Below are 72089 nucleotides of genomic sequence, written 5' to 3' on the forward strand. Positions count from 1 at the left end.
TTGTATCTTTCCCAAGCTTCATAGAGGGATTCACCATCTTTTTGCTTGAAGGTCTAAACATCCACTCTAAGCTTGCTCAATTTTTGAGGAGGAAAGAACTTAGCCAAGAAGGCCGTGACCAGCTTATCCCAGGAGTCCAGGCTATCCTTAGGTTGTGAGTCCAACCATGTTCTAGCTCTGTCTCTTACAGCAAAAGGGAAAAGCATGAGCATGTAGACTTCAGGACTTATTCCATTCGTCTTTACAGTCTCACAGATCTGCAAGAATTCAGTTAAGAACTGATAGGGATCTTCTGATGGAAGTCCATGGAACTTGCAGTTTTGTTGCATTACAGCAACTAGCTGAGGTTTCAGCTCAAAATTGTTTGCTCCAATGGCAGGGATGGAGATGCTCCTTCCATCAAACTTGGAAGTGGGTGTAGAATAATCACCAAGCATCCTCCTTGCATTATTATTATTTTCAGCTGCCATCTCATTTTCTTTTTCGAAAATTCCTGTCACGTGCTCGCTGATTTGTTGTAATTTGGCTTCTCTTAATTTTCTCTTCAGCGTCCTTTCAGGTTCTGGATCTGCTTCAACAAGAATGTCCTTGTCCTTGCTCCTGCTCATATGAAAAAGGAGGGAACAAAAAATAATAATAGGGATCCTCTTTACCACAGTATAGAGATTCCCTTGTGTTAGTAGAAGAAAAGAAGAATAAGAATTAAGAAGAGAAGAACTTGAACTCAAAGGAGAAGAGGGGGTTCGAATTTTAGGTGAGGAGAAGTGTTAGTAGATGAATGAATAAATAGAATGAGAAGAGGGAGAGAAGAAGTTCGAAAATAATAAAAAAATTAAAATTAAAATTCGAAAATAAAAACTAAATTAAATTAAAATTAAAACAATTAGTTAATTAAAATTGAATTTTGAAAAAGAGAGAGAGGATTTTCGAAAATTAGAGAGAGAGAGTTAGTTAGATGGTTTTGAAAAAGATAAGAAACAAACAAAAAGTTAGTTAGTTGATTGAAAAAGATTTTGAAAATCAAATTTTGAAAAGATAAGAAGATAAGAAGTTAGAAAAGATATTTTAAAATCAAATTTTTGAAAAAGATACGATATAAAAGATATGATAAAATGATACTTTGAAAAATATTTGATTTTTTTTAAAATCACAATTAATGACTTGATTCACAAGAAATCACAAGATATGATTCTAGAACTTTAAGTTTGAATCTTTCTTAACAAGCAAGTAACAAACTTGAAATTTTTGAATCAAAGCATTAATTGATGATGATATTTTCGAAAATTATGTAATAAAATTAAGAAAAAGATTTTTGAGAAATATTTTTAAAATTTTCGAAAATAATTAAGAAAAATGAAAAAGATATGATTTTTGAAAAAGTTTTGAAAAAGATAAGATTTTTAAAATTGAAAATTTGGTTTGACTCATAAGAAACAACTAATTTTTAAAATTTTTTGAAAAGGTTAATCCAAGTTTTCGAAATTTTGAGAGAAAAAAAGGAAAAGATATATATATATATATTATATATATATATATATATATATATATATATATATATTTTATTTTTGAATTTTTAATGATGAAAGAGAAAAACATGATTATGACCCAAAACATGAAAATTTTGGATCAAAACCAATGATGCATGCAAGAACACTATGAATGTCAAGATGAACACCAAGAACACTTTGAAGATCAAGATGAACATCAAGACTTTATTTTTGAAAATTTTTAATGCAAAGAAAACATGCAAGACACCAAACTTAGAAATTTGCAATGCTTAGATGATATGAATGCAAAAATGCATATGAAAAACAAGAAAAGACAAACAACAAGAAAATATAAAGATCAAACAAGAAGACTGGCCAAGAACAACTTGAAGATCATGAAGAACATATGATGAATTTTCGAAAAATGCAAGAAAAAGATGAACATACAATTCACACCAAACTTAAAACATGACACTAGACTCAAACAAGAAACATCAAATTATTTTTGATTTTATGATTTTATAAATTTTTTGGTCTTTTTTTCGAAAATTAATTTGTGAAAAACGAAAAAGAAGAAAATTTTTTTTTTGTATTTGTATTTTTTTTTCAAAAATAAAAAAATAAAATGCTTAAAAATAAAATAAAATTACCTAATCTGAGCAACAAGATGAACTGTTAGTTGTTCAAACTCGAACAATCCCCGGCAACGGCGCCAAAAACTTGGTACGCAGAATTGTGATCTCTGGTAATGGCTCCAAAGGACTTGGTGCTCTAATCTTAATTCATAATATGTCACAACTCCGTGTAACTAACCAGCAAGTGCACTGGGTCGTCCAAGTAATAAACCTTACGTGAGTAAGGGTCGATCCCACGGAGATTGTTGGTATGAAGCAAGCTATGGCCATCTTGTAAATCTCAGTCAGGTAGGGTCAAATGTGATTGGATTAGATAATTAAAAGATAAATACTTAATTAAATAATAAAGGATAGAAATACTTATGTAAATTCATTGGTAGGAATTTTAGATAAGCGTATGGAGATACTGTATGACTCTAGGACGTCTGCTTTTCTACTGCTTCCGTCCAATCTTTCTTACTCCTTTCCATGGCAAGCTGTATGTAAGGTGTCACCGTTGTCAATGGCTACTTCCCATCCTCTCAGTGAAAAAGGACCACATGCTCTGTCACGGCACGGCTAATCATCTGTCGGTTCTCGATCATACTGGAATAGGATTCTTCGTCCTTTTGCGTCTGTCACTACGCCCAGCACTCGCGAGTTTGAAGCTCGTCACAGTCATTCGATCATTGAATCCTACTCGGAATACCACAGACAAGGTTTAGACTTTCCGGATTCTCATGAATGCCGCCATCAATTCTAGCTTATACCACGAAGACTTTGATTCCACGGAATGTGAAGCTCGGTTGTCAGGCGAGTCGACCATGCATCGTGGGTCAACAATCTAAGAGATATGCGCCCGGTCTAATGTAGAACGGAGGTGGTTGTCAGGCACGCATTCATAGGTGAGAATGATGATGAGTGTCACGGATCATCACATTCATCAAGTTGTAGTGCAACGAATATCTTGGAATAAGAACAAGTTGAATTGAATAGAAGAAAATAGTAATTGCATTAATACTCGAGGTACAGTAGAGCTCCACACCTTAATCTATGGAGTGTAGAAACTCTACCGTTGAGAATACATAAGTGATAAAGGTTCAGGCATGGCCGTGAGGCCAGCCCCCCTAGGCGTGATCAATAGCCTCCTAAGATGAATAATAGAATAAAACTGAGACCAAAGATGATCCGAAGATGAAAATACAATAGTAAAAAGTTCTATTTATACTAAACTAGTTACTAGGGTTTACAGAAGTAAGTCTAAGTGCAGAAATCCACTTCCGGGGCCCACTTTGGTGTGTGCTTGGGCTGAACTCTAGTTATCCACGTGCAGAGGCCATTTCTGGAGTTGAACTCCAGGTTGTAACCTGTTTCTGGCGTTCAACTCTGGTTCGTGACGTTTTTTTGGCGTTTAACTCCAGACTGCAGCGTATAACTGGCGTTGAGCGCCAGTTTGCGTCATCAATTCTTGAACAAAGTATGGACTATTATATATTGCTGGAAAGCCCTGGATGTCTACTTTCCAATGCCATTAGAAGCGCGCCATTTAGAGTTCTGTAGCTCCAGAAAATCTATTTTGAGTGTAGGGAGGTCAGAATCCATCAGCATCAGCAGTCCTTTGTTAGCCTTTCTTTCAGAGTTTTGCTCAGGTCCTTCAATTTCAGCCAAAATTCACCTGAAATCACAGAAAAACACACAAACTCATAGTAAAGTCCAGAAATGTGAATTTAGCATAAAAACTAATAAAAACATCCCTAAAAATAACTAGATCCTACTAAAAACATACTAAAAACAATGCCAAAAAGCGTATAAATTATCCGCTCATCACTACCCTCACAACCTTCGTCACATCTATCTCACTAACCCTATCTTTGTCTACAAACAGTGACTCCCGTATCTTTACATCTTCACTCACTCATTCATATGTACCATCTTCTACTAAGGACGGTACATTTTTTTTCCTTTTCATTATCCATCTCTATCTCAGATAGAAAAAAGAAGAAAGCAGAATAAAGTAAACCAAATAGCAGAAAACACTTACCCCTCTTACTCGTGCCTTTATCAGTACTCTTTCTAACACATTTTGATAGAAGAAAAGCAAAATTTATGAAAACTATATGAATTCCAAAATAAAAAACACATGCAAGTTAAAGAAACTATTTGAGTTCCATATCAGAGATCCCCACCGTTCAATCCCATCAGAACAACGGTCCAGATGGCCTTGGTAAGTGGAAAAGATAAATCACCCTCTTTAATGATGTCATCAATTTCCTCTCACTATGTATTTTTTTAATTTAACTCATTTATCATTTTTTAACTTCTTTTATTTTCCATTTTAATAAAGTATCATGACCTGGGGGCTCCATATCTATAACGTATACCAAGTTATACATCGTCGTTTTAAAGCTCAATCTGCTTTATTAAAATCTCACCAGGCTCAACTTGGGGTCTATGATATGACTATTATAAGTCGGTTATGAAAAGCTCGACATATACGTTATAGATCAGCTATTAAAATCATAACAGCATAACAGAACGTTATGATCTCCATACGTTACCACCATAATTCGGCTAACGGACAATCTCGGATCATGAACTCCCAACATAAAAGAAAGGGAGGAACGTTGGAGTGCTTTCTGTAAGTACTTCCCCCTATATTTGTTCACTCTGCCTTAAGGTGTATCTCTTTTGAACAAGAAGCTCAGAGTAGAGATAAAGTAGCTCGGAGTAGAAAGTCGAAGAACGAGTTATACCTCGATCATCAAGCAAGAACAGATTTCATAACCATCTTCTCTCATAATATTCTGGATTTGATGCTGCTTGATGTGTGAGCATCTTCTCTGTCTTTTCCTAGTGAATTTGCACTTGAATTGCTAAGTTTGATCAAGATTTAATACATTTTAACCACTATGAATGCTACTTTGAGTTGTGTGCAATTCTGTTTATTTCAGGTAGCATTTTGGACGAATTTGACAGAGTTTTCAAGAAGAGACGAAGCTACAACAGAATAAAGGCTTGAAGCCAAACTTGGACTCTCCAAGTTTGGCGCCAGGAAGCTTTACAAGCCCTATAGTCATCACTACTTCAGCCACGCCAAACTTGGATCCTTCCAAGTGTGGTGCCACAACAAGAAAGCTTAAGGGAGCACACTGCCATCTCCACGCCGAACTTGAGTTCACTCAAGTTCGGCGCCAACATCAAGAAACTCCAAGGAAGGCAATGCGTGACTTCCACGCCAAACTTGCAGCACCTCAAGTTCGGCGCCAGCATGAAGTCTCCAAGGGAAGTGTGTGCGTGCAACTCCACGCCAAACTTGGATCATACCAAGTTTGGCGCCACAAGCCAAGAAGCAAAGGAAGACTCCCGGCCACTTCCACGCCAAACTTGGACCCTTCCAAGATTGGCGCCAACCTTTAGTTAGGCGTGGCAACACTACCCGAACCCGCGGGTACCCACCCCGCTCCTACCCGTTCGAGGCGGGTAATTACCCGCCCCGCATCGGGGCGGGTTTTAATGGGGTGGGTTCTTGGGCGGGGCGGGTTTAGGGTTAACCCGCCCCGGTATTATAATATATATAAATATATTTTTTTAATATATAATATACGTGATATATATAAAATAATTAGTAAAATAATTAATAATATTGTATCATATTTAAATTTTTACTTTAATTTATGTTATGTATATAAATGATGGTTATATAATTTTTAAAATTTAATTTTATTTGTTAGATTTAATAATTATAGGGGCGGGTAGGGACGGGGCGGGTTAGGGTTTAACATTTTACTACCCGCGGGTAAAGGTGGGGCGGGTTCGATGCGGGTTTTTGTACGGCAGGGCGGGGTCGGGTAGAGCAAAAACCCACCCCTACCCGCCCCGTTGCCACCTCTACCTTTAGTGCAAGAGTGGTCCCCAATTCGTCCTACAAATGCTGCACAAATCCTTCGATTTAAAATCTGATTAAACTTTTATTTTATTTATAATTAGGAAACTATATTATTTAGTTTAGCAAATATATTTTACATTAATTAGGATTAGATATAAAAGGGAAAAGAATCAGCCCTTCGTGCTCTTCTCTTCTCTTCTACCTCATTATGCAATTTACAGTTTTTAAGAATCCTAGTTTTCTCTCTGAACCATGAGCAACTAAACCTCCACTGTTAAGGTTAGGAGCTCTGTCTATTGTATGGATTGATACTATTATTTTTCTATTTTAATTCATGTACTGATTTATATTTCAAAAATTGTTTTCGTTCTTTATCTTATGAATTTGAGTGGAACGAAAGTATGACCCTTGTTCTAATTGAGTTCTTGTATAACTTGGAAAAGCTCTTTACTTGAACAACAGCTTGAAAACAATTTCTCTTAAACTTCTAATTATCTGGACTTAACGGGATACGTGACATATAATCCTCTTATATTTGGGTAATCAGGGCTTTTGTGGCATATAAACTAGAATTGAGCTTTACCCTCTAATTGGAATTAAGTGACCAAGGAATTGGCGGTTGATGAGAGTTAGAGGAGACTAAAAAGGTCTAAGAAATTAAGATTTAATCACATATAGTTTGCCATGAATTAAATCTTGCATTATTAAAATAGTTAGTAAGAAAAGTCAATCCGGAAAATAGATAACTCTGAAGTCTTAACTGTTTCTCCCATATTATTTACATCAATTTATTGCTTACTATTCTGATTCTCTGATTTACTGTTTAGTGCTTTTCAACTCTAAAACACCATTTTCTGTTTGTCTGACTAAGCCAATCACTCAATCATTGTTGCTTGATCTATCAATCTTCGTAGGATCGACCCTCACTCACCTGAGGTATTACTTGGTACGACCTGGTGCACTTGCCGGTTAGTTTGTGGTTGTAAATTTCGCACCAAGTTTTTGGCGCCGTTGCCGGGGATTGACTGTGATTGACAACTATTAGTTGTTTGATTGCTTATATTAGGCACTTTAGTTTTAATTTTATTTAATTTTACTTAGCAATTTTAGAAAATTTGTGCTACTGTTTTTTCCATAATTTCTAAAATTAAGTTTGGTATCCCCTAGTTATTTTTATTTTTATTTTTCCTGTTTATTTTTCTTAATAATTTTGAATTTTTCTGTCTTATTTTTACTTATAATTTTTGAATTTTATTGCTTATTTTATTTAGTATTTTTATTTTATTTCTTTTACACATGTTACCTCACTAGAAATTTTCTGCATTCTGACGTAGAGATTCTCACCTTTTTCTTGTCTTCTGTCTGTTTGTGAGCAGGAACAGGAACAAGGAACCTCTTATTGATTTTGATCCTAAACCTGAAAGGACTTTGAGGCAACATTTGCAACAAGTAAGACTTTACAAGGCTGCAAAGTCCACTATGGATCATAATCATGCTACTAATTCTAATGTGGCAAATCCAATTGAGAATGAACAACCAAGGAGAGTGCTAGGCTCATACACTGCTCCCAATGCAGATCTTTATGGCAAAAGTATTGTGGTGCCTCCTATAGCTGCAAACAACTTTGAACTGAAGCCACAGCTAGTTACACTTGTGCAACAAAATTGCCAGTATCATGGACTACCTCAGGAAGACCCGAATTAATTTATTTCTACTTTCCTGCAGATTTGTGATACAATGAAGACCAATGGAGTGAATCCTGAGGTATACAAACTCATGCTCTTCCCATTTGCTGTGAAGGATAGAGCAAAGCTGTGGTTATATTCTCAACCCAAGGAGAGTCTGGATACTTGGGATAAGGTTGTCACTGGATTTCTGACTAAATTTTTTCCACCTCAAAAGCTGACTAAGCTAAGGATGGAGGTTCAGACTTTCAGACAGAAAGATGGTGAGACCCTTTATGAAGCTTGGGAGAGATTCAAGCTACTGACTAGGCAATGCCCTCCGGACATGTTCTCTAGATGGACTCAGCTAGATATCTTTTATTAGGGCTTATGTGAAATGTCCAAGATGCGCTTAGATAATTATGCAGGTGGCTCTTTGCACATGAAGAAGACACCAGAGGAGACTACTGAGCTTATTGAGTTGGTTGCCAACAACCAATACTTATATTCCTCCAACAGGAATCTTATGAACTCTGAGACCCCTCAGAAGAGAGGCGTGTTGGAAGTAGAATCTGTTGATGCTCTTTTTGCTCAAAACAAGCTTTTGTCTCAGAAAATAAATCTAATTACTCAACAGTTGAGTGGAATGCAAATTTCAACAGTCAACACCCAAAATTCACCTCAAGAGGTCCCTTATGACATGCCAGGTAATTTTATGCAAAATGAGAATTATGATTATGCTCAATCTTCTTCTGAACAGGTCAATTACATGAGGAGTGGTCCTAGAAACCCCAATAATGATCCATATTCTAAGACCTACAATCAGGGGTGGAGAAATCACCCAAATTTTGGGTAGAGAGATCAACCTCAGAGATCACAGAATTTTCACAACAATTCTCAAGGCGTTTTCCAATAGAATAATCATAATAACCGCCAATTTCAGTCCCATCCACAACAACCACCTCAGCAGGCAAATTCTCTGCCCCAATAAAACTCTAATTGGGAGACAATGATGAATAGTTTTATGCAGGAAACCAGAGCTTCCATTAGAAACTTGGAGGTACAAATGGGCCAATTGAGCAAGCAAATACTTGAGAAGTCTTCAAGTACATTTCCTGGTGACATAGTGGTGAACCCAAGAGAAGATTTCAAGGCTATTCAATTGAGAAGTGGTAAAGTAGCTGGTTCTGAGATCAAGGTCAATGAGGAACTAGTTGAAAAAGAAGCTCCAGAGGAGAAGAAGGAAGAAGTAGAGTATGCCCCTCCAAAGCGTGCAGATAACTCATTCCCAGACTCTCTTGACACTTATCCTACATTTCCAAAGGCTCCTGAATACAAGCCAAAAAAGCCATATCCTCAGAGGCTTCAGAAGGCTTCCAAAGACAGGCAATTCTCTAAATTTTTAGAAGTCTTTAAGAAGTTACAAATCAACATTCCTTTTGTAGAGGCTCTTGAGCAAATGCCTCTCTATGCTAAATTTATGAAAGAATTGTTGACTAACAAGAGGAATTGGAAGGAGCAAGAAACAGTGGTGTTAACCAAGGAATGCAGTGCTATTATTCAACATAACCTTCCTGAGAAAATGCAAGATCTAGGTAGCTTTGTAATTCCTTGCACCATTGGAGATGTCACCATTCAGAGAGATTTATGTGATCTTGGAGCTAGCATCAATCTCATGCCACTTTCACTGATGAAAAAACTTCAAATTGAGGAGGTAAAACCCACTCGTATTTCTCTTCAACTTGCTGATCTTTCTATTAAACTTCCTGTGGGTGTTGTTGAGGATTTACTTGTGAAAGTAGGACCATTTGTTATATTAGACATGGAAGAGGATTTAAAATCCTCTATTATTCTTAGTAGACCCTTTTTAGCTACAGGTAGAGCTCCGATTGATGTGCGAAAGGGTGAATTAACCTTAAAGGTCAATGAAGAACAGGTGGTCCTTAATGTTTTTGAAGCTCTAAAGCACCCTAATGATTCTGAAGGGTGTATGAGAGTTGATGTTGTTGAACCACTTGTTCAAGAGGTATTGGAAGCTGAGGTACTTGATGATATTCTGGATCCTATTTCTGAGTATGAATTAGTTGAAGTTGATGATTCACCACCCCAGAAGGCTATAGTGCACATGCCTAAAGCAAAGGAGGAAGCCACCAAGCTTGAGCTAAAACCTTTGCCTCCTTCTTTGAAATATGTATTCTTGGGTGAAAATGATTCATATCCAGTGATTATTAGTTCTTCATTGAAGCCTGGAGAGGAAGAGGCGCTTATTATAGTGCTCAGGAGCCATAAAACAGCTTTTGGGTGGACTAGTGATTTAAAGGGGATTAGTACAACCAAGTGTATGCACAAGATCCTTCTTGAAGATGATGATAAACCGGTTGTGTAACCACAAAGGAGACTCAATCCAACCATGAAAGAAGTGGTCCAAAAAGAGGTAATAATACTTTGGGAAGCCGACATTATTTACCCTATTTCTGACAGTCCTTGGGTGAGTCCTGTGTAGGTGGTTCCCAAGAAAGGAGGGATGATAGTAATCAAGAATGAAAAGAATGAGCTTATTCCTACAAGAACCGTCACAGGATGGAGAATGTGCATAGACTACAGGAGGCTCAACACTGCTACAAGGAAGGATCACTTCCCCATGCCTTTCATTGATCAGATGCTTGAGAGGTTAGCTGGTCATATTTTTATTATTTTCTAGATGGATATTCTGGATATAATCAAATTGCAGTGAACCCTCAAGATCAAGAAAAGACAGCATTTACATGCCCTTTTGGAGTATTTGCTTACAGGAGAATGTCATTTGAACTTTGTAATGCTCCAGCAACTTTTTAGAGATGTATGCTTTCCATTTTTTTATATGGTTGAAAAGTTCATTGAGGTATTTATGGATGATTTCTCTGTTTTTGGTAATTCTTTTGAATCCTGCCTTAAGCAATTATCCCTGGTCTTGAAACGGTGTCAAGAATCAAACTTTGTTTTAAATTGAGAAAAATGTCATTTTACGGTTACATAGGGTATTGTTCTTGGACACCAGATTTCAAGTAAGGGGATTGAGGTTGATAGAGCAAAGGTGGAGGTAATTGAAAAATTACCACCACCAGTTAATGTTAAGGCAGTCAGGAGTTTCTTAGGTCATACAGGATTTTATAGAAGACTTATAAAGGACTTTTCAAAAATTGCTAAACCATTGAGCAACCTATTAGTTGTTGATGTTCCTTTTGTGTTTGATGCTGAATGCCTACATGATTTTGAAACTCTGAAAGCAAACCTTACCTCTGCTCCCATTATAGCTCCCCCTGACTGGGATTTACCATTTAAATTAATGTGTGATGCTAGTGATTTTGCTATAGGAGTTGTTTTAGGACAGAGGCATGACAAGCTTATACATGTCATTTACTATGCTAGGCGTGTGTTAAATGATGCTCAAAAGAATTACACAACTACAGAAAAAGAATTATTAGCTATTGTGTATGCTGTTGATAAGTTTAGGTCCTATTTAATTAGTTCTAAGGTTATTGTTTATACTGATCATGCTGCTTTGAAGTACCTTCTAACCAAATAGGATTCTAAACCAAGATTAATCAGATGGGTGTTACTCCTTCAGGAGTTTGATATTGAGATAAGAGACAGGAAAGGGTCAGAAAATCAAGTAGCTGATCACCTTTCCAGAATAGAGCCTGAAGAAGGAGTACAACCACCCACAGCTGTGATTGAGACATTTCTGGATGAGCAACTGTTCCTCATTCAGCAGGCTCCATGGTTTACAGACGTTGCAAATTACAAGGCCATGGATTTTATTCCAAAAGAGTACAATAGACAACATGTGAAGAAGCTACTGACTGATGCAAAGTACTACTTTTGGGAGGAACCATACCTTTTTAGAAGATGCTCAGATGGTATAATCTGGAAATGTGTTCCAGATGAGGAGACACAGCAGATTATTTGGCACTGTCATGGATCAGATTATGGAGGCCACTTTGGTGGTGAAAGGACAGCTACAAAGGTCCTTCAGAGCGGTTTTTACTGGCCGACTCTCTTCAGAGATTCAAGAGAATTTGTGAAGCACTGTGACAGGTGTGAAAGAGCTAAGAATCTCCCTGCCAACCATGAGATGCCACAGCAGGGGATTCTTGAGGTTGAGTTGTTTGATGTGTGGGGTATTGATTTCATGGGACCTTTTCCACCCTCATATTCCAACAACTATATTCTAGTGGTAGTTGATTATATGTCCAAGTGGGTGGAAGCTGTGGCTCTACCCATCAATAATGCCAAAGTGGTGATGAGCTTTCTTCAGAGATATATTTTCAGCCGGTTTAGTGTCCTAAGGACACTCATTAGTGATGGTGGAAGTCACTTCTGTAATAGACAGCTGGACTCACTTCTGCAGAGATATGGAGTCCATCATAAAGTGGCAACCCCCTATCACCCTCAGACAAGTGGACAGGTTGAGGTTTCCAACAGGGAACTCAAGAGGATTCTAGAAAAGACCGTCAGTGTCTCAAGAAAGGACTGGTCTAGGAAGCTTGATGATGCTCTCTGGGCTTACCAAACAGCTTACAAGACTCCTATTGACATGTCCCCTTATCAGCTGGTCTATGGTAAAGCCTGTCACTTGCCAGTTGAGTTGGAGCATAAAGCTTACTGGGAAATCAAGTATCTGAATCTTGATGCTCAGGCTGTAGGAATTAAGAGAATGCTTTAGTTGAATGAGCTTGATGAATTCAGGTATGCAGCTTATGAGAATACCAAGCCTATAAGGAGAGAACTAAGATATGGCATGACAAGAAGATTGCCATTAGAGTCTTTGAGCCAGGTCAAAGAGTGCTTTTATATAATTCAAGGCTCAAACTCTTTCCTGGGAAGCTGAAATCCCCGTGGTCAGGACCGTTTGTAGTTACCAGAGCTTCACCATATGGTCATGTAGAAATTCAAGAAGAGAATTCTGACAGAAAATTCACAATTAATGGTCAGAGGTTGAAGCACTATCTTGGAGGCGAGATTGATCGCCAACGATCCATTCATCTGCTGAATTAGCAAGATTGACCGTCAAGCTAGTGACGTTAAAGAAGCGCTTGTCGGGAGGCAACCTGAGAACTTCTTATCCTTAGTTTATTCTCCGTTGCGTTGGTTTTATTATTTATTTGATTTTTATTGAGTTTTTGCTGTTTTTCCTTTGTTTTACGTGTGTTTTGATCATGCAGAATTTTTCGAACAAGACCCCAGACACTTAGAAAATTTTTTGACCACCTTGGAGGTGCATGCTGCGGACTGTGTGATGCCAAACTTGGGAGAGGCTCTGGAAGGTCCACGCCGAACTTGAAAAATTCCAAGTTTGGCGTGGAGAACAACGTAACAGCGTGCAATTGAGGAAGAGTTGACGCCAAACTTGAACTGGCGTGGGATTGGTGTACAAAAGAGGGACTACGCTCTGCCAGGGTGATGCCGAACTTGGCTCCCCTGGCGTTTGGCGTGAGAAATAAAAAAAAGGTAGGGATTGGTGCCAAACTTGAGCTTCCTCAAGTTTGGCATGGAGATGAGATATCCAATGCGTAATTCACGACACCGAACGCCACTATCCCCAAGTTTGGCGCCAGCTAATTCGTTATTCCTAAATTTTTGCCAAATCTCCACAAATCACCAACCATATCACATGCATCCCTCTGATTAATCGTTCCCTTTTTTTCCACCCCCCATATATTCCTACAAACACCGTTTTGTTCTTTTTCCAACATTCCTATCCTTGCACTCGTGACCAGCAACACCTGCAAAGATTCTCCTTCCTTCCCAATATATTTGATAAACCACTATTTTATGGTTTATATTGTGTTTAATTGTGTGGTTTTATCATGATCCTTACCCACTCATTCAATAATTTAGTAAGCATTTATATTTCCTTCCTGAAATTATTACATGATTGAAAACTGCTTCCTAGAGACTTTTAATTATGCATTTTTATTCTCCTTTATTCCATTCGATGCCGTGATCTGTGTGTTAAGCGTTTCAAGCTTTATAGGGCATGAATGAGTTGGAGATTGGAAAGGAAGCTAGCAAAAATGGAAGGAACACAAGAAATTGAGGAGATAACCAGCGAGAAGTGACGCGGCCGTATGGCTCACGCGACCGCGCGGATTGGAAAAGCACAAGCGACGCGGAGGCGTGGACGACGCGAACGCGTGGCAAGGAAAAACGCGAATGACGCGTCCGCATGGATGACGCGATCGCGTGACGTGCGCGATCTGCATAATCTGCAGAATTCACTGGGGGCAATTTTGGACCCTATTTTGACCCAGTTTTCGGCCCAGAACAGCAGACTAGAGCCAGAGAACACGCAGAAACCAAAGAAAACATTAATTCTACACAGTTTTAGTTTTAGATCTAGTTTTTACTCCTCCTCTAGGTTTTTCTCTCTAGGCATTAATAGTTCTTAGGATTTTATTTTTCTCTTACTTTTTGCATTGGGATACTGAGAAGAGTTATTACCTCATCAAGACTTCGTCATTCTAGTTCGTTTTCTTTACTTGGTTCTTATTCTTCCATATCCTCTGCTTTGTTTAGTTTTACCATTGGAATATTTTTAGGATTATTTAATACAAGGATTACTTTTATTTTTAATTGATTATTTTGATTTTTCTTTACAATGTTTTTCTTTAATTCCCTTTCACATGTTATGAATTTTACATTCACAATGAGCGAGTAGTTCCCTAACTTGATGGGGAGTTGATTGAAAGGAACCCTTGAGTTGGAAGGATTGAAAGAAAGATTGTAATTGGGTTTACTGTTGGATTGCCCTCTAGTCACTAACACCAATTCCTTTTAATTAAGTGGGTTGCAACTTGTGAACAGACGTAGCATTCCAACTTGTTTGACTTTCCCTTACCTAGTAAAGGATAACTAAACAGGACAACCTTTAATTATCAATTAATCTCGAGAGTATTCCAACTAATCAACTCCTAGTCAAGGCTTTTATTTACATTATTCAAATTCTCCAATTTAATTTTCTATTTACTCAACTCAAACCTTTTTGAAAACATCTGATTAATAAAATAGCACACTTTTCTGCAACTCGTTGGGAGACAACCTGGGATTCATACTCCCAGTATTTTAATTTTAAATTTCTGTGACACCTTTCTAAATTGATAAGCGGATTTCTGGCGAGTTAAGAACTATACTTGCAACGTATATAATTTAATAATTTTTAATTCGCCAATTTCTGCCCGCATCAATTTTTGGCGTCGTTACCGGGGAGTTGCAATAGAGTGCTAAAGTTATTAATTAAAATTTATTTATTTGCATTTTATTTTATTTTTGTTACTATGAGCTGCATGTTTCTTTCGTCAAATGACGCGTTCACTTCCTGATCCAAACTTGCCATTATTCGATCCTGAAATTGAAAGGACTATTTCACGAATAAGGCGAGCTAAGCGTCGGTTAGTCCTCTCTGAGGGTGAATCTGAAAGGTCAGTTGAGGAAGAAACCAGCCCCCGCTCTACTGATTTGGTTGATTTACGTGCAGGAGACATGGCAGCTAGGAGAGTTACCATCCAGGAGGAAGGAGCCCCTGACTTTACAATGCAACCGTTTCAAGCGTATCACCTAGCGGTGGCTACAGATTTTGAAATAAAGACCGCACTGCTCAATTTGATGCCCAAGTTTCATGGCTTACCTGCTCAAGAGCCTATCAAGCACCTGAGAGATTTTCAAGCAGCCTGTTCTACTGTCAGACATGATGGTGCAGATGAAACTTCAATTTTGCTGAAAGCTTTCCCGTTTTCTCTTGAGGGAAAAGCAAGAGAGTGGTACTACACTCAACCCTTAGCAAATGTATCCAACTGGGATACACTCAGAAAAGAATTTTTGGAAAAATTCTTTCCATCTGAAGTTACTGATAAACTGAGGAAAGACATTTTTACGATTGTTCAGGATGACAACGAGACTCTCTTTGAATACTGGGAGCGCTTCAATAATCTTCTGGAAGCATGCCCCCACCACAGGATTGACAAGATAGTGTTACTCAGCTATATCACACAGGGCATGAGGCCCCAAGATAAGACCACATTGGAAAGTGCTAGCAATGGGTCTATGAAGAAGTACAAGACCACTGATGAGGCATGGCAATTGATAAGCAACTTAGCTGAATCTACTAGGAACCACAGGCAGAAACAAGGCCGTTCAAAAGCCGTTGCAGAAGTATCCTCTAGCAAAGACTGCTGCTCTAGCTCAGAGTATCTGTGAAATGACCAACTTACTGAAGCAGATGCAATTGAATCAACAACAAGTTCAGCAAGCTCAACCTCCTCCACCATAGCAAAGCCAACAGTTAGTCCCACAGAGAGTTTGCGGAGTCTGTGCTGATTATAGCCATTATACTGATGAATGCCCGCAACTCCAACAGGAAGACAACATGGTGGCATCCACTCATAACTTCTATGACCGCCCCAACCAAGGGTACAATCAAGGTGGAAATCATAACCATGGATGGCAGGACAATTCTAACCAGAATTGGAGGGACAACAATAACAGAGGAGGCAGAGATAATCAGGAAAATCAGAGGTGGAATAATAACAACAACAGGCAGCAGAATCAACCTTACAGAGCACCTCACCTGAGGCAATCCCAAGGACCACAGAATACCCAACAGCAGACCTCTCAATTTACTCATCCCTCTTCATCTCCTAATGAAGAGCTACTACAATCTATTGAGCGAAGACAACAGGCCATGGAAAATAACATTATGAATAACATTAATGCATCTCTGAATGGTCTGACCTCTACTTTGCAAGCTCTTGTTTCACATATTGGATCAATGCAAAATTCCAGTAACCAACCTTCAAGCTCCACTGGAATCCCCTCTCAACCATTACCCAATCCAAAGGGAGGCATTAATGCCATCACCCTAAGGTCCGGAACCACACTGCAGGAGAGGAATCAGGAGGAGCCAAGCCTACCAGAACACGCCTCAGCTGAAGAGGTAGTAGAAATAGAAGATGTTGAAGAGGAAGAGGACATACAGGACATAGCTGAAAAAGAAGAAGCCAAACCACAGGAGGAAGCACCAAAAGGCGTAGACACTGCAGAAAACACCACTCCCATTCCATTTCCACAACTTTCAAGGAAGCACAGGAAGCAGCTGGAACCCGATCCCAAAATGGTAGAAATATTCAAAAAGGTTGAGGTAAGTGTTCCTCTTTTTGATGTTACTCAACAGGTGCCTAAATATGCAAAGTTTCTAAAAGATTTATGTATACATAAAGACAAAATTAATGAATTAGAAACTATTCCTTTAGGTAGTTCCATATCTGCTTTAATGGGAGGATTACCTGAAAAGTGTAGTGACCCAGGTCCTTGTATAGTTAGTTGTACTATTGGTGGTGTAGTAATTTATGATTGCATATGTGATTTAGGAGCATGTGTTAGTATAATGCCTTTGTCTATATATGATATTTTGAGGCTCCCTCCCTTAAAAAGGTCGGCAGCTCGTTTTGTGTTAGCAGATAAAAGCATTATTACAGTGGCTGGAGTTGCTGAAGATGTTTTAGTGAACATTAAAGGACTTACATTTCCCACTGATTTTTATATCTTGGAGATGCCCCATAATGACTCAGATAAGCCATCATCAATCCTACTTGGAAGACCATTCCTAAAGATATCAAAATTCAAATTGGATGCTTTTTCAAGAACATACTCTTTTGAAATAGATGGCCGCATAGTAATCTTCAATCTGAATGGAGTCATTAAAAATCCTCCAGAAGATCATTCTATCTTCCAATGTGATGTCATAGATGAAATTGTAGCTGAAGTTCACAAGGAAGAGTTAGAAGAGAGGCACACTGGACAAGGTCCAAGTGTGGGGACCCTCTTGACTGACAATGAGGGCACTTCGACATTTTCACAAGCTCCAGACAATCCAGAATCTGCCCATAATCAGAAATTAGAGTTGAAACCCCTTCCTCCACATCTCAAATATGCTTATCTTGAAGATGAGCAGAAGTTTCCAGTTATCATTGCAAGGAAACTCACTTCTCAACAAGAAGAGCAGTTACTTGATGTACTGAGGAGGCACAAGAAGGCAATTGGGTGGAGTTTGGCAGACATAGTAGGCATCAACCCTCAAGTATGTGAGCACAAAATATTTTTAGAAGAGGGAGCAAGACCTGTCCGTCAACCCCAAAGAAGATTGAATCCCACTATCTTGGAAGTTGTCAAAAAGGAAGTGACCAGACTATTGGAAGCAGGTATCATCTATCCCATTTCAGATAGTGAATGGGTTAGCCCAGTACAAGTGGTGCCCAAGAAGTCTGGAGTCACTACAGTGAAGAATGAGCATAGAGAGCTCATAGCAACTAGAGTTCATAATGCTTGGAGAGACTGCATTGATTACAGGCGTCTCAACCAAGCCACCCATAAGGATCACTACCCAATTCCATTCATTGATCAAATGCTGGATCGCCTGTCAGGTAAATCACATTATTGCTTTTTAGATGGTTACACAGGTTATTTCCAGATTCATATAGCTCCTGAGGATTAGGAAAAGACCACTTTTACATGTCTTTTTGGGACTTATGCTTACAACAGAATGCCCTTTGGCTTGTGCAATGCACTAGCTACTTTCCAAAGGTGCATGATGAGTATTTTCTCTGATCTTATTGAGGACTGTATGGAGGTTTTTATGGACGATTTTAGCGTTTATGGTGATTCTTTTAGACTTTGCTTAGATGGATTATCTAGAGTATTAGATAGATGTGTTAATACAAACCTTATATTAAATTTTGAAAAATGTCATTTTATGGTAAAACAAGGGATTGTACTACGACATGTGGTTTCTAATAATGGCATTTCTGTAGACCCAACAAAGGTGAATGTTATTTCTAGTTTACCTTACCCCTCCTCTATGAGGGAGGTCCGTTCGTTCCTTGGCCATGCAGGTTTTTACAGGAGATTCATTAAGGACTTTAGTAAGGTAGCACTTCCCTTATCCAGATTACTGTAGAAAGATATTGAGTTCGAGTTCAGTGAGGATTGCAAACAAGCGTTTGATAAGCTGAAGACCGCCCTGACTCAAGCTCCAATTGTGAGAGGACCAGACTGGAGCCAACAATTTGAAATCATGTGCGATGCTTCCAACCATGCAGTAGGAGCAGCGCTGGCTCAGCATGAAGGTAAGGATCCTTTTGTTATTGCTTATGCGTCTAAGACTTTAGACACTGCCCAGTCCAATTATACTACTACTGAGAAAGAGCTTCTTGCTATTGTTTTTGCTCTGGATAAATTATGAGCTTATTTACTTGGTACTAGAGTAGTAGTGTATTCGGACCATGTAGCTTTAAAGTATCTATTAGCTAAAAAGGAGTCCAAACCAAGGCTTATACGTTGGAGACTGCTATTACAAGAATTTTATTTAGAAATAAAGGATAGGAGTGGTAACCAGAATTTAGTGGGAGACCACTTGAGTCGCCTTGAGCACATTAAGGATGATTCTACTCCTATAGATGATAATTTTCCATTTGATAACCTGCAAGCAGTATCTGAGGTAGTCCATTGGTACGCACCTGTAGCTAACTATCTAGTTAGCCGCACATTTCCTCCACACTTTTCTATGCATCAAAAAGACAAGCTGAAAAGTGAGTCTAAATATTATATATGGGATGACCCATATTTATGGAGATGTGGCGCTGATCAGGTAATTAGACATTGTGTGTCTCAATCAGAATTCCAGTCTATTTTAGAGGCCTGTCACTCATCTGAGAGTGGAGGACATTTTGGCCCTCAAAGAACAGCTAGAAAGATCTTAGACTGTGGATTCTGGTGGCCTACTCTTTTTAGAGACGCTGCTGAGTTTTGTAAATCTTGTCTCCCATGCCAAAAATTTAGTAATATATCCAGGAGGGATGAAATTCCTCAACAAATTATGCTTTTCTGTGAGATTTTTGATGTTTGGGGCATTGACTTCATGGGTCCATTTCCAAATTCTAATGGTTACTTTTATATATTGTTAGTTGTGGATTATGTTTCCAAATGGGTGGAAGCAATTCCTACCCGCACTGATGATGCTAACACTGTTGTTTTCTTTGTGAGAAACCATATTATTTGTCGCTTTGGATCACCACGAGCAATCGTGAGCGATCAAGGCACCCATTTTTGTAACAGGAGACTAACGGGATTAATGAAGAAGCATGGGATAATTCATAAGGTTGCAACAGCATACCATCCTCAGACCAATGGGCAAGCTGAGGTGTCAAACAGAGAGATAAAGCGTATCTTACAAAAAATAGTCAAACCTCATAGAAAAGACTGGAGCACCAGGCTACAAGATGCACTCTGGGCATATAGAACAGCATACAAAACACCCATTGGGATGAGTCCTTTCCACTTAGTTTATGGAAAAGCTTGTCATCTCCCAGTTGAAGTAGAGCACAAAGCCTTTTGGGCAGTCAAGGAGTGCAACATGGGAATTGAGAAAGCCGGAGCTGAAAGGAAGTTGCAACTGCAAGAACTGGAAAACCATCGCCTAGAAGCTTATGAGAACTCAAGAATATACAAGGAGAAGATGAAGGCTATACATGATCAGCACATCAAGAGAAAAGAGTTCCAACCTGGGGATTTAGTCCTCCTTTACAAATCTCGACTGAGGCTCATGCCAGGCAAGTTGAGATCAAGATGGGAAGGTCCATACAGAGTAGAGAAGGCCGAACCGTACGGAGTTTATCACCTAAGCCATCCTTCAAGCTCTGAACTTATCAAAGTTAATGGACAACGTCTGAAGCTATACCATGGCGAGAAGATGCAGAAAAACAAGGAACTTGAGATCTTCCTCTTGGAAGATCCCCACATAGCAGAAGATTGAGCTAGTGGAGCACCCAACTTACGGACGTTAAAGCAAAGTGCTAGGTGGGAGACAACCCACCATGGTATGATCATTCTTTTCTTTATTTATAGTTTTTCCTATTCAATAATTCTTCTCTTTATCAGTACTTTTGTGCATCTGCATTTACATACTTTTATTTCTTTTTAAAAAAAAATGCCATGCGACGCAACCGCATCAGTGACGCGTCCGCGTCGCAAGGAGAGGGGAGAAAATAAAAAACGAACAGAGAGTCACGCTGGAGCGTGGCTGGAGGTGTGCCAGTGGCACAAATCGTCCCACGCGACCGCGTCGCTGACGCGTCCGTGTCACATGGGAATAATGGCCTCCCACGCGACCGCGTGACCCACGCGGCCGCGTGCCCTGATTTTCGACGTAAAAAGGGTGCACAACGAATTATTGTGCGAGAGTGGTGCTGGATTGGTGCTGAACGCACAATTCTACCCACGCGGACGCATGGCTCACGCGTCCGTGTCATTCCCTTCTGAAGCCCACTCACGCGATCGCATGCCCCACGCGATCGCGTCACCCCAAATTTGGCAAATATATAAATTCAAATAGAGAGTTGTGCAGGCGCGAGGCTGCACTCGCACCAGAAGCACAACATGGGTCACGCGACCGCGTGACCGACGCGACCACGTCAACTGAACTAAAGTGCAATCACGCGAACGCGTGCCCCACGCGGCCGCGTCGCTTGTGCTGCACAGCTCAACCTAAATTGCCAAAATATCTTATCTTTCTCTTTCCCAAATCCTAATTTTTCTTTTCCCTCCTTATTTCTTCCTTCTCCCTTCTTCCTTCTATCTCACCTTTCACTCTCTCTCTCTCTCTCACCTCCATTAACAAGGTTTTATTTTCTTCTTCCCTCCTTCCTTTTTTGATCATTCTTCTTATTTTATATGTTATTTTCTTTTCTTTTCTTTTTCTTTTCATTATCCATATTTTCTTTCTTCTTCTTTTCCTTTTTACATGGTGTTGGAAATTTATTTGAATCTTTATTTCTCATTATATGCTTGTGGATTGTTGCAAATTGTTTGACAATTATATATTATTTTCTTTAAAGGGTTGCTTGCATGTTCACCTTAATACTTTCTATACCTTATTTACCATGCATGCTATGTGTTTGTGAAAAAGCCCATATGGCATTATGCACTTTTCTACATTACTTTACTCTAATATTCAATGCTTGCTTTTCACAAATTCCTTTTACTATTGTATTAATTGAATTTAATTGTCAATACAAACGTGATGGTTTGTTACAAAGTGATGCTTGATCTATGCTACTCATGCCCTTTGCCGACATGCCAATAAACACCTTGCATTCACTTGTCATCATATGCACCAGCTCTTTTCCATTGATGACTTTTCACATGTACTCATGAGCGTGTGTTAACGTCAGTTCCCTCTTAATGTGCATCCATCACCACCTTTTCCATTCTCTTCCTTGCTATATCTCTTTGAATTTAATTTACTTTCTCTTCCCTTTTTCAGGATGGCCACCAAGAAAGGAAAAGAGAAAGCTACTCCCAAACCCTAGCAAGAAGAGGAACTAAAAGAGCACTAGTGGCAGAGCCTTCTTCAACTGCAGTCAAGCCCTCAACAAAAGGAGTCAAGAGGATCATAAAGGTTTATGAAAAGGAGAAAGCCTTTCCAGCAAAGGACACTGCGCGATTTCCCAATCGCTACTGTGAGCAGATGTTCCCTATCTTGGCAGAAAGGAGCTATAACAACGAATACCTTCTTATCCTCCCGCTCAATATTGCTACCTTTGTTGAGCCGCAAATTGAACGAAGACAATGGAGTTTCCTACAGAGACAGCCAAGGCAGGTCAATATTTCTTGGGTAGTCGAGTTCTACTCTAACTTCTACCTGCCAACCCTGCAGTCTGTCTATGTCCGTCAGAAGCAAGTCCCTATTACAGAAGAGGCCATTCAACAAGCTCTGGGTCTTCCCCCTATTCCAGAAGGAATGGACGCCTTTCAAGAAGCCGCACTCAAGCGCCAGAAGTACCAATTTGACTGGGACGCCGTTCTCAGAGTTATTGCATTACCTGGCAGCCGTTGGATCTACGGATACCATCGTACCCGCCCTAAGGGAATATCGGCTTCAGCACTTACCTTGGAGGCTCGCGTATGGGCACAGATCATGTCCCATTATGTCTTTCCGAGCACTCACGAGTCCTCCTTCACTGCGGACATGGCCATTCTACTATGGTGCATCCTTACAGACCAACCTCTGAATCTACCAAGACATATCCGGAATGCCATGGGACACGTACAAATTGCGGGCAACTTACCTTTTCCCGCCTTGGTCTCAGATCTATCTCAGCAGTCGGAGTCTCCTACAGAGCTGGGGACACCAAAGCCATGCTTCCACGGGATGATCAGTATATCCGTAACGGGAAATACCTCAGACTTCCAGCAGCCACTACAAGCCTTCCTACTGCACTGGTTGAAGATATTTCTTCTTCAACACCACAAGCACCTACAACAGACGAACTGCTCCAGCAAATAATCGAAAGGTTGGATCAGCAAGAAAAGAAAGCGAAGTTAAGAGAGCGCCGTAACAACCGCCGATTCAAACACCTCAGGGAGCTACTTAGAGGAGATTGCAGAGACTCAGACACCCCAGAATCCACTTCTTTTACCAGCACAGGGAGCCATGATGGTCCCGACTGTGGAGATACTGCTACCAGCCCACCCCTATTCCTGACAGATGGCACCGAGGACAGTGCAAAGCCTTAAGTGTGGGGAGGTCGGTCAGTACCTGACTTCCAGAGGTAATTTCTCTTCCCTAGCACCAATAAATTAGGATTTTAGTTAGATTTTCTTTCTTTTATAGAATAGGATAAATTGCATAGTAATAGGTTAGTTGCATGCATGTTCTACTTGATTGAAAAGACAATAAGTTTCTTCTAAGACTCTATCTTTAGAACAAAATTTCACTAATTTTAATTAAAAAAAATTTATGATAAATCTGCTTGAAGCTGTATTTAGAACATGATTTTTGAGCTAAAGAACACACAACCTGTGAAGATTTGAGCCTTTATGCATGGTTACATTATTTAACCATAATTATTTTATTCTTGTGTGTTTACTTCTCTATGATTGTAATCTATATTTTGTTTCATCCTATATGTCTAATATTTATTATTTTTGTATGCTTGCATATGATTGATGCCATTATTTGTTTAAACTCACTTATCCAAATTAAGCCTACCCTTTTCAATTACCTTTGTCAACTACTTTGAGCCTTTAAATCCCATTTGTTCTATATTTCACCACATTACTAGCCTTAAGCGGAAAAACAATTGTATATCCCAAATTGAATCTTTGGTCAGCTTAAGATAGAATTGTGTGTGCTAGTTAAGTATGGAAAATTGTGGGAACAAAAGTTATTAAGGGAATGTGTCATGATAATATAATGGGAATTTGGATACCTACTCATGTGAAACTATAAGAATTAAAAATCTATGTGCATTGATGAGCTATGTTTATTTTTAAGTCTATATTTAAAAAAAATCAATAAATAAATAAGGGGACAAAATTATCCCAATGCTGAATTAAGAATTCAAAGATCAATGCACATATGATAAAATTAAAATAAAAAGTTGATACATGAAGTATGGAATGCAAAAGGGAATTCTGGGTAGCTAGGTATGAATTCTAAGGTTACATTAAATATATATAGGTTGGGTTAAAGCTTGGGTTAATTAAAGATTCAATTTATAAGCTCACTTAACCATATATGTATCCCTACTCTTACCTTGGCCCCATTACAACCTTGAAAAGACCTCATAATATTTGCATTGGTATATTAACTGTTGTTGATTGGTTAGGAGAAGAACAAAAGTTAGAGAGCATGATTAGAGAAGGATAGAGTGATTATCCTATACACTAGAGAGATTAGAGCGTACATACATCATCAGTGAGGGTTCAATGCTTGAATTTCTATGTTCCCTACTTTCATGAGCTATCTTCTTGCACTTTTATCTGTCTTACTGTATAATGATAGAATTAGTGGAATTTGATTTGTAATTGTTTTGAAGATCTTATTTACTTTTGATCAAGTGGGCAAGAATCATATAGTTGCATTCATATATATAGGATTGCATTGCATTGCATGAGTTTCTACATGTTCATACTTATTTGTTTTATCTCCTTCAATTAAGCATGAAGACATACTAATGTTTAAGTGTGGGGAGGTTGATAAACCACTATTTTATGGTTTATATTGTGTTTAATTGTGTGATTTTATCATGATCCTTACCCACTTATTCATTAATTTAGCATACATTTATATTTCCTTCCTGAAATTATTACATGATTGAAAACTGCTTCCTAGAGACTTTTAATTATGCATTTTTATTCTCCTTTATTCCATTCGATGCCGTGATCTGTGTGTTAAGCGTTTCAGGCTTTATAGGGCATGAATGAGTTGGAGATTGGAAAGGAAGCTAGCAAAAATGGAAGAAACACAAGAAATTGAGGAGATAACCAGCGAGAAGTGACGCGGCCGCATGGCTCACGCGACCGCGCGGATTGGAAAAGCACAAGCGATGCGGAGGCGTGGACGACGTGAACGCGTGGCAAGGAAAAACGCGAATGACGCGTCCGCATGGATGACGCGATCGCGTGACGTGTGCGATCTGCATAATTTGCAGAATTCGCTAGGGGCGATTTTGGACCCTATTTTGACCCAGTTTTTGGCCCAGAACAGCAGACTAGAGCCAGAGAACATGCAGAAACCAAAGAGAACATTCATTCTACACAGTTTTAGTTTTAGATCTAGTTTTTACTCCTCCTCTAGGTTTTTCTCTCTAGGCATTAATAGTTCTTAGGATTTTATTTTTCTCTTACTTTTTGCATTGGGATACTGAGAAGAGTTATTACCTCATCAAGACTTCGTCATTCTAGTTCGTTTTCTTTACTTGGTTCTTATTCTTCCATATCCTTTGCTTTGTTTAGTTTTACCATTGGAATATTTTTAGGATTATTTAATACAAGGATTACTTTTATTTTTAATTGATTATTTTGATTTTTATTTACAATATTTTTCTTTAATTTCCTTTCACATGTTATGAATTTTACATTCACAATGAGCGAGTAGTTCCCTAACTTGATGGGGAGTTGATTGAAAGGAACCCTTGAGTTGGAAGGATTGAAAGAAAGATTGTAATTGGGTTTACTGTTAGATTGCCCTCTAGTCACTAACACCAATCCCTTTTAATTAAGTGGGTTGCAACTTGTGAACAGACGTAGCATTCCAACTTGTTTGACTTTCCCTTACCTAGTAAAGGATAACTAAACAGGACAACCTTTAATTATCAATTAATCTCGAGAGTATTCCAACAATAATAGGGATTCCAACTAATCAACTCCCAGTCAAGGCTTTTATTTATATTATTCAAATTCTCCAATTTAATTTCCTGTTTACTCAACTCAAACCTTTTTGAAAATATCTGATTAATAAAATAGCACACTTTTCTGCAACTCGTTGGGAGACGACCTGAGATTCATACTCCCAGTATTTTAATTTTAAATTTCTGTGACACCTTTCTAAATTGATAAGCGGATTTCTGGCGAGTTAAGAACTATACTTGCAACGTATATAATTTAATAATTTTTAATTCGCCAATTTCTACTCGCATCAATATTCCTCCTTCCAAGCCCATGCCCCCCCCCCCTTGAGCCCCAGCACCTGCAACCCTCATCTCGCTCCTTCCCAAGTTATTCATCCCCCCTACCCTTACCCGTGAACCCCAACATCCCTCCTCTACTCCCTATAAATAGCACCCCATTCCCCTTCAGCACACCCACCACATATCCCATTCATTCTTTCCTTCTTCCGATCACCACAACACTGCCACTCCTATTCCATCCTCACATACATCCATCCCCACACAAGTGTCTTCAACCCAATACCCCAACCCCTCTCTCCAACCCCCTTCTCTTAGACTACACGTTTGTCCACTACCTCCTCCCCCCTCCCCTTTTGACCGAATCACACAACACAATTCCCCCTCATTCTCTCTTAAAGCCTCACATCAACCACTCTTTAATTTCCCCATCCTCTTAACCACAACCTCTTTCCCTCCTGCCTACTTCTTTTTTCCTTTCTTCTTTTTTTTTTGCTTTCTGTATTTCTGTTACAAAAAAAATAAAAAATAGAACTTTTAGCATTAATTTTTTTTATCTTCTGTTTTATTTTCTATTTCAATTTCCGCTTTTCCTTCTTCTTCCCCTTTGTATTTCTTTATTTTGCTCGAGGACGAGCAACCGTTCTAAGTTTGGTATTGTCGCTCTGCTGGTTTATTCTGTTTATCTCCATGGCACCAAAGACCACCCAACCTTTCAAAAAGAGAAAAGGAAAAGAACCGGCCACCAGTTCTCATGATTCAAGAAGATTCTGCTCTAAACTGCATGAAGAGCACTTTTATGATGCTACTAGTAAGAGGTCGGTTCTGCCGGAAGTGCAGTTTAATATCCAACCGAATGAATATCCGAGAATTCAGCATGAGATTCAGAGAAGAGGATGGCAATTTCTGTGCAATCCGCACACACAGATGGGTCAATTAATGGTTCAAGAATTTTATGGGAACCTATGAATTACTTACAAGGATGTGTCTGGAGTCAATGAAAGGAACCATAGAAGCTTTGTAAGAGGAAGAGTCATTGACTTCAGCCCAGAGATTATCCAGCAGACTCTCCAGTTACCACAAACCATGCCCCCACTTCATTCCTACAGTGAGAGGGCGAATAGAGATTAGCGACTGGAGCAAGTAGTCGCTGGCATTTGCATTCCAGATGCCTAGTGGAAATTGGGGGCAAAGGGGAAGCCGGGCCATATCAGAGTCGGTGACCTGACGCCTTTGGCTAGGGGATGCACCATTTTATTTGCTAATCTATCATGCCTACAAGCAACCGGTCTGAGTGTACTGTAGACCAAGCCATCATGATTCACTGCATTCTGTTGGGAGAGCCAGTAGAGGTGGAGGACGTTATTGCTAAAAAAATTTACCATGTAGCCACCAACACTAAGGAGAATGCCAGGTTGGGCTTCCTACATCTCATCTTCTGCCTCGGTGAGGCCGCTAGGGTGAAGATAGAGAATGATTTCCCTATCCTAGTCGAGAAGCCCATCACAAATAAGACTATGGAACTGGTAAGAGACTATCAGAGACTTCCAAGAGTTGAACAGGTTGAAGAAGAAGCTGAAGAGGAGCAACCACTGCCTCAGAGACACTACTTTCCTCCTCTAGAATACTGGCAGTAGCTTGCATCCTCCATGGAGCAAATGAGGGTCTGTAATGACAGCCACTGGTAGCAGTACATGGCGTCTGTAGAAGAGATGAGAGCCACATAGAACAGCTATTGAGAGCATCTCTGTACCACCCTTGATGAGATGAGAGCTGATCAGAACCTTCAGCGGCAGGAGATCTCTCAGCTGAGACAGGATCATAGCCGTCTGAGAGGACCTTACAGAGCACAGCCTGAGGAGAGAGATCCCCACCAAGGAGATTGAAGTGGCTCAGTTCCTTTTCATTTTCCTTATTATTTTGCTATTTTTATGATTAGGTTCCTGTTTTCTGCTATTTTTGTTATTGCATGATCAGTTGCTATTTCAATTTCTATGTTCTAGTTTAATTTACTGCTTGTTTTGTTATTTGATTTTATTCTGAAAGAGTGTCTCATGTATTGCTCACTAAACTTGAAATCAAAAGAAAAGAAAGAAGAAAAAGATGTAATGCATGCGTAAGAGAGTTTATAAAAGAAAGTAGTCTCATTTAATCAAGTGTGGTGGTGTTTTCTGTGATTCTGAATGCATGACATGAACCGTACATGTTTAAATTTGAATCAAGAAATGTTGATGTATAAGGAATAGGAATTTAGAGAACTATTATGAATTTTCTAAAGTTAGTGAAAGTTAATCCTTGAAGCAAAAAGAAACAGCAAAGAAAAAATAAAAAGCAAGGTCCAAGGCTCTGAGCATCACTAACTAGGGACGTCAGACATGATTAAAAGCTCAAAGAGTTGTTTTCCTAGTCATATGCTTGTGGTATTCTTGTGTCAAGCAATTCTTGAGACAGAATATTTAGAGTCGAGACCAAATGCATTTAGCAGAGTATGCCAAAGGCTTTAAGCACCACTGTCTGGGAGTAGCTGAAAGAAAAATCAGAACTTCAAGAGAGTTCCCCAGTCAAGTGCTTGTGGTATTCTTGTGTCAATCAACCATTGAGACAGAGCATTTAAAGTCATGGCTAGGCTCAAGGTGCAAAGCACCAATTACTTGAGAATTAGAGGATATCTGCTGTGTTCAAGGATTTAACTGAAGTATAAAGATCAGAAAATTCATAATATAATCCGGATTCTAATTCCGAATGACAGTGACATTCCTCTGATTCAAAGGAGAGTGAGATGCCAAAACTATTCAGAATTACATTAGCTAAACCCCACTTTAAGAAGAGACATGAACATAACTGAACTCTCACCTCTCATGCAAATTCACATCTTAAGCATGTACTAATTTTGGTTACTTGAGGACAAGCAACGATTCAAGTTTGGTGTTGTGATGTGTGAGCATCTTCTCTATCTTTTCCTAGTGAATTAGCACTTGAATTGCTATGTTTGATCAAGATTTAATACATTTTAGCTACTATGAATGCTACTTTGAATTGTGTACAATTCTGTTTATTTTAGGTTGTATTCTGAACGAATTTGACAGAGTTTTCAAGAAGAGACGAAGCTACAGCAGAATAAAGGCTTGAAGCTAAACTTGGACTCTCCAAGTTTGGCACCAGGAAGCTTTACAAGCCCTATAGTCATCATTGCTTCATCCACGCCAAAATTGGATCCTTTCAAGTTTGGAGCCACAACAAGAAAGCTTAAGGGAGCACACTGCCATCTCCATGCCGAACTTGAGTTCACTCAAGTTCGGTGCCAACATCAAGAAACTCCAAGGAAGGCAATGCGTGACCTCCACGCCAAACTTGCAGCACCTCAAGTTCGGCGCCAGCATGAAGTCTCCAAGGGAAGTGTGTGCGTGCAACTCCACACCAAACTTGGATCATATCAAGTTTAGTGCCACAAGCCAAGAAGCAAAGGAAGACTCTCGGCCACTTCCATGCCAAACTTGGACCCTTCCAAGTTTGGCGCCAACCTTTAGTGCAAGAGTGGTCCCCAATTCGTCCTACAAATTAAAGGCTGCACAAATCCTTCGATTTAAAATCTGATTTTATTTATAATTAGGAAAAGATATTATTTAGTTTAGGAAATATATTTTACATTAATTAGGATTAGATATAAAAGGGAAAAGAATCAGCCTTTCGGGCTCTTCTCTTCTCTTCTACCTCATTCCGCAATTTACAGTTTTTCAGAATCCTAGTTTTCTCTCTAAACCATGAGCAACTAAACCTCCACTGTTAAGGTTAGGAGTTCTGTCTATTGTATGGATTGATACTATTATTTTTCTATTTTAATTCATGTACTGATTTATATTTCAAGAATTATTTTCGTTCTTTGTCTTATGAATTTGGGTGGAATGGAAGTATGACCCTTGTTCTAATTGAGTTCTTGTATAACTTGGAAAAGCTCTTTACTTGAACAACAGCTTGAAAACAATTTCTCTTAAACTTCTAATTATCTGGACTTAACGGGATACGTGACATATAATTCTCTTATATTTGAGTAATTAGGGCTTTTGTAGCATATAAACTAGAATTGAGCTTCACCCTCTAATTGGAATTAAGTGACCAAGGAACTAGCGGTTGATGAGAGTTAGAGGAGACTGAAAAGGTCTAAGGAATTAGGGTTTAGTCACATATAATTTGCCATGAATTAAATCTTGCATGATTAAAATAGTTAGTAAGAAAAGTCAACCCGAAAAATGGATAACTCTGAAGCCTTAACTGTTTCTCCCATATTATTTACATCAATTTATTGCTTGCTATTCTGATTCTCTGATTTACTGTTTAATGCTTTTGAACTCTAAAACACCATTTTCTGTTTGTCTGACTAAGCCAATCACTCAATCACTGTTGCTTGATCCATCAGTCCTCGTGGGATCGATCCTCACTCACCTGAAGTATTACTTGGTCCGACCCGATACACTTGCCAGTTAGTTTATGGTTGTAAATTCCGCACCACTGCTCAAAATACTCAGAAGATCTTGTTCAACCCACCCATCGGAGGAGGGAGAAGATGAAGATTAGGGTTCTTAGGTGGTAAGAGATCATGGGCGGTAGAATGAGACGCTATGCAGAAACGAGTAATGATTGTTGATGTGGTGGCGAGTGCGATGGCTGCTGCGAGGAAAGAAGAAGAGGAAGAGTTGTTGTTGCTGTTGTTCGAGTGAGTGCGAGAGAATATTGAGAGTTGTCTTAGAATTTAAGAAAAAAAAGAGGTATTCTCATATAGGAATTGTGATTTTTTTTTAGAACATTATGTTAATTTTAATATTTAAAAATTTAATTACAAATAATATAAAAATTTTATTAAAAAAATAAAAATTTAATTAAAAACTTAGTAAAATTATTGATACTAATATTTTGATAGATTAATTAAATCTAATATAAAAAACTAAAAGCTACTTATGTGGATTGCTAATAGTTGTGTTTAATATATATAATATCTAAAATTAATTTATAAATTTTAGTTAAATAAAAATTAATAGATATTAATTAAGACAAATAAATTTAGTATTTAACTATTCAAACAAATACTATACTGTTGAAATACTAGCAAGAGATATATTAAAAAAAACTTAGTTAAGTCGTTTTAGAAATGAAAAAAAAAAAAACTACCATTTATACCTATGAATTTTATGAATACTAATAAAAATATTCGTAGAAGACGGAAAGTGACTTTGTACCCATGAAAGGTTGGGTCCGTCTGTCGATAGTATTCAGATGTTATTAACTTGTTTGCTCCGTTAACTTAAAGACCAACATGGCACGTTAAGTGCTTACTTGGCTATAAGACAACAATCTGACATTAATGCCCATGATTGTTAATATATTTGATATCTGTGACATTGGATATAACACAAATTTGACAAAACAAGACGTATAAATGTCATGAATTCACAAATTTACCCGAAAATCTGGTATTGTACACTAAGGCTAGCTACGTTTATTTTTGAGAACAGGATAAGACAAGACATTAAAAATAAGACATAAAGGATAGAGACACAGAATTTAGTGTTCCTAGATTCTATTTGGTAATAAAATAGAACAAATTATGAAAATATAATTTATTCTTTTTTTTCATTCAAAAAATTTGAGAAAAAAAATATAATAATAAAAAGTATAATTATGAAAAATTAACAAGAATAATAACAAAAAATGAAAAATAAGTTGTGTCCCTCGTTAGTGTCTTTGTGTCCTTCCTATCAGGATGGACATAAAATATACTAAATTCAATGTCACTGGACACAATATCTCTGTCAATGTCTTCTTTGCCAAACACGATTTTATGTCTTTGTGTCTCTGTATCCCTGTTTCAGTATCCTATCTTTGTAAACAAACGCAGCCTAAATAATAAAAATGTGACCTGAAAATAGAACTAAATAAAAGGCGTTCATTCCATATGCTATAATAAACTTTGAAATAATTTTAACATAAGCATTTGTTAACAAAAGTTTCAAAACAAGTCTACGAGTTTGATGTGAAAGTAGCAAATCCAAATTACCTAAAAGTACTAATACAAACCATAAACATGAAAGCATCAGGTAGTGCAATATAAGCAATAGGCGTAAGTTACAAAAAAAAAACCATAGTATCAGAGTTTGAAAGCTCTCATTACAGTGAGTCTTTGATAAAAAAAAACAAAGTCAAACTAGAAAATCCTATTTGTTGGGTGTGGAGTTGCTGCTGCCACTAGAATCCTATTGTTGTTGCCACTTGAAGATGTTCCTGGATTGGTGGGCGAAATTCAGGTATTGGCCATCTGCAGTGAGTCCTTACAGTGAGTCCTTGATAAAAAAAAAAACTTATATTAGATGAATTTAAAGCTAATGCTTAGCATCTGCAGCCTCTAAAGTCTCTTCCCAATACATCTCTTGCTCTCTGGCAGCATCCTCATCAAGATCATCAACAGTCATACCTTCAGTTATTGCTGTTGCACCCTGATGCTAACTACCGCTACCTGCTGCAGCTTCTCCGCTAGTCATAATTTTTTTCTTCTTGTCACATTCTCTTCTGTTATGACCAGAGTACTAAATGAAATCAATTAAAGTTGCTAAATAAAAATCAGATCAATTAAAATAGCTAAATGAATAAGAGTATTGAATAAAAATAAACAATTAACCTTACTAAATGAAAATAAGACTAAAATTTAGTTCTGAAATCAATTAAAATTTATAAATGAAAATCAGATCAATTAAAATAGCTAAATGACTTAAGAGTATTGAATAAAAACAAACAATTAACCATACTAAATAAAAATTAGATCAATTAAAGTAGCTAAATAACTAAGAGTACTGAATAAAAATAAACAATTAACTTTACTAAGTTTTAATCAATTACTAAATAAAAACAATTTGGAATGAAAACAACATAATCAACCATTTTTACCTTTTGCATGTCCGACATCAGGTTAAAGCCATTTGCTACATGGTCACTGTCATCATCTTGTAGGACAAGAACCATTTTCAATTATTCTTATTTTCTGACTCAACAATTGCATATGCTATTGAGATGATATGATTATTTGCATCGGCTCCAATAGCAGTAAATAGCTGGCCTCCGTAGTATCCTCTTAGAAATATGTCATCTAGTCCTATAAAAGGTCGACAATCTTCAATGAAACCTCTCTTGCATGCATTTAGACAAATATAAACTTTCTTAAATAAGAAACTCTCCAACCCAAGCAGGAGAAGTATGTATCTTTACTGTACTCCCTGAATTTGTCTTCAATATCTCAGTAAAATAGTCACGAAACCTAAGTATCTTTACTGTACTCCCTGGATTTGTCTTCAATCATCAAAAAGTGAATAAATCATCAATAAACATTATCAGTTTATAATATTACCCATCACCCATTTGTTTTCCAAATTAAGAAGACATGAATAAAATATCAAAAAATGAACAAACCATAAAAATACACCTATTATTTTTTCAAATTTTTTTTAAACTGAAACACAACCCCCACAGTGACATACTCTATACGATCAGTGAAACGAAAAGCTCTAACTTCAGTTAACAATTTCATGGTGAAAGAGTTCCGTGAAAGGAAAAATTGTTAACTAAAATGAAAAATTGGACACTAGCAATATAGGAAGGTGGCTTACCTCTCATTGTGGAAGTGATGACTGTCTTCCAATCATCTTGACACACCCACGCCACGAAAGGATCACTACCGGACCATGATTGTAGATTTTGGAGTGGCCGCCTTCAATTTTTCAGATCAGTTTTGTTGGAGTCCAGTAGGTGGTTCACGTCTCTCTCTGCTAGGGCATGCATAAGAGTGGTGAGGAAGAAGATGAAATGGTGCGGAGTGACCTCTAACTTTTCTCTCTCCCTTTCCTATATTCACTTAGAACGTTCTTAAAAAAATAAAAAAAATAAAAATCAAAAGTAGGTAAGCATTTAACGTGTCATATTGGTCTTTAAGTTAATGGAGCAAATGAATTAATAATGTATACTATCAATAGACGGACTCAACCTTTCATGAGCACAAAATCACTTTCTGTCTTCTATGGATACTTTTATTAAAGTTCATAAATTCATAGGTATAAATGGTAGTTTTTCCTTTTAGAATTTAAAGATTAAACTAACTCATTTATTATATACATGTTTAATTCTTATATATATTATAGAAAAAGAATAACTATTTATTTATATTAATTAACTATTTATTTATATTAATTTAGGTAGAAATTGACGTATAATTATTTTATATAAAATTGATATTTAAAATTTATTAGATAAATTAATAAATTTAACTAACTATTTTAATTATCAACTTTATATAAAAATAATTATGTGTGAATTTTTGCTGTTAATTTATTATTATAAAATAATGAAAAATGCTAGGGGGCCAGCAACATTTGGGATTTATAGCCATTAAATAGCCATCAATGAGGTTTTTAATGGTGAGAGATTAATGTGAGATTTCATCCAATGGGTCACTCTTCTTTGATGGTTACATGCTGGCTAGAATGTGATAAAATTGCTGGTCCCCTAAACTTTTCCTAAAATAATTTTAAAAAATATATATACTAGAATAAATAAATAATTGTAATATAGTACCCGATTCTTAATTGCCATACAATCATTGAATCATACATGACCTCAACCGTAATTGGGTCTAAACTGTGGCAACAAAAAGTAAGCTCAATAAGCTGCGTGTAGACCAACACTAACAGAGTCAACCAATTTCCTTTCCCCGAATCAAATATGACTTCCTCCACCACCAGAAACCAATATAGGGTTAATCCCTACAGAACAAGGATGTATGATGTGTTCATCAGTGTCAGTCGCCAACACCCTCATCGTCAACACTTCGCTTCACGCCTCTGTGGCGCTCTCATAGATGCTGGGGTACATGTTTGTGACGAGATACTTCTTAGAACAGGAGACTTTGTCTTTTCCCAGAGTGTGGGTGTACCGGCCGGAATCGAAGGTTCCAGAGTTTCTGTCATCATCTTCACAAAAGAATACTTGGATTCAGCATGGTGTTTCCAAGAGCTACTGAAAATTATGGAGTGTCGAAGTAGCAAGGCTCAGGTGGTTGTTCCAGTGTTCTGCGGTGTAGATCCGTCAGAAGTAAGGGATTATTCTGGTCACTTTGGAAGAGTTATGACTTCTCTTGATGGAAAATCAACACCGCGGCCGTGCCATGTTACCACGCTTCAAGAAGCCGCTGACATTTCACCAAGTTTTGTGACAGTTTCCGGGTAATCAAATACACTGTATATTTGTTGTTTTTCATTAATTTACTTTGCAAATATAATAATTTAATGTAAGTATAAAAAAAATTTACGTAGATAATTAATGGTATATTATTACATTAATAAAAATAATTATTTTTTAAATTTATATCTTTAAAAATCATCAAGATACATTAATTAAAATAGATTATTGTATCAAAATATTAAAATTAAACTCATATAATAAATATGAATATGTATATTTTTATATTAATATTATTTTAGTTAGTCAGTTATTTTTAAATAAATAAGATATTAATTTTTTAAGAAAATAATTATTTATAAAAAAATAATTTATAAAATTAGATAATCAATAGAAATAAAATATATAATTTAATATTTTTTTTAATAATAATAAATTTAACATTTTTACACTTACGTGTGAACGGATAAACTTTTTTTTGGACTTGAAACTTTTTGTCGTTTAAAGTGGATTTCAAAGATAAAACAAAAAGACTTATGATATTTTGCCAAAAACAAAAGTGTTGGTTTGCCAAATCCCAACAACGCGCAATGGCTCATACAAAATTAAACAGCGGACTGGGAATCTGGGATGTGGTTTAAAAAAAACCTGAAAGAATGGCTGTGTGAGTAGTGTAATGAACAAAAAAAAAAAAAAAAACAGCGGACAGAATTGGACAAAATCATTTTTTATTTTATTGACACATATTCTTTAATAAAATATTTATTAACAAAAAACCTTAAAAAACCTCTTTCAAGGTTAATTTGGTAAATTTTTATTTTTTAAAAATATCGTATCAAATTTGAATTTTGAAGAATAAATTACTAAAAATATATTACATAATTAAAATTGAACTAATTTTAGAATTAGCATAAGAAAATTTCCAGAAATAAACTGCACATAAGCTACTTTTTCTACATTATCTTTTGATAGATTTATTAGAAAGTTTTACAGATATATTAGTTTTTCTTAATTTATTTTATAATTTTGCCTGTTGACTGCTGAAATTTTTCATCCCTTAGTACCTTTTTTAAATTTGTTTTAGATAGATTTTCCTTTTTAAAAACTTTTCTTTCTACGGTAAATCTTTTATTATTATTATCTATCAATTATATTAGTTAAAAATATTAGAAAAGTAAATTATGTTTTTTTTTTGCTATAAATGATGGGGCATTTTTACGAATATCATAAAATAAAGGCAGGGGTGACTTTTTGTAACTATTGTTGGGATTTAGCTTGGAAATGCATTAAGCATTGGTAAATTCAATGCATTTTTTAATACATTCAATACTTGAAAATTTTCAAACACCTTTTTATTACATATATGTGCATTGATTCCACGTGAAAAGATTAGCAAATATTGAGAGTAAATGATCAATTTTGTTCTCTTAAATATCATTAGTTTTTTAGATTAGTCTCTAAAAAATTTTTTTAATTAAATTCGTAATTTAAAAATTACTAATGTAACATTAATCTTTTGTCACTTTTGTTTAAAATTTTCATTATTTCCCAAGCACTCCCCTTCTAATTGATTACTAATATGATTAATTTATACAATTAAATTAAATTAATTTTAAATTGAAAGAAACTTTGATTTAATTTCGTAAATTTATCATGTTAGCAATCAATTAGAAGGTGTGTGTTGTGATATCACTTAATGTGATATATTGATGAACTCTGACACTATGAACAATGAATGTAACTGAATGACTAATTTGACCAACTTAAATATTTTTAAAGATAAATTTATTTAAAAAAATATTTCAGTAAAAAATATGTTAGAGACGAATTTGAACATTCACTCAAATCTTAAGCTTACTAGGATTAGGAATGTTTCTATAAAATTTATTGAAGAATGCTTCCATAATTGACTATGCAATGTATACGTTGCAGGAAGGAAATGGAATCTATCAAGAGTATTGTTGAACATGTTGCTTTTTTAATAGATTCAAGAGACCTATTTGTTGCACAGCATCCTGTGGGAATTAAATCTCGTGTGCAAGATTTAATTCAAATATTAAACATTCATGAGAAACCAAATGATGTTCTTGTACTAGGGATTTGGGGAATGGGAGGAGCTGGTAAGACAACAATTGCCAAAGCTCTCTACAATAAAATTCGTCGTAAGTTTGAAGTGAGAAAATTCATCCCAGATATTAGCGATAGAATGGAGCAAAATGAAATGGATTCTTTGGCATCTTTACGAGATGAGATTCTTCATTGCATGAACCGAAAGAAAGCACTTCTTATACTTGACAATGTGGGAAGCAACAAAGAATTAGAGAATTTGCTTGTAAGTCATACATTGTTTGGTCCTGGTAGCATAATAATCATCACAACTAGGAATAAGCAACCACTTTATCTGGTTAGAGTTGACCATATATATAGAGTGAAAGAAATGGACTACAACGAATGCGTTGAGCTTTTTAGTTGGTGTGCATTCAAGAAAGCAACTCCTAGAAGAACATTTGCTGGGCTTATTAAGGAAGTAGTTGAATATTCTGATGGATTGCCATTGGCTATTGTAGCTTTTGGCTGTGTTTTAAGTGGAAGAAATATAGCAGAGTGGGGGATTGTATTGGATAGGGTCAAGATATTTCCCATTCAAGATGTCCAAGAGGTGTTAAAAATAAGCATTAATCGTTTGGATCACAAAGAGAAACAAGTATTTCTTGAGATAGCTTATTTCAGTCATGCGTTTAGTGGAATGTCGCGAAAAGATGCAATGCAGATATTAAATGGGTCTGAAGGAATTTTGGGGCTTGAACGCCAGAGTCTAGTGACGTTTGAGGAGAACAAGCTTCGCATGCATCCGTTGCTACAAGAGATAGGAAGAGAAATCTATCAGAAGGAATCATCTTCATTTAATCCTCAGGTGCATATTATGTTACAGTTTTATAAGAATCACTCAATGAATCTTGTAAATAATTATTTATTTAATTTGTTTTGGTCTATTGCAGCGAAAGGTATATGATGTATTCTTGAGCTTTCGTGGTACAGACACTCGTTCCACGTTCACCTCACATCTTCACGCATCTCTTGAAAATGCTGGCATTTATGTTTTTAAGGATGATGATGGACTTCTAAGAGGAGAGCAGGTCTCAATCTCACTTCTAAAAGCAATTGAAGAGTCTAAAATTTCAATCATTATTTTGTCACCAAATTACCCCAATTCAAAATGGTGTTTGAAAGAGCTGGAGACCATTATGCTGTATCATAAAAACAAAGCTCAAAAGGTGTTGCCAGTGTTCTATGGTGTAGATCCCTCGGAAGTGCGCAATCAAACAGGAGAGTTTGGACGAGCTTTTAAAGTTCTAATAGAAAGAATCCAAAAGAATAGAGACAATGAGCAGAGTTGGAGAGCAGCACTCAAACAAGTTGGTTGCATCTCAGGGTTTGTCATTCAACAATCAAGGTACTTTAATATCTTTTTCATCTTTTCAAGGTTAAAATAATGATGATTTTGAGGCAATAACTATCCTTTTAGTTTTTACACCATTTCACATGGTTTTTGAATGCACTGATTTGCTTGCTTGGTGGTAAGTGACCAACCAACATATAGCTAACACTTATAAAGAAATGCAAAATATAATGATTCATGTGTATATGTTGTTTGTCAACTTAGTTTGTAGAGTCATAATGTGGATGCAAATTATACTAAACTAGATATACACTTGCACCTTGCACGAAATTAAAATAAATTAATTTTTATATATAAAAAATTATTTAATAAACAAACCTTAAAAATTAATATTAAATAAATCTGTTTTGTTAAATTATATAAATAAATTTGTATTTAATTAGAGTTACTATTGTATAAAAGTTTAATTATTTTGTCGGTCCATATAATTTTACTAAATTTTCAATTAGGTTCTTATATTTTTTTTTTCTTTTCATGGGTCTCTATACTATATCAGATTTTGTAACTAAGTTTCTACCTTGATAAAAACATTAGAATTAACCGAATATTCTGTTAAACTATACAAAATATTCAGTCAAGTGTTTGGTATATTCGTTTTGTTTAACAGAATATTCTATTAATTTCAATATTTTTGTCACGGCAGAGACTTAATTACAAAATCTGATATGGTATAAGGTCTCAATAAAAAAAAAGCATAAGGACCTAATTGAAAATTCAATAAAATTATAAGAACAGACAGAATAATAAACCTTGTATATTAATTAATGGCTTATATTTGTAAGTTAAAACTTAAAAGTAATAATTTATGCTATTAGCCTTTTGTAACGTAAAAAAATTATAATTAGTTAAATAAATATTATCATCTATGCTTATTCATATAAAAAAATATTAATATAATATCAATATATAAATGCAATTGAAAACAGAAATAGAGTTGTATTTATATTTGTACTATACATAAAAAAATTAGAGAGTAAAGTATATATAGTAACTACTGCATAAAATAACTAATTTGTGAATTTAAATATGATTTTAAGTAAATATAAATGTGTTAATAATGATTATTTTTAAGAATTAGAAAGAAAAAATACACTTTGTGAATAAAAAATACTGTTTATTAAAAATTATATATTTTTCTAATGCTTCTAAATTGATTTTTCATTAAAGTTTTATTTTTCTATTTTGGTAAAAATTTGTATTTCAAATTTAAAAATATATTACTAATTTTTATCAAAAGAACATATTAATGAATTGTGGAGAATTTTTTGCTGAAAAATTTTAGAATCACAATTATGTTAAATTGATGTCCTCTTGTTTGAGCCTTTATTTCTCATATTTTTATAATAAAATTCAGTTTAATTTTTTTTAAAATAATGATAATTTTTAGCAAAGAAATAAATTAGCACATATAAACTTTCTTGTTATGTTTTATTATCATTGAATAATTATCCTTTATATTAGATTTTAATAAGTATTGCCAATGCCAATTTTCCTATAATGCACGGACACTGATATGGATACGGGACACGATACGATACGGAGACATGTGAATTTAAAATTCTTATAAGACACGGAGACACCACATATATATAAAATATAAAATATTTTTTAAATAAATTGTAATAATATTTTGATATTTTATAGATATTAAAATATAAATTAATCTTTTAATTATTTTTATTGTCTTTTTTTAATTATAATAAATATTTAAAATATTTTTAATAATTAATAATATATATTATTATTAAACTCATTTCAAGAATACATGTTAAAAATAAGGTTGGACACGTTGACACGTGATGGTATTTAGGTGTGTCCAAATGTGTCTAGAAAAAAAATTTTTATTTTTTATCAAGATACAGTTGAACACAAAAAACACGTGTCGAACGAATATTGATAAATATCGTGTCTAAAATATATCCGACACGTGAACACGACAAATAAAAAAAAAGTATTCGTACTTTATAGTAATTTTCTCATAATCTGTCATTATTTAAAATCACCCTAAAAAGAGTAAATGAAGTAAAAAGAATCTTAGTATCACTAAATAGAATCACGTTTTGAAAATATTAAAACTGAAAATGTATACATAAAATATATAAAATAATTTAAAATTTAATGCTTTTAAAATAAAAAATTTATACATAACTTGATCTATAAGTAAACTTTATGAAAATCCTGAATAGATTTTTACTCATTTGACTTAGTATAATCTTTATCTTTGTTCGTTTTAAGAAGTAGTTATTTTTATTTATTATTCTCTTTTGTCCTTTTTGTTTACATTTAAATATTACATTATAAAAATAAAAATATTAGATGAAATATAAATATAAATAATATTTAATTTTTAATTTTATTTTTTATGAATTATGGGATTGTATATTTTTAATAATATTATTATAATTAAATGATGTTAAAAGAATATAAGTTGTTGAAAGAAAAAATGTGATATACAAGTGACAAAGATTAAAAGATATAATTAGGCCAAACATAAAAAAATAAAAAATAAATCATAAGAATATTATACATTCTAGTATTTTAAGAAATTTATCATTTAATACATATGTTTAGTAAACTTAAATATTATAGTTCAAGAATAAAGTTATTAAATGTAATGCAAATATGAATAAATATTTTAATAATTGAAAATAATATCTATTTTTTTGTGAATCATGAAATCATGCATTTTCAACATTATTATTATGATTAAATAATATTAAAAAATATAAATTGTTGAAAAGAAATAAAAAAATGATATATAAGTGACAAAGACAATATATATATAATTGATAAACAGAATTAGGTCAAAAATAAAAAAACAAAACTTAAAAAATTATATGGACATCATACATTATAGTGTTTTAAGAATTCATCACCCAACATATATAATGAGCTAATTATTTAGCAAATTAAAATAAAAAATTATCGTCATCAACCAAATTTTTTAATTAATTGGGCAAAAAACATTATTAGCAAGGATATAAGAAAAAGAGTAAAATGCATAAGATTATATGAGATGAGATAAAAAATATGTGTGATGTGAATGTTAGTTTGTATAATAAACATGAAAAAAAGTGAGAATAAAAAGAGAAAATGAATTAAGTTTTATTAATTAATTTATTTTATTAAAAAAAATAACTTTACTATTAAAAGCTATGAGTAACTTACATAGATATAAAGAGTAAGAAATGATGAAGATATAAGATTAAACACTACGTAAAAAGAATAAAAAGTAACATGATGATAAAAAAAAATAATAAAATAATAATTTTACTAAAATATTTATGTGAAATATTAGAAGATATCTATTATATCAAGAGTTTATTGTTTTATTATTTAATTTTTATTATGTATTATAAATAAATAGATTTTTATAAAATACAATTTATTCTCTAAATAATATATAATATTAGATTTTATATTATTGATATGAATTAACATTTTTATACTATAATATTTTATAGAATTAGATAATTTCAAGTGTGAAATTATAAAATTAATGCTAAATTAATTATATGATAGTATAAATGTAATTCCAAATTGTTGCTTGTTGCAAACTAAGTTATTTATCGATGACATGAAACTTAAAAAATTATGTATTATTTACTCGTTATAACATTAGTTTGAACTCTTTTTTTATACAATTATATTAGATATACACTAAAATCAGTCATAAAAATTAATTATTAGTATAAAATATAGGTTGGAAGCCTGCCTCACCCCCAACCCTGACGTTTATTGAATGAGTCCCAAATTTCTACCCGTCCTGCTTAATGGCGGATTGGCAGGTTAAGCTCGCCAATTTTCCTTTTTTTTTTTTTAAATTATTAAACTATTAAATGTTAAAAAAATATATAATTTTATGAATATTTTAATAAACTTATAATTTTTAAAAATATAACAAAATTATAATTTCTAAATTTACAAAAACTAAAGTCTTTATAATTCTAAATATCTAATAAACATAATCATTAATCAAATTTTTTAAAATAAAATAATGAAACTAACATTGTCCAAAACATATAATTAAATATTGTCCAAATTTTTAATAAATCCAACATAGTTGAAATTATAATTTAAAGTAAAACGAACAAATATTTTAAATACAAGCATAAAAATAACGTTCCAAATTTAAAAAACCAAAACCCGTGAATTAGGCGGTGCGAATTAGACGAGCTTTTTTATTACAGTGATTTCAAATTTATAGCCTGTATTTTTTGGTGTGTTATGTGAACTGTCCGGCGAGTTTTCTGTTTACCACCCCTAGTTGAAATATAAAATAAATATTGAAAAATGGGTTCAAATATATGGTAGATGATTTTAGTGTAGAGAAATATTTTTGTTTTTTATATATTATAATAGATAAATGATAGACAGATAGATAGAGTCATAGTGCATGCGTAGAAAATGTGAGAATCTAAACAACTTAGTATGTTGGTCAATTGTTGAGAAAATGTTGGTTTTCTGGAATTTCATAATCATATATATGTTGCCAATGCAAAGTGGTAAGTGTACCTCTTATATCTGGTTTATATTTTACAGAAACGAAAGTGAGGCTATTAAGAACATAATTGAACAAGTCACTCGGATGCTAGACATGAAGGACCTGTTTGTTGCTAACCATCCAGTAGGAGTAGAACTTCGGGTTGAAGAGGTGATTAAAATGTTGAGGAATCAAAACACAAAAGATCCTCTATTATTAGGGATATGGGGCATGGGAGGGATCGGTAAAACAACTATTGCCAAAGCAGTTTATAACAAAATTTGTCGTGAATTCGAGGGTCGATGCTTCCTCTTAAATATCAGGGAAGTTTGGGATCAAGATAATGGCGGAGTTCATTTACAGGAACAACTTCTCTCCAGTATATACCAAACAATGAAACTAAAGATACAAAACGTGGAATCTGGAAAAGTGATATTAGAGGAAAGACTTGGCCAAAAGAAGATACTTGTTGTACTTGATGACGTGGACAAATTGGAGCAACTAAATGCTTTGGCTGCAAATCGTAAATGGTTCTGCCCAGGGAGTGTAATAATCATCACAACAAGGGATCAACGTCTTCTTAATTGGCTTCGAGTTGACAAGGTATATAGGCTGGAAAAGTTGAGTGACAGAGAATCTGTCGAACTTTTTAGTTGGCATGCATTTAAGGAACCATTTCCTATTGAAGAATTTGTCGGGTTTACAAGTAAAGTGGTCTCCTACTGTGGGAGATTACCGTTAGCACTTGAGGTTCTTGGATCACATTTGTTTAAAAGGGGAATACAAGAGTGGATAAGTGTTTTGGAGAAACTCAAAAACATTCCCAATGAGCAAATACAAAAGAAGCTGAAAATAAGCTTTGATGGTTTAAACGATGACGAAGATCGGGAAATATTCCTTGATATAGCTTTTTTCTTTATCGGAATGGACAAAGACGAAGTAATTGATATATTGAATGGCTGTGGATATTCTACTGAAATTGGGATCAGTGTTCTCAGGGAACGATCTCTTGTAACAATTGACTCTAAGAACAAACTTAGAATGCATTATTTGTTGCGAGATATGGGAAGAGAAATCATTCGTGAGAATCTACCTTTACCCGAAGAACGCAGTAGATTATGGAATCCAGAAGAAGTGCTTGATGTCTTATCAAAAGACATGGTATGAATCTCATGGATTTTTATTTGATTTTTGAGTTATATATTGTTTCTTGGATCCTAATAAGAAATTGGGTTTCAAATATCATTTAAACTCACTAGAGGCTACAAATAATTATCTAACCATGGCATTTTGTTTTTCTGTTTATTTTATTTTAAAGGGAACAAAAGCTATTCAGGGACTTGCTTTGAAGTTGTCAAGGATGAAACCAATTCATTTGAAGACCAATGCTTTTAGGAAGATGAAGAGACTAAGATTGCTTCAACTTGGTGGTGTACAACTCGATGGAGACTTTAAATACCTCTCAACCGATCTTCGATGGTTGTCCTGGCATGGATGTTCTTCAGAATATACAACTATAGGTTTTGATCAGGGAAATTTAGTTGCCATTGACTTCAAATATAGCAATCTCCAGCTAGTATGGAAGAAGAGGCAGGTACGATTATTTATGATGTAACAATAAACAACTATGCTAGGTGTATTTTAAAAGGAAAAGTATATGTAAACAATGAAAATACTAAACAATGTGAACAATGGATATAGGTAGACAATGAAAATATTAAACAATGTGAACAATGGATATATCGGATGTTTATTTTACTAGGTGTGCGGATGGTTATTCTAATATTAAGATTTAGGTGGGTAATTTGGAGGTGTAGTGTGTTTTGATTTGATTGGTGGTTGTTCATGTTATTCAAAAAAGTTATTAGTTACCTAAGATAATCCTTTAATATTATATCATAAAATGGTTAAAATTTTTTAAATTGTAAATTTCATCAATATAGTATAGAGCAGGTAGCTTCTTCATTTATTTATTTTTTTTTATTGAATTTTTTGCAGATGCTAATGAAGTTGGAAATTCTCAATCTTAGTCATTCTCAATATTTGACAGAAACTCCTGACTTTTCAAACATTCCTAATCTTAAAAAGTTAATACTCAAATATTGTTCAAGGCTATCTTTGGTTTCCCATACCATTGGAGATCTTAAAAAAATTCTTCTAGTCAATCTGAAAGGTTGCACAAGCCTTCGTATACTTCCAAGAAGCATCTACAAGTTGAAATTTCTGAAAACTCTCATTCTTTCTGGATGTTCAGAAATTAACAAGTTGGAAGAGGATTTAGAACAGATGGAATCTTTGACAACTTTGATGGCCAATAAAACTGCTATAACACAAGTGCCAAATGCATTGATAAGATTGAAAAGCATTGTATATGTTTCTTTGTGTGGCTTTGAAGGTGTTAGAAACAAGAGACTGAGAGAGTGATCTGAAAAGTATATTATTGAGTTGTGACCAAAGGTACAATATACAAGGGGTATTTATAGGTGCTAAATGAATCAAAGTAATAAAGACATAGAATCCTACAATAAATGTACAGATATACTATATAAATATAGACGATACTAATTGATCTAAATTGATTCTAATGATTCTCTAACATCCCCCCTCAAACTCAAGTGGGAGCTAAGGATACCAACTTGAGTTTGGATAACAAAGTCCGGAAACGAGTCGGGTGATGAGCTTTCGTGAAGATATCAGCAGTCTGATCTAGTGTTCCAACAGCAATGAGACGAACAGCATCAATAAGGATACGTTGCCGAATGAAGTGACAATCAATCTCAATGTGTTTGGTGCGTTCATGAAACACATCATTATGGGCGATCTGAATAGCACTGCGGTTATCGCAAAAAACATCAGTAGGGGACGACTGAGGAGCACCCAAATCTTCGAGAAGCCAACGAACCGAGATAACTTCAGCAGTGGTGTCAGCGAGGGCACGATACTCAGCTTCTGTGCTTGAGCGAGCAGTGAACGTTTGCTTCTTAGCACGCCAAGAAATGAGAGCGTCGCCAAGAAACAAACAGTAACCAGTAGTAGAACGACGATCAGTGGGATCACCAGCCCAATCAGCATCGGAGTAAGCCTGAAGAGACAAAGAGGAATGGGCAGGAAAATAAAGGCCATGAAATAGAGTGCCTTTGATGTAGCGAAGAATGCGTAGAACTGCCGCATAGTGAGTAGTACGAGGAGCGGACAAGAACTGGCTAAGTACATGAACTGGATAGGCGATGTCTGGTCGGGTGACAGTCAAGTAGACGAGACCGCCAACTAACTGTCGATAGAGAGTCGGATTATCCAAAACAGTGCTATCCATAGGGGTAAATCGAACATTAGGCTCAAGAGGAGTAGACTCAGTGCGACTATCGGTAATCCCAGCGCGAGCAAGAAGATCTGAAGCATACTTAGCCTGAGAGAGATAGATGCCATCATCGGTGGAGATGACCTCAAGACCAAGAAAATAACTGAGAGAACCAAGATCTTTCATCTCAAAGGTACGGTGAAGTGAGGCTTTGAGATCAGAGATACCATCAACATCATCACCAGTAATGATCATGTCATCAACATACAAAAGTAGAAGAACAACTCCACGTTCGCTTTTACGAATGAAGAGCGCATGCTCATGAGGGCTAGAAGTAAAACCAAGACTGCATATGGTAGTGCTGAACTTGCCAAACCATTCACGAGGAGCTTGCTTAAGTCCATAAAGTGCCTTGCGAAGGAGACAAACCTTATTAGAAGGACAAGGATATCCCGGAGGTGGCTTCATATAGACTTTCTTTTTCAAATCCCCATTAAGAAATGCATTCTTCACATCCATCTGACTGAGAGACCATTTTTTAACCGCGGCAATGACAAGAAGAGCTCTAACAGACGTAAGACGAGCGACAGGGGCAAAAGTCTCTTCATAATCAATACCATACTCTTGCGTACAACCTTGAGCAACCAAGCGGGCCTTATAACGGTCAATAGAGCCATCAGAGCGAGTCTTGATCTTGTATACCCATCTACTGCCCACAATTTCCTGATCAGAAGGAGGATCAACCAGATCCCAGGTGTGTGCTTTTTCAAGTGCCTGTAATTCTTCTTGCATTGCTTGTTGCCAATTTGGGTTTGAGGAGGCTTCTCTGAATGTCTTAGGTTCATGTTGATGAAGAATAGTAGAAAAGCAATGGTAATCAAGAAGATGAGGAGGTGGATGCCGTACCCTAGAAGAACGAGCAGGAGGAGGAGGCATGGCGGTAGGAGCAGGATCATCGTCCGGTCTGGAATCATCGGGAGATGGAGAAGGCGGAAGAACAGGAGGCTGTGGAGGGTCACTCGAGATAGAATCTGTAGAATCATTACTAGGAAAAAGATCAACATTGGGGTTAGTAAACAAAGGTGACTGAGTAGTAGGAATCGACTCAAAGGATGAGAATCGAGAAAACATGTGGTGCTCCCAGAAGACAACATGACGAGATATACGAATACGTTTAGAGAGAGGATCCCAACAACGATAACCCTTGTGTTCAGTGCCATAACCAAGAAAACAACACATACGAGCCCGAGGTTCAAGTTTACTATGTTCATGAGGCTGAAGAAGAACAAAACATACACAACCAAAAACTCGAAGAGAACTATAATCTGGGGAGGTATGATAAAGACGCTCAAAGGGAGTAACATTACCAAGAACAGAAGAAGGGAGTCGATTGATAACATGAACAGCAGTAAGAACAGCTTCACCCCAAGTACGTTCAGGACACGAAGAAGAAAGGAGCATTGCACGGACGGAGTCAAGAATGTGACGGTGTTTGCGTTCAGCTCTACCATTTTGTTGAGATGTACCAGGACAAGAAAACTCAGACAATGTACCCTGTTCTGCAAGAAAGGCTAAGAGTTTGGAATCACGGTATTCCATAGCATTATCACGTCGAAAAACCTTAATGACCTTGGAAAACTGAGTTTTAATCATAGTAGCAAAATTGATATAGATCTGAGGTAACTCATGGCGATTAGTCATCAAATAAACCCAAGTAAAACGGGAATAATCATCAATGAAAACGACAAAGTATCGAGCTCCGCCCATAGAGGCAGTGGGAGCGGGGCCCCAAACATCAGAGTGAATGAGATCAAAAGGAGAGCAAGCAAGAGATGAATTATTGTGAAAAGATAAAGCAGGTTGTTTGGCAGTTTGACAAGAAATACAATCAAAAGATTCATTTGGAACCTGACCTAAAACACCCCGAGAGACAAGAGGACGTAGTTTTCCTAAGGAGGTGTGGGCAAGACGCTGATGCCATAAGTGGAGGGTAGAGGGAGAAGAAGCAGCACAGAGATTTGGTACAGAAGGAATATGAAGATTCTCCAGTTCAAACAACCTTCCGACCTTACGTCCAGTCCCGATGATTTGTCCCGTCCGAGGATCCTGTACACGACAACCAGAAACAGAAAAAGTGACTTCAAAACCCAGATCAACAAGTTGACCAACTGAAATAAGATTGAAGTTTAATTTGGGAACATAATAAGTATCAGGAAGATTAAGAGTTGATTGGGATATAGAACCCTTGTGTGTTGCGTGCAAGAGGGAGCCATTTGCAGTATTGACAGTAGGTCCATTTGTAGTGGTAGACATGGACGAGACAATATTACGCAACGGAGACATGTGATTAAAGCAACCCGAGTCAAAGTACCATTTAGAATTACCTGGAGAGGTGGAAAAAGCAGCAGGGGTATTACCAGAAACAGAGAAAAGACGCTGAAGAAGAGATGCAATATCAGAAAGAGAGACAGGAGACGAGTTGAGTGGACTAGGACGTGGTGGGCGAGTAGGACAGGCAGTAATTAAATGTCCCGAGAGCTTGCAGTAACGGCAGAACAGCTGTGAATAATGGTAGCTAAGATGACCTTTCTGGTGGCATGTGCGACATTCAACAGAAGGACAGTCGGGGAAGAGGTGCCCAGAACGGTTACAGTTTCGACAGAATTTACCCTTTCTATCGGTGGCAGCAAAAACATCTGGCTTTTCCATGATAGCAGTTACAAAGATCAAAGAGAGGAGAGAAAACGGCAATTTCGGAGCAGAAAATGAGAAATCGGAGTGCAGAATCGGAAAGAGCTCACCAAAAAACCTTAGGGAGGGTCCCACTGTCTGCCACGTCAGCCGCCACGTCAGATTCCACGTCAGCAGCCACGTCAACAAGCAATGACACGTGGCAGACGGGGATTGGAGACGCAGGACACGTCAACAGCTGACAGGGCGCGAGGTGGCGCGCGGGTGGGAAGGTCGGGTCGGGTCGGTCTCGCGGGTCGGGCGCGGTTCGTCTCTCTTCTGGCTGCCACGTGGGCTTTGATGAGCCGTTGATCTGGAGCGCTGATCCAACGGTGACGGATGCTTCTGGAAGAGAACGCCTGCAACCGGACAGCCAACTTCAGGCGGCGCGTGGCGGCGCGTCCGGAGGAGTTTGGCGGTGATTCCGGTGGCGTTGAAAACTTTGCAACGAGTGGAAGGCGACGGTAGCGGCGGTGACGAACCGAAACGGCAGGAAGAGGTTGAAAACTGAGCACAAAGTACTGCTCGGAGACAACTAGACGGCGAACTTCAGACGGAGCGTGGCGGCGCGTGCGGTGGTTTCCGGTGACGAGGCTGGACTCGTTGAACTCGTAACGACGAGACGAAGGCGGTGGTAAGGGCGGTGACGAACCAAAGCGTCTGAAAAGGGAGCAAAAGAGAGACCAAAGAACACTGACGAAAGAGGAAAAGCAAAGGACTATAAACTAATATTCATGGAAAAAAAATGACCTAAGCTCTGGATACCATGTTAGAAACAAGAGACTGAGAGAGTGATCTGAAAAGTGTATTATTGAGTTGTGACCAAAGGTACAATATACAAGGGGTATTTATAGGTGCTAAATGAATCAAAGTAATAAAGACATAGAATCCTACAATAAATGTATAGATATACTATATAAATATAGACGATACTAATTGATCTAAATTGTCCCGTGATGTGTTTCCTTCAATCATTTGGTCATGGACCTCCCCAACAAATAACCTCTCACCCCAAATGCAAACATATGCAAATGTTTCATGTCTTGTTTCTTTAACTGTGCCAAATAATAGCTTCCATGGTACATCATCCATTATCGGAGAGCTCCCAAATATTCAGGGTATCAGGTTAGAAAGCGGTTCACAAATACAAACAACCGGAGATTTTACCTTGGATGCCATCAATATAAAAAATTGTAAGGAACTGGAAGCACCACCAGCCATATCACATGTTTTAAAAATGGATACCTCAGCCTTAGTTGATTGTCGCAGTCAAGGTGACATGTCTATATCAAAAGCTACCATCAGTTTCATTTTAATTCAAATGGTAACGAACTGTCCGGTCACAAAAATACTCAGAGAAAGCATTTCACAGGTTTGTTATATCTGTCTTCATACTATCAAATTTTATTTTCTTCTAATTTATTTCGTTTACTATATATATAGATAGATTCTTTCTATTTTTTAAAAATAATTTTAGCAAAAGTAGTATTACAAGATATTTATAAGGCATTTCTCAACTCTTAAACTAACTCTTGGAATTAGGTTAGTAAAACTGGAATTAATCTAGAGAGTATTTAGAAAGAGAGAAAACAAGAGCAAACAAAAGACCTTAGGCACAAATATTATTTGCAGAAAACTAACCAATGAATTGTTTATATGATCAACTGCAAAGAGAAATTAACACTTAGATTTGCAAATCATTAAAATATACTCTGTCATATCTTATACACTTATTACTTGAACAAGTGAAATTTGTATTCTTAACCAAGCATATGTTATTTTGAATCATTAATCATTCAGAAACTGGCTGCCAGTACCAGTGATGTGGGAGAATGTTTGCTCCCTGGTGACAACAATACTGATTGGTTAAGTTTCAATGGTGAAGGTTCTTCTGTGATTTTCGAAGTCCCTAAAGTGAAAGGGCATAATTTGAAGGCAGTGACATTGTGCATTGTTTATTCCTCCCCAGATATCATGACATATGAAGGCCTAATTCTTAAAAATCTGTTGATCATTAATCACACAAAGACCACTCCTTATCTATATGAGGGAGATACCTTGCTTTCACTTAGAGATGAAGATTGGCAGAATGTCATATCAAATCTTGAAGCTGGTGACAAAGTTCAGGAGGTTGTTGTTTTGGGGGATGGAATCGTTGCGAAGAACACTGCAGTTTACCTCATTCATGATGAGTCGATCGACCAAAACATTGATGAATGCCAAGAAGATGTCATTGTGAATAGCATGGTTGTTGGTAAGAAAGAAGATGCTTCTAATGTTGATGATATGAGAGATAAGAATTTCAGTGTCCCTGCTGTTGATGCTACACCTGCAATCAGTAATAAGATTCCTGTTTCCGGCACAGATAAAAAAGTAAGTGTGATGGATGTAAGTTTGTTACGTTCTATATTTTGACATAAACATAATTGTTGTCATTTTGGTTCTTGTAGTTCAAGTTGTTGGACAAATTGAATTGCTTCAACTGCAACAGAGCAAAATTGTAACAACTTAAGATCTAATTTTCAAGGTATGATATGATGGCCTTCCTATGCTGCTTTACTTCCCAGTTAGGCAAAATTGTAATCTAGTCTGGGTTTTCCTCGGGCTCCTTGCCTCAGCCCTGCTGCGCGTACAGCGCGGTTCTTGTGTCATGGATTTTTGCTATGAATCTCACAAGAAGTAAATAAACAAGCTGTAGTTTAAAATGAGAACGATAATGATGATTTCAGGTGTCTTATCTGCACAAGAAACTATATCTCCACCTTCTCTATCCAGATGGAGCTCGTTACTTGTATCTTGGCCTTCATGAATCTAATTCAGAAAAGACTTAATGTGGGTTTGTGCTTATTTAACTATTTGATTGCTGCATTTTATTTTCTAAACCATGAACTTTTTTTTTTCTGCACTTGTATTTAGGTTGACATTGGCATCATGAAAAAGGCTGGTGAATGGATGTAATAAGCATTGAAAGGATGTACGGCATTTTTGGAATGCAAAGAGTAAAGGGGCAGCTGAACAGAGTATGATGTTGGTGAGCACGACGACAAATGTGGTGTTAATTCTTCATACATTATATATAGAGAGCGTCGAACATAATCTAAACGTAGAATAGTAAAACGCTATAAATATCAGAGATCAGCAGAGTCTCCTTTATACTCCTTATTATGTAGAACTTAATCTTCAGAGTGGAAAAGTTTAGACTATTAATCAGAGATGGCTTGAGCAACATTTTTTTATTCTCCCATTAAAGCGTACTACTTAATAGCATCCTAAAAGTTAAGTGCACCTCTTGTTGCAACTTATCTGGAACCAATACTTACATCCCTGTCATCAATTTCACATTATATAAACAGCTTGTGTAAAGTTGGGTATTAGAAAAACTGATAGACTTAAATTTAAGTTGGTATCACAAGTGATAAACTAAAACCATATAATGAGTTAGATTTAATAGAAAGCAATAAGCAGAAAATTTAACTAAAACCTTTACGAGCATCGTGCATTGAAATGTTGTTTTGGGAAAAGTATGTGCAGAAATTTTTTTTAAAAAATGATCCCGAGGTTAGAAGGAAAACATATAATTTTAGATCTAGGCCACAAATTAAATTTTATCTTTCTTAGCCTACACTTACAACTTCAACTTAAATTGACAAGTGACAATACTCCTTGATAATCATACTCTCTGGAATTTTCGTTTTCCAAGTGACTTCAAATTTTTCTGAAAATAAGATATGAGCATTAGTTTTACACAGAATCAGCAGAGAAAATGAACAAAATAAGTACAAAAACATAGAGAAAGTAAAAGCGGAGAGAACTAATGTGTAATTGAATATGAAGTTTCAACAATTACATACTTCTTTATAGTATAGGCGAGTGTGAGCATATTATATAAGGTGGCAAAATGAATAAATGTACTTTTACATTTTTAATGACAGCAGAAAAGACTTTCTACAAGTTGATCATTTCAGCAGCAGTTAATTTGAAGTTCAAAATAATATCAGCACTCCCAAGATAAACTTAAAGGTAGTAACATAAAATATAGGAGTCAAATAAAAATGCAAATATCAACCAAGTCCTTAAAGTGCAATTTTGCTTTAAAAACTCTATCAAATTTAGCCTGCAACATAACATGGACGAAATAAATTTTATACTTTAAAATAATGTTCGTAGATACTTAGACAATTAGCACTTACATTGTTATCGCCACCATGAACAGTGAAATTTGCATATGCTACCATATCGTCAGCACAAACAATACCTTCAGCTTGTTGATCTGCATATACGAGATAAACTGCTATCTTCTTCACTGTGAATCCTAACCCCGCAACAACAACAATCTGCACTTTGTCACCAGCTTCAAGGTTTGATGTTACCTTCTGCCACTCCTCATCTTTAAGTGAAGCCAGTGTATCTCCATCATAGACATAAGGGGTGGTTTTTGTGTGATTTATGATAAACAGATTTTTGACAATATGGGCTTCTGACGGTACATTTTTTGGGGAAGAAGAATAGACTATACACAACAACACTGTCTTTAACCTACGCCCATTCACTTGAGGGACATGGAAAGTTACAGAAGAATCTTCGCTACTGTATGCTAACCAATCAGGATTCTTGTTGCCAGGAAGCAAACAATCTCCAGGTACTCTGGGACTAAATTTCTGCACAATCAAAAAAACATACTTTAGAATTGGAATGTAAATGTAAGGTGTAAATCTCAAACAGTTAATGTTTGAATCAAGTGAATAGGTTGACAATAGAGACAAACCTGAAAAATATTCTCTCTAAGTACCTCTGTGACAGAACAACTCATTCCCATTTGGATTAAAATTAAATTCAAGGAAATTTCATCTTCAATAATGTCATGTTTGCTGCAACAACCAGCTAATGATGAGGTACTCCTTTTTGAGACATTTGATGCACTTGATGTTACTATCATTTCATTGCAGTTTGTGACTTTAAAAGTATCATCAGAAGCTACATCTGCTATTTGAAGTTGTGAGCCACACTCCAGCCCAACATTCTGAACCTGTGGAAGCCCTCTGATGATGGATGATAGGCCTTGAGAATTTCTATTTGGAACTATTAAGGAAACAATATTTGACTTGGGGTGAGAAATTATTTGTTGGAGAGGTCCATGACCAAATGATTGAAGGAAACACATTGCGCGATAATCCTTCAAAGTCGCACAAAGAAATAAACACAATGCTCTTTAATCTTAGTAGTGCATGAGGCACTTGTGTTATGGCAGTTTTATCTGCCATCAAAGTTGCCAATGATTCCATCTGTTCTATGTCTTCCTCTAGCTTATCAATCAATGAACATCCTGAGAGAATGAGAGTTTTGAGAGATCTCAACTTGTAGATGCTTCTTGGAAGTACACGAAGCCTTGAACACCCTTTCAAATTGATTAGAAGAACTTGCTTGAGATGTTCAATGGTATGAGAAACCGAAGTCAACTTTGGGCAATATTTGAGTATTAACTTTTCAAGATTGGGCATATTTGAAAAGTCAGGAGTTTGTGTCAAGTGTTGAGAATGACCAAGATTGAGAATTTTTAGATTCTTCATCATCTGCAAGAATTTTAAGGAGATGAATTCAAGAACTAAAAAAAAACTAGATTTGAATATATGAAAATTCACTTGAATTGTTTTTAGAAATTTGTTAATAGGTATATACTTTTTTTTATAAGAATTTCATTAATATGAGAAAACAGAAATACAGAAAAGGTGGGGGAATAGAGTTCCCATATAAAAAAACAAAACACAACACAAACACCTATAAAAATGCAAAGCTCTCCAATCTTTCAACATGTCTAAAAAGATCATGAGCTTTGTTTTTCTCACTTGTTCTTGAAGTTTTCTTTGTTTGAAGTTTGCTATGTTCAACCACAAAAGTAAATAAAACTCAGAATTTATACCTGACCCTTCTTCCATACTAGGTTGAGTTTGCTATATTTGAAGTCAATGGCAACTAAATTTCCCAGATAAAAGTTTGCAGTTGTATATTCTGGAGGACATTCATGCCAGCACAACCATCGAAGATCTGTTGAAAGATATTTAAAGTCTCCAACAAGTTGCACATTCGCAAACTGAAGTAATCTGAGTCTCTTCATCTCCTTAAATGCTTCTGTCTTTAAGTGGGTTGGATTCAGTGACTTTGGCAGGTTCAAAGCAAGTCCCTCAATAGCTTTTGTTCCCTATAAATTATAGGAACCAAAAAGTAAAATTGGATTAAGGGTAGCTAAAAGAGCACTAAAAAATTGAAAAAAAAAGTCAAATAACTAAAACTCCAATCAGGTAGAATCATAAAAATTCAAGAGAATAGAATATAATTGAAGTTCCTCTCCCTTGTTTGAAAATATAATTTAAAAGGATGAAACAAAAGTTTTCACAATATATCATTGTTGTTGTATGAATTTGAAAACATACTTGAAATTCTTACCATGTCTTTTGATAATACATTAAGCACTTCATCTGGATTCCACAACCTACTGCGTTCCTCAGGTTTCATTGGCAAACTCTCGCGAATAATTTCTCTTCCCATGTCTCGCAGCAAACCATGCATGCCAAGTTTTCCCTTAGTGTCCACAGTAATAAGGCATCGTTCCATAAGAACATTCATTCCAATTTCAGCTGAATGCCCGCAGCCATTTAATATATCAATTACATCATTTTTGTCCATTCCAATAAAGAAAAATGCTACATCAAGAAATATTTCTCTATCCCTATCATCACTTAGACCATCAAAACTTATTTTAAGCTTCTTCTGTACATCATTGTTTGGAATAGTTTTGAGTTTATTCAAAACACTCCTCCATTCATATACTTTCCTATTAAACAGATGTGACCCAATTACCTCAAGAGCCAGTGGCAATCTCTCACAATATGAAACAACTTCATTAGCAAGTGAAGCAAACTCTTCTTTTGGACATGGTTCTTTGAATGCATGCCAGCTAAAAAGTTCAATGGATTCTTTGTCATTTAACTCTTTCATACTATATAACTTGTCAATTCTAAGACAACTTAGAAGATGCTCGTCTCTTGTTGTGATGATTATTATGCTACCGGGACAGAACCATTTACGGCTTGCAGCTAAAGAATTTAGCTGCTCCAATTTGTCCACATCATCAAGTACAAGAAGAATCTTTTTCTGGCCAAGTCTTTTTTCCAATATTGACTTTCCAGATTCAATGTTTTCTACCTTTATTTTCGTTGTCTTGAAGATAGAAGAAAGAAGTTGCTGTTGTAAATAAAGAATTCCATTATCTTGATCCCAAACTTCTCTTATATTTAGGAGGAAGCACCGACCTTCAAACTCGCGGAAAAGTTTATTATAAATCGCTTTGCTAATGGTTGTTTTACCACTCCCTCCCATGCCCCATATACCAAGTAGTAGAGGATTTTCTTGCTGCTGGTCTTTTAACAGTTCAATCACCTCTTCAACACGAGATTCAACTCCTACCGGATGATTAGCAACAAACAGTTCCTTCATGTCCAGCATATGAGTAATATGTTCAACAATGTTCTTAATATCCTCACTTTCATTCCTGCACCATAGGTACTAGAGATTATACAGACAGTAGGAGAAGATTTACAACTTTCTCAAGTTGTTTTAGTTTCATTGTAAGTATAATGTTGCTTAAAGTAAATAACATGCTAGTTAGACAAAATTAAGTTGAATTATATCAGTAAGAATTTCATAGGCATTTATATAGAAGTTAAAGAAAAAGAATTTTGATATGCAATTCCAAAATTTAGAATTTATACAAACTTGCTAAAAAAAACTTTACATATTTAAACATCTTTTGAATAGAGATTTCTCCAAAATGTGAAGTATATTAATTAATTTACCTGGATTTTCGGATGACAAACCCTGCAATGCACCCGACTTCACGGAGTGCTTTCCTCCAACTCTGCTCCTTGCCTTTTATTTTATCCGGATATCTTTTCATAAGGTTATCAAAAGCTTGTCCAAACTTACCAGTTTGATTTCGCACTTCCGAGGGATCTATATGGTAGAATACTGGCAGCACCTTTTGAGTTTTGTTTTTACAACAGAGCATGATGTGTTCCAACTCTTGCAAGCACCATCTTGAAAATGCATAATTTGGTGACAAAATAATGATAGAAGCTTTAGACTCTTCAATTGATTTCAGAAGCGAGATTGAGAGAGTTTCCCCTCTTGCTAGCCCGTTTTCATCCTTGAAAACATAGATACCAGCATTTTCAAGAGATGCATAAAGATGTGAGATGAACTTTGAGCGAGTTTCTTTGCCTCGAAAGCTCAAGAATACATCATATGGCCTTTGCTGCATAAGTTTTTAAATGTGAAAATAAAACACACTGAACTAACTTTCGGACAAGTATTTGAATCTATGCAGCATACACTATAAACTGAATTAAAAGTTTTTTATAACATAGTAGGATACATTCACCTTAATTAAAAGTTTTTTAACAATTTATTTTTATTATTAATGAATTTATATTGGTAAAACGGGCTGATTTTCAGTACGCACATTACATAATTATTTAAAATAGGGTGGAGAGTAGGGAAATTTCAGGATTAAGGGAGTTGCAATTTTTTTTCTTTCTTTGTTATGTTCCAAAAAGAGTTTCAAAAACAAATGGCAACTATAAATCAATTTATGTGCTCATAAACCATAAGATCCTACAAACCTGAGGCACAATCGATGATTCCCTCATATACATTTCTCTTCCGATATCTTGTAGCAAACGATTCATGCAAAGCTTGTCCTCGTCAAACCACACAAGACTATACTCTTCAAGTCCTTTAATTGCTCTTGGTGCAACATTATGTCCAGCTTCTTGTAATATCTGACTTATATCATTTCGATTCATTCCAATAAAGAGATGTCTCAAATAAGCTAGTTCAAGGAATATTTTCTTTTCTTTAGATCCAACAGCATCTATGTTTTCTTTTAAAACCTGCCATACATCTTGCAAGGGGAATCTTTTGAAGCTGTCCAATACATTCTCCCACTCTTCTATACCTTTTTCAGATACAGCAGAGCCAACACACACAAGAGCCAGTGGCAGTCCATCAGAATATTCAATTGCATAATTAATAAGACCAGAATAACTTCTTTCAGGAGTGGCTTTGTTGAATGCGCTCCAACTAAAAAGCTCAACACATTCGTTGTAGTCCATTTCTTTCACTCTATATATATGATTAACTCCAATCTCATGAAGTCGATCATGTTTAGTTCTTGTCGTGATGATTATTATACTCCCAGGACCAAAGCATTCACGAGTTACTGGCAAAACCTCCAGTTCTCTTTCACTTCTTACATTGTCAAGTATAAGAAGTACCTTTATGTGAGGAAGTCCCCACCATTTATCTCTTGTTGAGTCAGCGTTATGCGTTTTTGTTGTAACTCGTTCTTGGAAAAATAATAGAAGCTCCTCTTCTAAACTAGACGTTCTTGCTGAATTTTTCATTATTCTATCCTTGATGTTTGGGACAAATTTCTTCACCTCAAAGTTGTGGCTAATTTGGTTGTAGAGGGCTTTAGCGATAGTTGTTTTACCTATTCCCGCCATTCCCCATATCGCCATTATCAGAACACCATCTTCATTCTGATTGTTTAAGAGTTGAATCAAATCTTGCACACGAGAGTCTACTCCCACCGGATGCTTTGCAATGAATAATTTCGCTGAATCTATCAAGGATGTAACATGTCCAACTATATCGTTCATAACTTTTATTTTATTCCTGAAAAAAAATATAAATATAAAGCATAATCATTAACCAATAATACAAATGATTGAGGATAGAAAAATATTAGAAGGCCATTAGAATTTATTGTTTTGGCCATCAGCTAGTTATCAATATTTAAAATTATAACATAAAGTATTTTGTTGGATTACTAAATTAAAGAAACTAGAATAAAGAAATTGATAAGTCTTTAAAGATTTGAAAATACATTTAAGTCTCTTACCTTTTTAAAATCTAGACATATTGATCCCTCATGTTTATATGGGTACGTCATATCCAACGAAAAATCAAACCTAACTTTTGTTGTATGATCTGATTGATATAGATAACAAATTAGACCAAATAATCGACGTGTCCAGATTTTAAAAAGATCAAAGGACTTAAATGTATTTTTAAATCCTCATACTTAAATATTCGCAGATCAAAAAATTAGAAATCAATTCATTTTCTCTAAATTTTAATTTTTTATACAATTAGAGTTTAGATTTTAGAATTTAGTTTAGAATTAGTCAAATGTTGACAAAAAAAGTAATAAATTTTGTTAGTCGCTCGTTTTACTCGTTCTCTACTTCTCTCTATCTTTGTTTTCTCTCCCAACTCTCTTCAAACCCTCTCACTCTCTGGTACCTTTACAAACACATTTAATCAGAGGAACATGATAAGAATTGAATGACAAAATCACGTTCCACTCTAGTCTCCAACAAGCCAATGATACTCAAAAGGTCATGGCTCATTAAGAATAAAGATCAAAGCATTAAAAAACATGGGAGAATTTAATTACCCTATATCCGGAAGAAACCTGGGTGAAATGGAAGCAACTTGTCGAAGCGCGGTCGCAAAACTCAACATCATGTTTTCATCCGTTCCTTGCAGAGTATCAGACAAAATCTGCCCAAAATAACCGCTCAGATTGCATACTTGGGAGGGATCTAAGCAATAGAACACGGGCACAACCTTCTGATCTTTGCTGCTCCGATGACACTCCATTATTTTCACCAGCTCTTGCAAACACAGGGCTGATTTAGCATAATCTATTGTGAAAACTATGATAGAAACTCTGCATCGTTCGATTGCGCCAGATAATAAAAGTTCATTAGTCTTGACCACGGCTTGGTCTGCTAAAACATGCAGTCCAACATATCTGAGTGCAGCATAGAGATCTGAAAAAAAAGGATCAAGGAAGTTCAATCCAGAACTAATGTACGCATCATATTCTTGGTTTTGGTAAGACATAGCAGCGATTGGTTAAAGGTGATGCACTGACTCAAGTCATATACAAGCTGAGGCTTAGGATGCTTATGCAGGATGCTGGAAGATCTTTTGTCAGTCGTAGGAAGTTAGAGAAGAAGTAAACCGGGACTTGATACCTTCTTTGTGAAGCAAATCAAGTCAATGATAGTAGTCGGTGGTCACTACTCACTATGACACGGTTGGGACTTGGGAATGCGATGCTGTAAATAACAACACTTTAATATTATAGGAAACGTTTCACATGTGTCAATTACTTTATTGGCATACCGTATCACATGTACGGTTCGATTGTTTGTATTATTTTGTTGTCTCGTGGTGTGTGTTTGGAAATACCAGAAATATCCCTGTTTTGCAAGTTAAAATTGGTAAATTACTTAAAGGGTTAGACTACAGCAACATATATGTGGTTATTAGAGGATGACTCCGTCAACACCTTGTTTTAGCTAAGTGTAGCCAATAAAGGTGAAAGTGGCCTGAGCTAATGGGTTGGGGTGGATGAGCCATTTGTTCTTAGATTTTTACCAAATTCTGTAGAAAATAAAAGTGAATAATGGACAAACTTTAAATATTTTCCACCACTATGTACTCGTGTTAAGAGAACAGACAACATAAAGTTAAAAATGACTTGAGATAAAATATGGCATAACTGTAATCTATTATATATATGTGTATTTTTAAGATTGATAATAATGATTGATGAATTAATATTAAAATTATACATGCTATTATTTTTAATAAAATTCCCAAGTGATTATATATACAATAATGGAGTTGTACTGAGTTAATTTATTTCAAATCATATTTATAATATAGAAAAGGTTTTAAATAATACTAATATGTTTTAAAAAAGTTATAATATGTACAGTAAAACAAACTCAATTTAATTTTAAAATCTTATATTTTTATTAAAAGGTATAAATAATATTGAGTATGAAAAAAAAAGACTAAAATCTTATATTTTAAAATCTTATATTTTTATAACTCATTTTTCAATTTATCCTTAACGTTTTTGTCAATTTATACTATGTCATTTTCTTTAAATAAAGTATTTTTATTAAGATAAATTTGTGAAACAAAATAATTTGTGAAATATATAAGATAAATTGAGTCGATAGGGGAAAAAGAATAAAAATTTAGTTGTAGTGGATAGGTTGAAACTATAGACGTTTTAAATAAAAAGACGTTAAAGTAGATTAAATTCAAATATGAATTATATTATAATTTATTATATATAATTAAATCAGTTACAAATATAATAAATACTACTTCTAATATTTTATGATTTAAAAATATATAATTGAATTATTATACCAATAACACAATTTATTTATTTATGACATACATATTTTAAATTTTTTTTTATTTGAGTTTTTGTTGTATTAAATTATTTTAAATTGTAATTTTTGGAGCATGATTAATATTTTACTGAGGAAATAAAAATTAAGAAAGGAAAAGATCTTACAACTAGAAAGATAATAAAAAATCAACCCAAATTTATTTTATTTAATATTTATTAATTTTAACAATAATTAATAAATATTAAATAACACACGTTTTGACTGTTTAAATCGATTTTTTATTGTCTCTTAAATATTATTGTTTTTGAATTATCTCATCAGTCACCTATGTTTAATCCTTCATAAATATTTTTCGAAAATCTATTATAATTACTAATGTATCAATAGATATTAAGGTATCTATTGATATACATTTTTATCTTTTAAATTTATATAAAAATAATAAAAATTGAATTAGTTGAGATAGTAAATATTTTATAATTTAACAAAAATCTTGGAAATAATATTTTTTATAAATTATATATAACGAAAGATATTTTAAAAAAAAATTGGATATCAAACTTTTTTGTATTTCTATTATATATGGTATGGATAAATATAGAAGTATAGATATAGATATAGATAACAGTGATCTTAATTGAAATATTTCCTAGACAACTTACTAGAATAAATCAGTTAAAGAAGCTATCCAATTTACACAAGGCACCTACTCAAATGAAGATGTTAAAAACATTTTTTTATGAAGAGTCTTATATTAAAAGTGTACTTTGTTTGTTTAGCCACACTTTAAAAAAATAATACTTTTATACCATATCAAATTAAACTCTATAATTTATCATTTAATAACAAAAAAAATATATCTTCATATAAAGATAATTATAAAATTTTTATAGTAATATCCACCTTTATACAAATCTGAGCAATTAACACTATCCAGTATCCACTCCTATCTAGCTGAAACACGAGTTGTTCATAAGCTACGCTGACAACCATACTATCAAAGGGCAGAGACAACATTTCAAATCTCTCCTTTTTGGGTTAAGGAAACAGCAGGTGTAGTTCTCACCATATTCTGTATTTTTGCATCCTTATACGAAAAATTTTTATCTACATCACAGTGTTACATATATTAAATTCATGGCCAATTCTATGGTGCCTATATATTTTTGTCTAAATTTTGTCTAACTTATTTTTTATAGTAAATTTTAATTTTTTAAAAATTATTTATTTTTATATCTTTTAAATTAAATAATAACTTTTAATCATTTTTAGTAAATAGACACCACTTTTTAGGCATCATAGCATTCACCTTAATTCATTATCTGAACCATAAATAATTATGATATACCAGTGGTACATGTGAAAACCTTCTAATATTATACGTAGGCATTGGAAAATGCTACTTGTTTAGGGATGGTAATATGTACCTTATCCGCGGGTATTCAATCCAATCCCATCCGATCAGATAGGATTGCCAACTCGATCTACAACGGGTATGATAAGGTACGAGTAGGATTCTCGTGTGGATCGGATAGGATGTGGGTTGAGTCTCAACCTACTGATCAACCCACATTTTATACATGTATGTATTATATACTTATATAAAAATATGTTTTAAGTGAATGTTGAACTAAAGACCTCTCACTAAATGTAAAAGATTTTTAGCCACTAAAAAGATTCATTAATTGATAATTTAATACTTTTTTACATAAAAATTAATTTTATTTTAAATTATCATCAAGTTATATAATAATGTTGTATCTTTTTTGTAACTCCCGTGTCACGACCAAAAATAAGCCATGACCGGCGCTCAAGAAAATAGTTTCCTAGCAAGCCTAACCGACTCAAATATAAGTTGAATACGAAAGTTATAAATATTTTACAAGTTCTAAAATAAATAATTGTACATCTTTAACAAAATTAAAATAATTAAGAATGGTTGGATCCTGTCTGTGACATATGGAGCATATACATCTAGAAACTCGACAAAGAATAGGTATTCATTGCAGATCGTTATTCTTGAATAGAAAGTCTCACATAGTCAAGTATTTGTTCCTGAAAAATATTTTTAGAAAAACGGGGTGAGTTTTGCAACTTCAGTGACTAGACAATACATCTATAATCGACATGAGACCATATAAACATTATTATCAAAGTAATTTTAATTGAAAAATAATGGTTGATAATAATAAGTGAATCAATAAGGGAGTTCTCATACAGAAATCAAATAAAAAATCCACACTTGGGCGGCTCCACCTATATCCTCTAGTGTGTCCGTACGGAATAACATATCCAACGTGTGGCCTACACGTTAGGCTAGCAACCACCCTGATAGCTGAGGTCTGAGCCAGATGCATCTAGGTTAACATCATAACCGCCGTTAACTATGGTTTTCTAATACGAGCCTCCCAAACCAATTCAAAATATATAATTTCAATACAACCAATCTTAGATCTTTCAAATATATACAGTATCAAATCAAATCAAATAATACTTTCTCATTAAAAATCATTTTCAATCATATGAAATGTCGAATATACTTTACAAATTTAGAGTATATAAGTATCAACAATACTTCAATGTTCCAGAAACACATATTCAAAAAAATCAAACATTCTAAAATAATACAAAACTTCATCAAACATGTATACAGTCTCATGTGTAGATTGAAAAACTGATGAATTTCACAAAAATAAACATTTAGTTCTAATAAATCCATTATTAAAATCAAATTCAAATCTTTTGTTGGTAACTTGTAAGTATAGTCATAAATTCAAGTAGCATATATCAAAATAATTATAGATGTAAAACCAAATAATTATAAACGTAAAGCCTACTCACAGCTTGATCCCAAGGGACTGAAGAGACCAAACCCGGAGTACGAAACAAAAGGATACGAAAGAGCGCAAAAATTCGGATGGAGGCAATGGCAGCTCCAATAGGCAAGCAGAACAGCGAACAGGGGCACAAACAGAACAGAAGCGACGATGGCTAAAGGCAGTGCAACGACGACAACATCAACAGCTGTGGTAAAATAATAGTGGAAACAAAACAGAACAAGCAATACTATTCATGCTAGAACGGTGGTGAAACAGAACTGACAGACGTGTGAAACGCTTCCTTCGACATTTTCAAGGGTAAAGATAGTGGCGAAACCAGTGGAGAAAGAATGGAGGATAGAGCAGGGCCGGGCAGGATAGCAGCTTTCCGACGAGCTCTCTTGTGGCGGTGACACAACAGTTTAGCGACGAGCTCCTTCAGTGACGACGGCAACCACCGCAACAGCGCCAATAGTGACAGAAACGGCACTTCTATCTCTCTCTGGCCATCACGTCCTCTCTCTCCCATTCCTTTGGCCCCTTGCAAGCATGGTGACGGCGGTGGCAGTGACTCCCAGCAGCGCCGCCTCTCTCTTCCCCTCTTCTCTTCCTTCCTCTTTCTCTCTTTTTGTTGTCTTATGTCCGTGGAGTGGGGGTGTATGTGATAGAGTGAGTGTTAGTGGGTTTAATTTGGGAATTAGGGTTAGGGTTTGATAAAATAAATAAGGGTAGTGTAGGAATTTTGATAAAATTGGAGGGTTGGATAGTAAAAAAAAATCAAATGTAAACTGTTTTTAAAAAAAAAATTTCAGGACATTACATTCTACTCGCCTTATAAAAATTTTCGCCCACGAAAATTGATACAGTATGAAAAATATTATGTGGTTTTAACACTTTACCAAACATGAGAAAAAAATATAATGGAATGCAAAAGTTACAGAGTAGGTTTGTGTTAAAACGACACGGTTGACATTCATCTACTCTCGTTCCCTTGACGACTCAGATATACATAGCATTTTTCACTTTGTTCATCACTCCCAAAGTACATCTGAACGTTAAACATTGGGCTAACCTTTCAACTTGTACCAAAATCTCCTTAATTTCCTCCTCATAACACTCCTACTTCATAATCTTCTTATGACGTCGTACACTTACAAGTTTCACCTTCCGAGCCTACGAGCTGTGTCCTAAAAACTAACGTATCGCTTGCTATATCTAGGAATCGCACGTGACAATGAAACAAGCTCAAGTTTACTTAAAAAGATACAAAACTTACGAAGAGAAAAGCAAACATCATAGATGGTGTTCGCAAGAACTTGGAAGGATGTATAAGATCACAATTAAGTTGTACAAAAGCAATGAAGTGTGCCAGAAAGAGAGTCAATCGCATCCTAACAAGAAAATCTGAATCAAGGAACTTTGATAGAAGCAATAAAAGAAGGATGGAGTATTAAATCGAAACAAATTCAAGCTGAATAAAAAGAGCACCTAGCTCACAAGAGATGACCACTAAAGTCGATGGCAATGTTCACGAAGGTCTAAGAGAATGATTAGGAACACAATCAAGCAGGATATCCATCAACAATGGATACAACTAAGAGAGAATCATTTCCAATCTCAGAGGAAAAGATATGAAACGAACATTTCAAAAGAAATGATAAAAGTATAAATGCTATCACGTCAAATAAATTCAAGTTGAAACAAAAGGTGCAGTATTTATGAATTGAGTATTAATAAGGATCAGGGGCAAAGGTTTTTTTTTTGGATCATAAATTTGGAACAAGGAAATAGCTGAAGATCAGTAAACGGATTAGGAACTTGTGAGTAAAAGGTCTTCAATGAAAATTCAAACAAGCAAAGCATTGCAGAAGCGCAAGGGTAAAACTTGCATTGATTAAAACAAAGGTCTATAAAGAAAGGAAGCTTGAACATTCAAAGCACTTTTCCATAAAATAAATAATGCTACAGTATTAAAAAAAACAAATAAAATGCAGAAAAAGAGAGAACTAACTAACAAGTATAAGTTCAAAACTTTTGAAAGGTACTGAAAACAATGTTCAACTCGGGTGTTGAAACACAACAAAGAATCTTAGATTCCAGAACATGATTGAAAAACAAATGAAGGAGGAAAGAAAGACCCTTTTTCAGAATTCAATACAATATTCAGTACACAATAAACTAAACTGGTTTGAGTTGTTTTTCACAGCAAGGTAAGGGTATTAATCCAAAGCAGCATCAACCAGTAGGAAAACGAAAAAAGAAAAGAAAAAGAAAGCACGGGTTTTGAAAAAGTGATTACTACACAGAAATTTCTATGCACAAAATTCATGCCTCATAATTTGCATGCTATTTTGAGTCTTCTTACCATGAAAAATATGAAGTGCTATCAGTAACTGAGCAGAATCAAAGGAACCTAAGATTGAAAAGGGAAGAACTTGAAGATTCCTAGAAAAAATAGTGCCCTTGAAAGAAAAGCCACGTTCAACAAACATAACCATAGCAGAACATATTATCAAACAAAAAAAGCTCAACCAAACTTTTAGATCGGAAAAGATCTTCAGTTCAACTAACAGATCATAAAAAAAGTTTTGCCACACCTAAATAGAGAAAATTATAATTCCAATCCAGCAAACAAGAATAACATTCCATGCATATGTTCGTCACGCAGTTCTACTTGAGCAATCGAATAACAGTTTTCAAAGTTATTGATTCGAAAGAAAGAATCACGAGTGGTTCAAAATTATGTTAACTTCAAAGATCATCAACATAAGGAGAACAAACTTGTTTTATCGAAATATATAACAAAGCATCTCAACCAGCAACTAGGTAAATCCACAATCCACAAATCCAAATATAGTTCTATAAAAGGAATAAGATAATAATTCACAGCAAAAAATATCTAATGTTCTAGATAATGGATGAAATCTTGAAATCGGAAACCATAGAAAACAACATGAAGATGAAGAAGATTAAAGTAAATATTCACAAAAGCGAGAAAGATTAGAACTAGCAACAAGACAGGAATCGCAAACCGGAATCGAAATTGAAGTCATTGCAAAAGCAAGTTCAAGAAAAGCTAACAAATAATAACTCAAGGTTGGGTACAAAGAAGAGGAAAGAGGTGGCAAGATTCGACAGATGACTCATGATGAGAAGAATCAGAAGACAAGAATGACAAAAAGACAAGGATGACATTCCTATAGGCCTCTGATAGTGCCACAATTTGTATAAATAGGCGCGCTTCTATTTATATAATTGTGATCCTACCATAGGACACTTGCTCTATATTTCACAGGTTAACCTAAAGCTCTGATACCACTCTTTCAGGGCCCAAAATAAGCCATGATCGGCGCTCAGGAAAATAGTTTCCTAGCAAGCCTAACTGACTCAAATATAAGTTGAATACGAAAGTTATAAATATGTTACAAGTTCTAAAATAAATAATTGTACATTTTTAACAAAATTAAAATAATTAAGAATGGTTGGATCTTGCCTGTGACATATGGAGCATATACATCTAGGAACTCGACAAAAAATAGGTACTCATTGCAGATCGTTATTCTTGAATAGAAAGTCTCACATAGTCAAGTATTTGTTTCTGAAAAATATTTTTAGAAAAATGGGGTGAGTTTTGCAACTCAGTGACTAGACAATACATCTATAATTGACATGAGACCATATAAACATTATTATCAAAGTAATTTTAATTGAAAAATAATGGTTGATAATAATAAGTGAATCAATAAGGGAATTCTCATACAAAAATCAAATCAAAAATCCACACTTGGGCGGCTCCACCTATATCCTCTAGTGTGTCCGTACGGAATAACAGATCCAACGTGTGGCCTACACGTTAGGCTAGCAATCGCCCTGCTAGCTGAGGTCTGAGCTAGATTCATCTAGGTTAACATCATAACCACCGTTAACTATGGTTTTCTAATACGAGCCTCCCAAACCAATTCAAAACATATAATTTCAATACAACCAATCTTAGATCTTTCAAATATATACAGTATCAAATCAAATCAAATAATACTTTCTCATTAAAAATCATTTTCAATCATATGAAATGTCAAATATACTTTACAAATTCAGAGTATATAAGTATCAACAATACTTCAATGTTCCAGAAACACATATTCAAAAAAATCGAACATTCTAAAATAATACAAAATTTCATCAAACATGTATATAGTCTCATGTGTAGATTAAAAATCTGAATTTCACAAAAATAAACATTTAGTTCTAATAAATCCATTATTAAAATCACATTCAAATCCTTTGTTGGTAACTTATAAGTATAGTCATAAATTCAAGTAGCATATATCAAAATAATTATAGATGTAAAACCAAATAATTATAAACGTAAAGCCTACTCACAGCTTGATCCCAAGGGACTGAAGAGACCAAACCCGGAGTACGAAACTAAAGGATACGAAAGAGCGCAAAAATTTGGATGGAGGCTGCGGCAGCTCCAATAGGCAAGCAGAACAGCGAACAGGGGCACAAATAGAACAGAAGTGACGATGGCTAAAGGCAGAGCAACGACGACAACATCAACAGCTGTGGTAAAACAATAGCGGACACAAAACAGAACAAGCAACACTAACCAGGCTAGAACGGTGGTGAAACACAACTGATAGACATGTGAAACGCTTCCTACGACATTTTCAAGGGCAAGGATAGTGGCGAAACCAGTGGAGAAAGAATGGAGGATAGAGCATGGCCGAGCAGGATAGCAGCTTTTCGACGAGCTCTCCTCCGGCGGTGATACAACAGCTTAGCGACGAGCTCCTTCAGTGACAACGGCAACCACCGCAACAGCCCCAACAGCGACGGAAACGGCACTTCTATCTCTCTCTGGCCATCATGTCCTCTCTCTCCCACTCCTTTGGCCCCTCTCAAGCATGTGACGGCGGTGGCAGTGACTCCCACTGGTGCCGCCTCTCTCTTCCCCTCTTCTCTTCCTTCCTCTTTCTCTCTTTTTGTTGTCTTCTGTCCGTGGGGTGGGGTGTATGTTATAGAGTGAGTGTTAGTGGGTTTAATTTAGGAATTAGGGTTAGGGTTTGATAAAATAAATAAGGGTAGTGTAGGAATTTTGATAAAATTGGTGGGTTGGATAGTAAAAAAAAATCAAATGTAAACTGTTTTTAAAAAAAATTCAGGACATTACATTCTACCCGCCTTATAAAAATTTTCACCCACGAAAATTGATACAGTATGAAAAATATTATGTGGTTTTAACACTTTACCAAACATGAGAAAGAAATATAATGGAATGCAAAAGTTACAGAGTAGGTTTGTGTTAAAACGACACGGTTGACATTCATCTACTCTCGTTCCCTTGACGACTCAGATATACATCTCATTTTTCACTTTGTTCATCACTCCCAAAGTACATCTGAACGTTAAACATTGGGACAAACCTTTCAACTTGTACCAAAATCTCCTTAATTTCTTTCTCATAACACTCCAACTTCATAATCTTCTTATGACGTCGTACACTTACAAGTTTCACCTTCCGAGCCTACGAGCTGTGTCCTAAAAACTAACGTATCACTTGCTATATCTAGGAATCGCACGTGACACTGAAACAAGCTCAAGTTTACTAAAAAAGATACAAAACTTACGAAGAGAAAAGCAAACATCATAGATGGTGTTCGCAAGAACTTGGAAGGATGTATAAGATCACAATTAAGTTGTACAAAAGCAATGAAGTGTGCCAGAAAGAGAGTCAATCGCATCCTAACAAGAAAATCTGAATCAAGGAACTTTGATAGAAGCAATAAAAGAAGGATGGAGTATTAAATCGAAACAAATTCAAGCTGAATAAAAAGAGTACCTAGCTCACAAGAGATGACCACTAAAGTCGATGGCAATGTTCACGAAGGTTTAAGAGAATGATTAGGAACACAATCAAGCAGGATATCCATCAACAATGGATACAACTAAGAGAGAATCATTTCCAATCTCAGAGGAAAAGATATGAAACGAACATTTCAAAAGAAATGATAAAAGTATAAATGCTATCACGTCAAATAAATTCAAGTTGAAACAAAAGGTGCAGTATTTATGAATTGAGTATTAATAAGGATCAGGGGCAAAGGTTTTTTTTTTGGGATCATAAATTTGGAACAAGGAAATAGCTGAAGATCAGTAAACGGATTAGAAACTTGTGAGTAAAAGGTCTTCAATAAAAATTCAAACAAGCAAAGCATTGCAGAAGCGCAAGGGTAAAACTTGCATTGATTAAAACAAAGGTCTATAAAGGAAGGAAGCTTGAACATTCAAAGCACTTTTCCATAAAATAAATAATGCTACAGTATTAAAAAAAACAAATAAAATGCAGAAAAAGAGAGAACTAACTAACAAGTATAAGTTCAAAACTTTTGAAAGGTACTGAAAACAATGTTCAACTCGGGTGTTGAAACACAACAAAGAATCTTAGATTCCAGAACATGATTGAAAAACAAATGAAGGAGGAAAGAAAGACCCTTTTTCAGAATTCAATACAATATTCAGTACACAATAAACTAAACTGGTTTGAGTTGTTTTTCACAGCAAGGTAAGGGTATTAATCCAAAGCAGCATCAACCAGTAGGAAAAAAAGAAAGCACGGGTTTTGAAAAAGTGATTACTACACAGAAATTTCTATGCACACAATTCATGCCTCATAATTTGCATGCTATTTTGAGTCTTCTTACCATGAAAAATATGAAGTGCTGTCAGTAACTGAGCAGAATCAAAGGAACCTAAAATTGAAAAGGGAAGAACTTGAAGATTCCCAGAAGAAATAGTGCCCTTGAAAGAAAAGCCACGTTCAACAAACATAACCATAGCAGAACATATTATCAAACAAAAAAAAGCTCAACCAAACTTTTAGATTGGAAAAGATCTTCAGTTCAACTAACAGATCATAAAAAAAGTTTTGCCACACCTAAATAGAGAAAATTATAATTCCAATCCAGCAATCAAGAATAACATTCCATGCATATGTTCGTCACGTAGTTCTACTTGAGCAATCGAATAACAGTTTTCAAAGTTATTGATTCGAAAGAAAGAATCACGAGTGGTTCAAAATTATGTTAACTTCAAAGATCATCAACATAAGGAGAACAAACTTGTTTTATCGAAATCTAGAACAAAGCATCTCAACCAGCAACTAAGTAAATCCACAATCCACAAATCCAAATATAGTTCTATAAAAGGAATAAGATAATAATTCACAGCAAAAAATATCTAATGTTCTAGATAATGGATGAAATATTGAAATCGAAAACCATAGAAAACAACATGAAGATGAAGAAGATTAAAGCAAATATTCACAAAAGCGAGAAAGATTAGAACTAGCTACAAGGCAGGAATCGCAAACCGGAATTGAAATTGAAGTCATTGCAAAAGCAAGTTCAAGAAAACTAACAAATAATAACTCAAGGTTGGGTACAAAGAAGAGGAAAGAGGTGGCAAGATTCGACAGATGACTCATGATGAGAAGAATCAGAAGACAAGAATGACAAAAAGACAAGGATGACATTCCTATAGGCCTCTGATAGTGCCACAATTTGTATAAATAGGCGCGCTTCTATTTATATAATTGTGATCCTACTATAGGACACTTGCTCCATATTTCACAGGTTAACCTAAAGCTCTG

The 72089-nt window shown here is 35.4% G+C and overlaps 1 protein-coding gene, 2 non-coding genes and 1 pseudogene across 4 annotated transcripts in view; 2 read left to right on the plus strand and 2 right to left on the minus strand.

The window, feature by feature from the left end:
* LOC148575141 (small nucleolar RNA R71) overlaps positions 1-74 on the plus strand; it is a 108-nt gene extending 34 nt beyond the window's left edge. Inside the window, exon 1 of the small nucleolar RNA XR_015906674.1 lies at positions 1-74. This exon is cut by the window's left edge and continues 34 nt beyond it. This is a non-coding gene — a small nucleolar RNA (small nucleolar RNA R71).
* A 7822-nt stretch (positions 75-7896) lies between these two features.
* Positions 7897-8002, minus strand: LOC148575142 (small nucleolar RNA R71). Its single transcript, XR_015906676.1, has one exon. It is a non-coding gene; the product is annotated as a small nucleolar RNA R71 (small nucleolar RNA).
* Positions 8003-34791: 26789 nt separating this feature from the next.
* On the plus strand, positions 34792-52158 carry LOC107625700 (disease resistance protein RPP2A). The gene is made up of 10 exons (XM_088503726.1): positions 34792-35408; positions 37297-38278; positions 38364-38818; positions 43367-44468; positions 44626-44901; positions 45306-45703; positions 50281-50707; positions 51136-51708; positions 51786-51862; positions 52065-52158. Exons 1-9 carry the CDS (start codon positions 34909-34911, stop codon positions 51837-51839), a joined length of 4767 nt encoding a protein of 1588 aa, XP_088359852.1. The 5' UTR covers positions 34792-34908; the 3' UTR covers positions 51840-51862; positions 52065-52158.
* Positions 51007-60501, minus strand: LOC107627622 (disease resistance protein RPP2A-like; annotated as a pseudogene). Its single transcript, XR_015904838.1, has 8 exons — positions 59852-60501; positions 58011-59067; positions 57186-57643; positions 55777-56881; positions 55253-55531; positions 54101-54905; positions 53526-53993; positions 51007-53050 (listed from the first exon to the last, which is right to left on the minus strand). The product of XR_015904838.1 is annotated as a disease resistance protein RPP2A-like (transcript).
* Between the last annotated feature and the right edge of the window lie 11588 nt (positions 60502-72089).

The sequence above is a fragment of the Arachis ipaensis genome, chromosome B2, assembly GCF_059453495.1.
Source record: "Arachis ipaensis isolate K30076 ecotype BB chromosome B2, ASM5945349v1, whole genome shotgun sequence".
NCBI lineage: Eukaryota > Viridiplantae > Streptophyta > Magnoliopsida > Fabales > Fabaceae > Arachis > Arachis ipaensis.

What these genes read in the sequence shown, in the direction of transcription:
- LOC107625700 (XM_088503726.1), top strand. Translation starts at nt 34,909, where the DNA reads ATGACTTCCTCCACCACCAGAAACCAATATAGGGTTAATCCCTACAGA. An exon ending in ATGTCTTATCAAAAGACATG is followed by an intron (nt 44,469 to 44,625) that starts GTATGAATCTCA and finishes TTTATTTTAAAG; the next exon opens with GGAACAAAAGCTATTCAGGG. An exon ending in TAGTATGGAAGAAGAGGCAG is followed by an intron (nt 44,902 to 45,305) that starts GTACGATTATTT and finishes AATTTTTTGCAG; the next exon opens with ATGCTAATGAAGTTGGAAAT.